This window comes from Lepisma saccharinum, chromosome 19 (genome assembly GCF_977018435.1).
Source record: "Lepisma saccharinum chromosome 19, izLepSacc3.1, whole genome shotgun sequence".
Taxonomy (NCBI): domain Eukaryota; kingdom Metazoa; phylum Arthropoda; class Insecta; order Zygentoma; family Lepismatidae; genus Lepisma; species Lepisma saccharinum.
This window is the reverse complement of record NC_139247.1, coordinates 11,416,607-11,488,695: the sequence shown is the minus strand read 5'-3', so window position 1 is coordinate 11,488,695 and position 72,089 is coordinate 11,416,607. Positions and strand designations below refer to the sequence as shown.

Below are 72,089 nucleotides of genomic sequence, written 5' to 3'. Positions count from 1 at the left end.
TTCTAACTTACAATACAAACTCATAACATAAAATAACACAAGAAAAACTTATAATTTATATAATACATCAATGTTAATTAGCGATAGTAAGCTAAAGTTAAGGTTGGCAACAATTAAAAATGCCAACGTCGAAGTTTTTACATCGCCAAGAACACGAAGCGTGGTTCCCCCACTCCTAACAAACAGCCAATAGGAATACGATATTTTATTGAAAACGAGGGAGAAATACTTTGCTATAATATTACAATATTAAACTATATAGAAATAACTAAACTGATTTTATCAAATAAATCATATTTGTCCTTGTACATAAAAAAATGATTAAATAAAGATTTAGTTTATAACGAAGACAAATTACTTCAATCTTGTACATTGTTGAACAAAAATCGATATTAAGAAGAAATGTATTTAACTTGTGCTTCAAAAACAATGAAAACGTTGCATATATTATTTGGGATAATCATTAGCCTATAAATTCTGAATAAATGTTGCAAAAATACGCGAATAATATTATAAAATATAAAAAAGACGTAATATATACATGAATTATAAAAACAATTAATTATAAATAATTTAATCCAAGTTCTTAACTTGAAAATATACGAATAAGATAAATGCCAATATACAACTGAAATCTGCCTAACATGGCGGACGTTAGAAAGCATTGTTTCTTCAATGTATAGCACGGTAATAGACTGCGACAGCCTCTTATTTGCCAGGAAATATCAACACGAGAACAGGGATAGGAATTCTTCTCATTTTAGATTTTCTCAAACTAATTTCAAGTATGTGGTGAAAATGCCTTCTATTTAGTATGAAAATCGTGGTTTTTAGTTTGAATGTTTTTTCCTAGAGACGATATGAGGCATTGCGGATACGAAGGGCGAACTCAACAAACGTACATTGTGAGGGAAATGGGTTTCAAGTTGTCAGGCACAGTTCTAGCTCCACAAAAACTTGGTAACAGTAGATCGGAATGTTTCATACGTGATTTTAAAAGTTTTTTTATGGAGTTCGCACTGTGTCTGACAACTTGAAACGCATTTCCCTCACAATGAACTTTTTTGAGTTCGCCCTTCGTATCCGCAACGCCTCATATTTTAAATTACTTTGAAGCATTTTGGACCATTTTTATTTCTATAAGCAACTGCATTAATTATACATATGATAGAATGATCTTAAACATGAAACTCATTGTTTCTTCCAATGATTAACTGTTTTCTTTGCCTTTCATTACGCATGGTCACTCAGCCGCTATCTTTGTTGTGAGCCTAGATTAAGTGTGATTGGAGTGTATCCTCTATGGTTTCTTCATACGGCATGGCTGTGGGCTACATGTTTGACATCTTAACACAACTTCTTTCAAACATCACTCATGAAATGTATTTCACCTATCGTCCTACGGGAATCAGAGGAACGTAACTACAATAATGCTGTTTTCAGTTTTGTTAGAAAAAATCCTCTGAAGAGTATTTGGAGTAAATCGACATTTTTCCACTTCTAATTCTTATCTGTAAGTCGGAGTCACGTTTAAGAGTCATATTCCTAAGAATACATTATTTCCTCTCCTATAAATTTGATAAATTGGAGTTAAGTCCCTCTGGTTCTCACACACGCTATCGGCTCCTATTTTCCAAAATTTGGCACGTTAGGTATTACGCCAGATGTGTCATTTGGGTGTGATACATTTTTATTATGTGCCTGTGGAGATTCGAACAGTATTCTCGGCTTGCGAGCCAGGTTATATCGGCGTCAGCGTCCAACGTTTGGAGCGCATACATTGCTCTATAAGTAGAATGCTCTCTACCTTATGATGGGAGCAATGTATGCGCTCGAAACATTGGACGCTAACGCCGATTTAAGCTGGCTCGCAAACCGAGAACACTTTGCCAGGAAAGCTACACTTTTTTACCCATGAGGATTATTATCCGTGGCCTGCAAGCAAGGTTCTTGTATGTGTGACTTTTCTGTTTCTCAGACTACGTGTGACTACCTACAAATTATGTGAAACAATAACAAACAACTTCCCGACCGATTTCCAAGGCTCGTTTCACCCTAGCTACAAACTACCACTTCGATCACTGCATGCACGAATGAGTAGTTGTATTCGCGTGTCTTCCCTTTAATGCAAAACCACAATTTGCTCCACAGCATGCTAAGATTTTCGAAAGCGATACTTGTGTGTTAATTGAAATTTTGCCCTGTTCATTCATGTATACAGTATTTACTACTTCCAAATTTGTGTGCCTGTCTTGAGTTTGCATTCTCGTGGCTGCTGCCATATTGCGTAGATGAACGAAAAACACACTCAATATACCAAAATTGCTTGTATGTAGACATCAGACGATAAGAGATGAAACAATTGCAGCCTACAATTTCCCTCAATCAACTACAATTGCCATCTGAGTATGAGAAACCACTTGCATTCTAGCCGGGTTCGATTCCTGGTGGAGGCATAGTGGTTCATTTCCCACTTTAAACTGTAGGTCCACTCCCAATTAGCCTATCTGTGCATACAAGTGAACATAAAACAAGACAAACTTTCATTCTAACCTCAGTCACTTGTGGGAGCTGCTTAGAAGTAGTAGTGTTGCTGGCATGGTGGACTTCGGTTCTTACTTTTGCTTTTAACAGATAGATACATTTTGAATAATAGTGAAATCAAAGTAATCGATTATTTTACCGAATGACAAAGTTATAATGGAATTGTGTTATCTCCATTACAGAACAACTACCTAATCTCATTCAATTCCAGTGTTCTATCTGGTAGATAGATATATCAACCTTTGCAATGATGTAAATTTTCGGTGCAATGGCGACAAAGGTCCAATAACTATAATGTCAAACTTTAAAGGTTTCCTGACAAAATGAAAAATGGACAGATCATTTACATTCTCAATGGACATGTTGAAAAAAAGACTAATATTCATTTTTTCTAATTTCTTTTTTTAGCGTAGGTAAAAGGAAGTCACTTGAAAAAAGTGGGAATATAATCAAAATGTGCATCAGCTATTCATTGATTTCAAAAAAGCATATGATTCGGTAAAAAAGAGATAAATTATATAATATATTAGTAGAGTTTGGAATACCTAAGAAGCTTGTTAATATGATAAAAGTATGCACCAGTGAAACAGAAAGTAAAATTCGTGTGGGTATTAATGTGTCTGACAAATTTACAATTCATGATGGGTTAAAACAAGGAGATGCATTATATCCATTGCTCTTTAATTTTGCCTTAGAATATGCTGTTAGGAAGGTAAAAGAAACTAAAGAAGGACTAAAATTAAATGGTGTGACTCAGTTGTTAGCATATGCAGATGATGTAGACTTATTAGGGGATGATATAAATACAATTAAGAATGATGCTAAAATATTTTTCAAAACTGCTGAAGACATAGGTTTGGAAGTTAACAAAGAGAAAACTAAATATATGCTTACAGGCCGAAACCAAGGGTTAGGTAATAATCAAAATCTAATTATTGATAACAACTCGTTTGAACCAGTTTCCAAATTCAAATACTTAGGAGTAATATTAACAAATGAAAATTATATTAAAGAGGAAATAAAAAGTAGGCTTAATTCAGGAAATGCATGTTACTTCTATCTTCATAAACTTTTGTCTTCTAGTTTAATAACTAAGAAACTAAAAGTTAAAATATAAAAAACAGTAATTTTGTATGTAGTACTCGTATTATATGGGTGTGAACCTTGGTCCCTTACATTGAAAGAGGAACATGAATTGAGAGTATTTGAAAATAAGGTTCTTAGGAAAATATTTGGACCTAAAAGGGATGAGGAGACAGGTGAGTGGAGAAGGTTACATAATTTAGAACTACATAATTTGTATTCATGTCCAGATGTTATTAGACTAATTAAATCAAGAAGACTTAGGTGGGCAGGCCATATGGCACGAATGGGAGAGGAAAGAGGAGTTTATAGGATTCTTGTTGGGAAACCTGATGGTAAGAGACCTATAGGAAGGCCAAGACCAAGATGGAGGGACAACGTTTAGATGGACCTAAAGGAAATCGGTAGGGATGGAAAAGAGTAGATCTTGCTCAAGATAGGGACAGATAGAAGGCCTGTGTTGCTGCAGCCATGAACCTTCGGGTTTAAGAAAGCTAGAGAGTTAGTTAGTTAGTTAGTTTAAAAGGAAGTAGCTAAAAATGAGAAAATAAAAATAAATTACGTGGCAGAGTGGTTAGCACAGCGCGCTACGACGCCAGGGGTCCCGGTTTCGAATCCCGACCTGCGCATGAGTGTTCTCTGTGAGTGTCCCTTCATCAATTTCAGCATTCGTCGCTCATGCTCATCTTCGCTTTCTGAACCGCCAGGTGTACAGCACGTGGCGTAGCGTTTCGCGTCCGAATTCCAGGAACAGGCAACTTACGGTTACCTGACCAAGTAGCGTTTCGTCCGAGGGCTACCATCCTAATAGTGTTTAATGAAGCAAACTCTTGCTAACACTCTTAAATGCTCCATCCAAGAAAATATTTTTTGTTGTTTTAATATTTCTTTCCCTCTGGAAATTGCAAATCTCACCTTCATAGTTGTCAGATAGTAAGAAAGTGTTGCCATCTGCCATGACTAAAATTTCTAGATCCAAGTTCATTTGCTCTCGACGATTTGTTTTGATTTGTTGTTTTAAGTCCACTTTATGCACATTAAGGCTAATCGGGATTGGACCTACAGTTTAAAGTAGGATCCGAACCACTTGTGCCTCCACCGGGTATCGAACCATGGACCTCTCTCTCGACAATTTGTCTGAGTCTGCACTCCCTGTGCTGCACTCCGCTGTCTATGCAATGTAGTTTTAAAAGTTGTAAACCGAGGTATACTAGTCACCAATTCCATCGCTGCCAGTGGTTAGTCAAGGTGTGACTCATCATCAGCCAGGCTCGGACGAAACGCAACTCATTAAACCGTCACAGACGAACTGTAGCATTTTTCTAGAAATTTCGCTTTCGGACGAAACGCTACTGAACCGTACAGCAGTCCCAATGCCTGCTCCAAGTTGCACAGCTGCTTTCGGAGCCCTTGGTTTGGATAGGGGGTGGGGATGAGGAAATGGTCTTGATTTTTTATACTGAAGCTCGTTCATTTCGTTCTCCTATTTCTCTTGGTTGAATTTTCTGAGATACGAATCTACCTCATTTTGCTTTTCATTACGTTTTATTGCGTCACCCACGGTACGCTTACATGTACTTAACATTTTCAATTTCCCTGTACCCTTTGGTTAGGTACGGTAAAAATAAATAGCTGCCGTTCGTCAAATGTTGTATTTTTGTTTTTGTTACCCATTTTTCTCTTACTTCAGTCAGGGAGCAATGCAGCTACTGGTAACAAATGTAGTCAGGAAGTAGCATCAATTGTTCCTTCCCCGCACTGTAGTTGACCAGTAAAAAAAAACTATGTAAAGCCTCGTTTCTATTACCACAAATTTGCCGCGCAACATGACGCGCAGCATGCGACGCTGCATGTGCCAAGCATTTGTTGAAATGGAAACTGTCTGCAACATGCCGCGGCGCAAGTGCCGGGGACAAAATTGCCCCAAACGATTAAGACGCACAACATGCGCCGCGGACAATGGAAACAGCCTGCAGCAAGTTCCTGGGGCATGCGCACTAGAGTAGAAACAGACGACGCGACTACCATCTGTGGTCCAACAAGATTTAATAACAATGCAAAATCACTTACAGTCATTCTTACAAAGTTTTCGTATCCACTTTGAAGACGTAAGTCTCTCATCAACGAGTTATATGCTCGTTCCGAATTTCTTTTCGCTAGAAAACTTCTAATCCACCATCTAGGTGGTTTTCGCTTCTTTTTTTTTTTTTTTACAAGTTCATGGTACGCGCCTGCCATAACCACAAAACCCGCCATAGTTGTATTGTTCATCTTTACACAAGTTAAATCACTACCAAATTATTACAATACAAGAGAAGAAACACTGACTACTCTAAAGCACAATGGAACAACGCTACACTCAAGTCCTGCACTCCGGTGTTGTTGCGGGCGTATTTTGCAGAAGTAGTTTTGAATTGGAAACAGTGCACTAAATGACGCGCAACATGCGCCGGCACATGTTGCGCGTCATGGGTCTGGAACTTGTCAGAATGGAAACGTAGCTTAACAGAAACAGAAGGCTTTCACGATTTGTCTGAATATTAAAGTGATCTCTTTTTTCACACCCAAACATAAATAACTATTTTCAGATTTGAAAACGTAACAGGGGTGTAAGGGGTGACCTTCCACGTATTACACCCAATCCTCCACTTCATTCCACGTAGTACACCCTGGACTGCTCTTTGCAGACTAACGAGACTCTGGCGACTGGCCCTATGGCCAGTATAATTCTGTGTGTTCTCCTGCTTTCTGTCATATGTGCTGAGTGCCTCTTTACAGCCTCAGCTTTTAACCTAAGTCAGAATATTTTAATATTTCATTTATGCGACATTACAGTTATGTTATTTGTTATGGTAAGGGGCTGCACCCCGTATAACGTGGCGGGTGCAAAATAGCCTAAGTGCTGACGCACCCAAAATTTAAAAAAAAGTTACATATAACTTTAAGAAATGCGTATAAATATTTCACCATCGTTTATATTTATGTACATGTTGTTAATTTTCAAATATTGTGAAGAAATGCAGCAAAATGCTACGTATTTGATTACTAATGTGAGCCACTGTATATGTTATGTTTTTATTTCATGAACGATGTATGGTCAAACATTACTTTGCAGAGCTCCGTGGGGAAGTGGTTAGCACAGTGCAATACGACGCCACAGGTCCCGAGTTCGGATCCCAGCCTGTGCATTATTTTCTTTGTGATGTCCTTTCATCAATTTTGTCATTTCATCACCCATCCTCGTCTTCGCGATTAGCCAAAAGTGGCATAAAACCAAAGTTAAATATAACAAATCAAAATCAAACATTACTTGGCATGACAAGAATGGATAGGTTATTTTGAAGCTGCTGTTATTAAAAGCAAATTGTATGTAGCTTTCCTAGACAGAAGTTTCACACACAGAAACTGATTGATTGGATAACGGCTGCGGATTCCTACTCGAGCAGAAAATATATATATTTCCATTTATTACTTACAACAATAGCAGACTGATTTCCTGCTAAATCAAAGAAAACTTGCATTCACAGTTACAAATTGACGTGTTGAATGAACTTAACTACAGATTTCTCTCACTCCAATTCTGATTAATCGAACAACACACCACAACGTGGGTCATTATATATTTCCAACTTACTCTCGAGTTCCTCAACTAAAAATAAATTGACTGCGAGACAAAAACTCCTCTCCGATAACACATTATATGCAGAGTATACGTAAGTTGAAATTCCATCATAATAATAATTTGAATTCTTCAAGTAGTAGCTACAAATATAATTTTTCATACATATTTTCTTAGCAAAATATGAAGTTCCTCACTTCACAAGGATAACATATACACAGTATTTCACACAAGAGTTTTTAGTTCGAGCTAGTCGTAGGCCTAATATGAATATAAACGTCACTTCATTACTTAGTTAAAAAAAAAGTGCCAGGCAATCAGAATTCGATGGTATGCCTGAAATTATTTGTAGTATCTCATGCATCAAGAGGGCTTTTTAAGTAAAATGAAGGATACATACTACATGCTTTGGTCAATTCAGAGTAGTAGAAACGTAATTATACTGTATGTTGCAACTGAAACCGTAGCCTCGAAGGCCGAAGTCGTTTAGTGATCCACTCATACACTCGGTACCAAACATTTCAAGTTCGAGTAGACATCTGGGCATGGCTGTTTTTTTTGTAAGCATCCCTTCATAGATTTAATATGATCACCATTCATCTTCATCGTCGCGATTATCTACAAGTGGCAGAAAAGCGATATAAAACATGAATAATACAAAAGTATAACAAACAAAAGAGGATAAAAGGATGAACTGAGTTTGAGTTAATTATAGGAAGTTTTATAAAATTACTGTTTCTTGAATAATCTTGTCCTTTGTTCCGATTGTATTTCTCAGTCACGCGTTGCTCAATATCCATGTCGACTGCCGTTCTTGCGTTCTTGAAAATTACTTTCTTGTCTGTCTATGACCTTCTTTCAAACGTGGTAGGTAGGCGGGCATTCTGTCTGTTTCTACACCAAAAAGTTTAATGCACCTCCTGTCCAAGAAGACAAGAATTACTGAAAGTAATTTTCAAAATTGTAAGCGGATGAGGGCCCTTGTAAATGATAAAATATGATGTCCTTTTATTCGCTTAGTTTTGAGAATCACTTTCCATACAATTCTTGACTTCTTGAGAGTCCAATGGCCCTGTCTAGCTACAGACCAGTTGCACAAACGCGGTTTCGTTTGTTTCGTACAACAATTCCATCTAACATTTCGTTTCTACGTATTTTCTACTTGCCAAAAGTGCCTTTCATATCGCCCCAAGGCGTTGTCTACTCGGATGCTTCGTGATCGAAGGTCACATGTACAAAGTTTCAGGATTCAGATTTTCCGATTTTGCGTGGTGCTGCTGCTATCAGTTCGGTTCGCCTTCTCAAGGTCGCGCAACAAGCAATTATTTTTCGTCTTCCGATAGGGGAAAGCTTGCCTCTCGCTTAGGTGGACGAACGCGTGGTACGGATGATTTTTTGGCTCGACCATGGTTGGTCCTTTATGTTTCGTCCTTCAGCAACTTAATCTAAGCACGAATCATTCTCATCGCCAAACAACTGTATTTTTAAAAAAAAATAAAAAATGATGTAACACATGTAAACAGAGAGAGAGAGAGAGAGAGAGAGAGAGAGAGAGAGAGAGAGAGAGAGATAAACGTTTTCCCTCAACAAACGAATGTTTTGCTATCGTATAAAGTGAACGTACATGTTAAAGTTCATTTTGCATAAATAATCAAATTAGAACAAATTCACATAAAGCGATTAAGTATGCAGAAAATAAATATATTTGTGATAAATACATAGTTAATCAGTAAATTCCAATAACCAGAACTTTTGTCACGCCGAATATTGTTTACGGATGTTTTCAAACGTTTTGTTTTACAATTTAATTTTTTCACTGACATCCAAAACGAAAATACGTATTATAACTTAGTGACTTTCAAGGGGTCAAAGTACTGTAATGTTAGTATGCTGCCGATCATAATTATGAGGCTTCTTCGAAAACGCCTTCGATAACGGTATTTGCTATTCGTAACGGACATGTGTATCACTTTTTCGAAACAGACTTTTGTGGAGGAAAAGAACTGTAACGTTACAAAAGTAACGAGCACAATTATACGAGAGACCTATGTTATTCTCTCCGGAACACGGCATCGGACACGGTATTGCACATCGGTACGTCTGTATGATACCAGCTATAAATAACGTTGTTGCTTTGAAAAAAGGAGTGTAACGTTTTTACAGTCGTGACCTCAATTAAGTTACTGGTTAATTGTAACGTTACTATCACTTTCTACATACACAAAAGTTACTAGTCAATACGTGACGAACCTCTTTCTTACCCTGTAACGTTACTGGTTGCCGGCAATAGATGTAACGTTAAAGTGTCACGTGAAGACCTACTCCTTTAGAGATCAGTTATGGTTCGGTACCGTTATGCACACCTGTAACGTAATGTTCATATACCTGAGGTAACGTTTCTGCTCACGAAAAAAGTTATTCTGTTTCTGGTTGTAACGTAACGGAAACCATAATTGAAAATACCGTTCCATTTCGTTACGTTACGACTCCCTGGTTTCAACACACACACGCACACACACACACAATGACCCTTTCATTTTCCTTCCGTCTGTATTTTCGTTGCCACTGTGTTGACAACTAAGTTGTTGTGTCTTGAGAAAACCATGGGTGTTAAATTTGTCTCAATATACACAATGACCTTTCATTGTCGTGGGCGTTTTCCAACATTGCGAGTCTGAGTCAATTTGAGTTCTACAGATGGGGGACAAAATAATACGAACACCTGTGGAAAAGTATGTCACATTTCACACATTTCGGCAATATAGCAGCACTACCTGGCACTGAAGTCTGCCACCTAGTGGCCGTGAAGGGGAAGGTATTAGTCTGTCAACAGCAGTCATTGGTGGTGCATTCGTCTATTGTACGCTCTCAAGAGACACTGCAATGTCAGACCTGACAGAGTTCCAAAGAGACATGATTGTTGGAGCACGTTCAGCTGGAGGCACGGTGACGGAAACCGCAAACCTTGTGGGGTGTGCAAAGAGCACAGTATCAGCCGTTATGACAGCATACACAACACAAAGTAAGATGGCGTCTTCAAAGCACAACAGTGGATGAAAAACAAAGCTTGCTGCTCAGGATAGGAGGGTGTTGAAGCGCATAGTGGCCCGAAAGCACAAGCAATCGTTATCCGAGATAACATCTGAAATGAACAGGCATCTCCAGGACCCCAGTTCAACCAAATCTATCAAAAGGAAACTCCATGCTGCAAACATTCCTGGCAGAGTGGCAATTTGTAAGCCATTGGTGATATCACGTAATGCTGTCAAGCGACGCCAATGGTGCAGAGCTCACAGAAGTTGGTCCCCACATCAGTGGCAACAAGTCATCTGGTCTGATGAATTAACATTCACGTTATTTCACACCACCGGGCGTGTTTATGTGTGGAGAACGCCCCGAGATGAGTTTCATCCTGACTGCATCTTGCAGACTGTAAGCATGGAGGTGGGTCCATTATGGTATGGGATGCGATAGTGTGGGACCACTTGTTTTTCTGCATGGGACGATCAACGCCAATCACTATCGGGGCATTCTGGGGGATCATCTCCAGCCTTTTGTCCAGACTTTATTTCCTGGGGAGCGGCTGCTTTTTCAAGACGACAATGCTCCTATCCACACTGCTGGGTCTGTCCAAACACGGTTCGAAGAACATGACGATTAAGTAGGATATCTTGAATGGCCCCCACAGTCTCCTGATTTGAACATTATAGAACATTTGTGGGGATATTTGGAGTCCAAACTGCATGCTCAAAGTCTGCCTCCAGCCATACTTTTGGAATTGGAGACTGCTCTGGAGGAAGAATGGTGCATGACCTCTATGCATCCATCCCACATCGCATACAAAGTGTACTTCAGTCACAGGGTGGTCCAACCCCATATTAATAAAGATTTTCTCTAATTTCACAGGTGTTCATATTATTTTGTCCTCCATCTGTAATTATGCTGCATTTATACGTATGGTATTAGAATCTTGTGTAGAAATATTCACTACATTATTTCACTGTACTCATATATACTGTGTATGCATTGTAAAAAAAAATAATTGAATATTGAACACAACAAATTCTCTCTTTCCCTTCCGCTAGCATTTACTTTGACAACAGCGCAGTAGCACTGGCTGCGTGTTGACTGAACTCATGTTCCTTCTAAAAGCGTACATCGCATAGCTCGTGACGTCATGGCGAGCGAAGACCTGAGATTTCCGTTCGCCACCTACCGTCGTCCGCGCGAACTATTAGGAGCTCGAGCGAAATGCTCTCGCCGCAACACTACGCTAAAGAGTGTTATGTATGCATCGGGGTGTACTGCACTCATAGAAATCGCCGAGAGTCACGCCGAAAACAACCGTCAAACGTTGTAAGAATGGTAGGTCTTTATTCAATAGTAGACAACGATTGATGAAGTTGAGAGATTAAAACGTCTCGTTTCTTCCCGAGGGTCAAAACTTGCAATTAACAGCCACAGCTGGAGGGTTCTCCATTAGAATCGCATTTCCTGCCAAGTACGTGCCCGGAAACTCTCACCTCCAAGCGACCAGGGAGCATTTGATTAAAGAGAAGACCTCCCCCTCCCCCTCCAACCCTTTCGCTAATTATGTAGGATTTAATGAAGACTCTCCCCTCCTTGACTCTTTCCCCGTCGTTCCACCTGCCTCTATGATATCTGGCAGGCTCATTCTTGTCTTAATAAAACCCAGCAGAAACGGATTAAGTCCTCTTCTGACAGCAGAGGGTGAAGACGGAAGTAACATACCTCCTGAAGGCGTCCTCAGGGTTGCAGTGTTGTCACATGAAGAGAAATTTCCCTTTTTAAGCCAAAAGAGAAAAGGGAAATTTCGAATAAATATAGAAAATATCAGGAAATGTTTCGCCAATCGGTTCAATATTAGTACAAACTTCATTAAGGTACCCTTTATTTTTCCCATTCCATAAGAGCCTATACTCTGTCCCAGACATATGTGGAGCAACGGCGCACATAACGGCAGATTAGATCGATACGGTTTATTTCACTTCGATTTTCCGTCACATTTCTCTAATCCCGTAGACGAGGATGAGTGATGACATGATGAAATTGATAAATGGACACTCACAAAGATCAGGCAATGCCCAGGGCAAGATTCAAACCCGCGACCCCTGGCGTCGTAGACATAACGTTAGAGAAAGGGGAGAAAGCGAGTGGGGGCAAGCAGTACAACCTGCTGGAACCTATAGAGCGACCCCAAGAAAAAAAACCTTGGACGAAAAGTTCCCGCGCAGCTTTCCCTTCTTCCGTTCAGCTCGGGCAAAGAAGCAGGGTCCACTCTCCCCCTCCCCTCCCCGCGGGAGTACGGTGCACGGGAGTGGCGGGTCTGTGCATGTTGTTTTGCTTGTGGTTCCACTATAGTAGCTGTCCTTCCTTGCCACCCTGGCGTTCATTGGTCTAGGCCCCTCGAGTCATTACGTGCGCAGATGACCCGTTTTAGTTCCCTGCCTCCAAAGATTCACGGGATAGAGTATATTATATGCACCGACGCCAAATTCTGTAGAACTTTGAGGCTTGAGCCCGTCCAATAATTTGCCTATCTTCGCAATTAAGAAATTAAAATGTATCATTAACAAGTAAAGAATTCTCACAACTTTATTATATAGTGTGTTATGAAAATATATGAGAATAATTTGTTACATAATGATAGTTGTTCACATCAAACATTGTTTACATCATTTGTGGTCACTTCGTTATTGAGGAAGTAAGGTTGGATAAGGGCATATATATCACCAAGGTGTGGATCGATATGCACCAAAATTCCTCAAAATACAGGCAAAACTCATCGAAATATATAAAATATACACTAACAGTGAGGAATATCTACAAATTTTTCACCGTTTTCCCGCAGCGATAAGGCTAGCATTTAGCATGTGTATGAGTTTTTTAAGATTTTAATGTATGAGAACATGAGCGTACTTAACAAATAACTATTGCTTTTTGTTGATCATATTAATTTTGTTTATTTTACTGACACTTTTTGGCTAATTGTGCAAATGGGATGATATGATGAAATTGAATAATGGACACTCAAAAGCGACAATGCCCAGGCCGGGATTCGAACCCGTGACACCTGTGGTCGTAGAGCGTTGTTCTAACCGCTCCACCACGGAGTCCGGCAACAACAGCGCAGCGACAACAACTACTTCTACCACTACTACTACTAATGATAATAATAATGACAATATTTGGTCTCTTCAGATGAAGGGAAAAATTGAGCGAAAGAGTGAAATTTTGTATTTTGAAAAGAAAATTGTTCCCTCTGATTGTAGCAACACTGTTTCAGACAAGGAAAGAAATCCCTGAGAGCCTATTAGCTGCCGGAAAAAGAGGAATAAAGCAATGACATGATTAAGGAAGTGGCTGCGTGGATGCTCAGACAGTTTTCCTGAATATTTAATGGAGAAGTTGTTGCTAAGTTATTAAACGAGCGTGGCTGTGAAACTGTTGGAGGTGTCCCACCGACTACTTACTAACACTCAGTTACTCATGAAACGTCTTACTGCTTAAAGCAGGGTTGTTGAAGGTCCAGTAACCCATAAATTCTAATGGTTTTATTGGATTCCGCTGCAGGACCGGAAGCTTTTTACTCGCACAATTGAAATTCGGTCCAAGTTGCGTATTGTTTCATTGGAAAAATGTTCCTGGAACGAATTGAAATTAATCCTGAAAAAAAGGTTCCTGTATCGAATTGAAATACTTTACAAATAAAAAGGTTCTTTACGGTCCAGAACCCATTTACGCCTGCTGATTTTCTCTCCTGGACCGGAATTGAAATTATTTAAAATTCATGGAACTTTAACAACCCTGACTTCAATGCATTTACATGATTTCACCACAATAAACTTGGCGCTTCCTTTGAGATCGTTGACTGTAGCACCCTATAACCCCTTCCACCCCATTCGTCTCCTAAGTTAGAAAAAAGTGTTGCAAATTCACAGGATTGGTATCCATACGTAGGCAACATTTTACTAATTGTACTTAAAACTCGCCTCTTCCGTTATAGACCGTCCCCAAAATAGTTCCCCTTCCCTAGGAAAGTTAGGACTAGTGTTGTCCAGACGATATATCGCGATATTGAAAATATATCGTCCAGGTGATATCAACAAGAAGATATATCGTCATGATATTTTGGCTATATACGTAGTACAGTACATCGTGTAGGCGATATATCGTCACGATATTTAGCAATATGTAACGTGGAGAAAATATATCGCCGATATCACGATACGAAAAATATATCGTATCATATCTTCTGTGACAATATTTTGTTGACGATTTATCGCTATATCAAATATCCGATATCGTCCATCCTTAGTTATGATGTAAATCTTTATAAACTTTACTAACAAGTAAGTATGAAAACTATTGTTTGGCAAGTGCTTAGTAATGCGGAACGTAGTTGATGGGGGGATAACTAATCACATTTAATTTAATAAAATACTATGATATTGAGTATGGGACAATGGAATCCCAATCTCACAAACTTAGAAATTTATGGAATTATCCATTTTTCTCTGGGAAAATATTGGTTTGCCGAGTAAGGTTTAGAAAGTCATAGTAAATATCCTGATTCTAAGCACTTATTAAATAATAACAAACACGCAAGTAACTAAATATTTTTGTTCATTTTCATGTCTTATGAATGCAATTATTCGAAATAATTGTTTCTTCATTGAAATGCTGGCAAATATGATATTTCATTGAACAAATTCTGACCATGTTAAATTCGAACTTTTGAGTATGAAGTATGTGTGTGTGTGGGGTGTGTGTGTGTGTGTGTGTGTGTGTGTGTGTACGTGTACCAGAAGTGATAGCACAAACTGAAACGTCGAAAAGTACACGATAGTAGAAGGAAAAGAGACTCAGTAAACAGAGGGTTGCAAACGAACCGTTTCAGTTTGAACTATCACTCATAGTACACCCTGTATATACACGTTGGCGCGCGCGCGCGCGCACACACACACACACCCCATATACAGGGTGCTTCAGAAAGGACTTTACAATTTTGAAAGTATACAGAAATTTGTTCAGATAACTTACAGAGTATGTTGAGGTGCCATTGGAAAGCAAAACACATCACGTTTGTTATACAACAATCATGTTGGGTCGATGTGGCCACGATTTGTAATCAGGCATACATCTCACCTGAAGTCGATTTCATTCCAAACCCGATTTTTAATAATACCCACCAAGAAAAATCTAGCGGGGTCAAATCTGGGTAGCGAGGTGGCCATGTAAATGGACCTGCACGACCAATTCACCGACCTGGGAATCGGGTATCAAGAAAATCTAGGACTTCTACGTGGTAGTGGTGGTGCTCCATCTTGCTGATAGTGAAGGCGTCCATCTTGGTCATCCTTGTTTAACTGAGGAATTAGAAAATGTTGTAACATATACAGATACACGATACCATTTATGGTTGCCTCCTGGAAGAAGAATGGGTCAAAACACGCAGCGAGCACGTTCCGCACCAGTAAAAGTAGCCATTTTTAAGTACAATGCTGGCAGCGCTACTGGTGGGTTAGTTCGGTACTAATGGACTACGTGAGTCCAAACGTGATGTGTTTTGCTTTCAGTAGCACCTCAACCGACTTTGTAAGTTATCTGAAAACATTTCTGTAAGTTTCCACCGGTCTAGAAATAGCTTCCGCCTCCTCTGGAGGTAAAGTAGGATAATGAAGATATTCCAAATTTAAGAAGGCTACTAACATTTCTCCGTAAAGGAAAAATTCAGTTCATTTGTTATCGTTGCATTGCAATTAGTTCCAAGAACTAATTCTTAAGCAATTTTCAGCTTTACACTTTGTTTCTTTACAAGCGAAAATGAAAAATGTCTGAGCTTGAAAGCCCTAGTATAGTACTCACGCTACTTTAGTCCATTCCACGGGATGACATGTCATTACTGAATTCGCTTCAAACAAACTACTATTCACCCAATCAAATAAACTGTACGTAAAATTGTTATTTTCATAAAAAAATGATAAAAACAACAAAAAATTATGTTTTCTATTATTAGCCAGTTGTGCTTCAGTTTAAACATTTATTATCATTTTGGTTCATTTCTCAAAAAATACTTCAATATAACATTGTAGTTTTAAGCTTTATGAACAATGGAAAAGACTATTGCGTGCAATTTGCTGTTGTGTTCGTTGACAGAACTCATGACAAAATTACAGAATGCCGTCCTATTCTGTTGTAATTATCTATGGCTATTAAAAAAATTTCCTATCCTTGTGAGTTTAAACTGTAAAAAGTCTCCTTTTTTCGCAACTAAAATAGTTTAAGTAGTTTATTATTAGGGTAAATGCCAAAAATGTTACAACCAGTAATCGATTGCTGGTCAATGGTCGGAGACACGCAATTAATAATTTTAACAAGTCTCAAAATCAGTCGTCAAAATTATTTGTAACTCCTCGTTAACTTTCATCATATCATTGAAACTAACCCGTAGTAATTTCTTCTCATAATGAGGCGTATTTTAGCTCTAGTACGGATACTTGCATACACAAGTAGACTTAATATGGGAAATTTGCAGCAATGGGTGAAGTTTAAACATCGAAAGATGTCCAGGCTAAGTGGGAAAGTGTTGAAACAATTTTAAAGACCATGTAAAACAGTTTCCATTAAGTTCTTGGCCTCGTTTTTAATGGCCATTAAGTGGTTTAGGCCACCTAAATGCAATACAAACACTCAACACAAGATCTCAGGTGCTTGTCTAAACATAATCAGCGTTTCATGGCGTCTCTTCTGAGCTGTTAAATATTTCACGTGCCCTGGGACTATTAAATACCTTCCGAGATTGGAAGATTTACAAAGAGAAAGACGAAACGTGTAAAAAGAAAGATGGGGCTGTGGTTACGATAACAGGTGCACAATCTCAGCAAAGTATTACGTTTCAAAAAGTATGCACAAAGACGGAATGGTTTACGAGTCCATAAATGAGCATAAGAGGGATCCTATATCCACCAATCTCGTTTCGTTCTTTCACGTTTAGGCTTGGATGAAGGTCGCCAATGATTAAAGCGCCTTGTACACGATCAAATTAATCACTGAAAGCTTTGCACCCAAAAGGAAGTAATAATTCTTCTGCATACATTTTTACAATAATAATTCAATGGGCAGTAAATTCAGTAACAGGGATATAGAAGAAAGTAGCAGAATATTAAGATAGCATGAATGAATGTGACAGGTACCCCTCTACCAGAGTTACTTTATGTAAAAACAATTATGAGGATTCACCTATAGGAACGCCTAATTATTAAGTTTATGTATTCAGGACGCTCCTCTATTACGGCGCATTCCCAATCTCAACGTTATGAGGATCAATATTAAAATCATGGAAAATATATATTTTGGCAAAACTAATTATACTACTAATATTAAAGAAAATTATCAGTTTAGAGGATTAAGAAAATTCAAAGAATAATCCTGTTTATTGTTTATAAATTATGAATATCCAGAAAGACTAAAAGCTAAATGTATTCCCTAGTTAACTCAAACAGCTGAAAGTCGCATAGCAACGAAATAAACAGTCTTCCGCTATAAAAGCGAGAAAAATCGAATAGATATTCGGAGTCATATGTGGTTTTCACTCGTATGTACTTCGCCCAAAGTCCCGCCAATAGGGTTTTCATCCGTTAGTAGACGACTTAGCTGAATGAGAATCACCTCGGAAACCTGGATTGGGGATGAGGTTTTCACCTAAACCCAACCAGGACCTTTCGACTGATAATCACCAGCAGAGTCTGTATTAAGGCGACCTGTGGTTTTCACTCGGGTACGTTTTTGTCACCGCTAATAAGCATTTGATCTTTCCACAGGCAACAGCAACTTCAAGATAACCTACGCAAAAAGCTACAGCTTGAAATAGCAGTATTATATAAAGCTTGTGATATCTAAACAGAGATTGGTGATCGAGAATACAGAAACAGCATCGAATAAAATTAATCAATAGATAGAAACAAGCCGTTCAAGGACTAAGAAGGGAAGATTCCTACCTGTATCGCTGGCAACGGAGCAGGTGTAACCTTTGTCTTAAGAACGGTGTCCGATCAAAGAAGGTATATGATACCTGTGGAGTCCAAAGGAGCCAGACGCGTGGGTACGTGACAAATGTATTTTTTTTAATTAATATATTTTTATTATTATTTCTATGTAGGAACTTTAAAACATTTGAGAGATTGAATTGGAGATTGAATTTCAACAAAATATGTGCATTTTGTTAATACCAGGATAATTCTAGGCGTCAGAGCCTCGTTATTCTGCAAATCCGCAGTTTCCAGGTTGTACTACATTGTACATGAACGAGTAATGCTTTCTATATAAGTCTTCAAATGGACTGATAACTTGTGTTATTTGGTGTATAAGAGAAATTTGTTTCCGTAAATATTTTTCTTTGCCACACTACTATGCAATTGACTCGTGCGAGGGAAGATATGCATTGCATTATTTGAGGTCTTTTAAAAACTAGGCCAAATTTCTGATGATGTAGTCGTATCAATGACACCTTATAATCCACGGGTGCCAGGTTTGGTACCGGTGGAGGCACATAGTGGCTCAGATCCCACTTTAAACTGTAGACCCAGTCCCGATTAGTGGACTTCAAACAAAAACTCAAGTCAAATTTATATAAACTCCGTACAAGTTGATCATAGTACATTAATATTTTCACCAGTTATTAAAATACTACTGTTGTTCATCTTTTACAAAAATTTCATTATTAAATTTTAAAAAAACAAATGTAATTCTTGGTAGAGGTACACGTAAGTGGTTTGTTTGTTTGAGTTGGTGTTTTATGTCCACTTTATGCACAGTAAAGCTAATCGGGACTGGACTTATAGTGGGTTCCGAACCACTATGTACCTCCACCGGGTATCAAACCTGAACTTAAGTGGTTTGTTTCCTACTTTAAACACCATATGTAGATATGACACAGAGCCAAATTCCTCCCAAAATACATTTTCCTTTTGTCCTGGCACATATTCAGAAAATATTTATCAATATTAATAAAATGTAAAACACAATACCACAAAAATGAAGGAAATTTCAAATTGCATCCTCAGTTTCATGAACAGCATTCCAATATTTTTGCAACACATTACAATACATGTGTTAATATTAGCTTATGGTAATGTTGAATTAACATTATAAAACAAATATATTTGTAATCAAAGGGTCCCGGGTTCGATACCCGGTGGAGTCACATAGTGGTTCGTATCCCACTTTAAGCCATAGTTCCAGTCCCGATTAGCCTTACTGTGCATAAAGTGGACTTAAAACATAAGATCAATCAATCAATCAATAAAACATATATATATATAAAACTAAAACACTAAATTAATTTACCAGGGTGACTGTATTAAGAGAGACATGCACACCAAATATATATATATATATATATATATATATATATATATATATATATATATATTGCTATATTTGTAGTTAATTCTATATACATTATAAGATAATTTCCATATTCAAAATTCAGTAAACTAGTCAATGCATTCTAGCACATAAAAATAGTGAGCTTTGGCTACGTGTTCTTTCACTTAAAAATGCATTACTGTTTACACTATCACCTGTTGTTTGACTTTCCGTAATAACGACTCCATGAGCTGTTTGTATTTCTCCCGTTACTGCCAATTGGTTCGCCAACCTCTGGTTTGAAGTACACATGTTTATGGAAATTTTTCTTTGTCTGTAATTAGATAGATTTCATTAACAATATGCATGTCTAGTATATGATTCATATCAATACAAGGTTTTCTGTTTGAATCTAATTTGATGATAATGTGTATACATAGGCATGTGTGCGTTAGGGGGGGAGGGTGTGTGCATAATATCTCTTTAATATGTAAAACAGAAGTACTTTTTAGGTAAAATATTTTTCCCATATATTTAAAATACAACAAATATACAGGAAAATATGTTACTTAGAAGGTGCTTACATGTTACATGTTTTTGTCATTATTATGTGACCTGTTTTACTTTTCATTTGGTAGTTACAACAAATATATTTTAGGATTGTCATCCCTTTGTCGTCAAAATCACTTTTAACACTCAAAGCAGAAAAATTAGAATACTGTAATTAGGCATTTTCATGTTGTGTTTGATTTTGATTGATTGATTTGTTGTTTTAAGTCCACTTTATGCACAGTAAGGCTAATCGGGACTGGACCTACAGTTTAAAGTGGGATCCGAACCACTTGTACCTCCACCGGGTATCGAACCCGGGACCCCTTGATTACAAGGCGATGACGCTACCACTGCGCCATCGGGGAGGCCATGTTGTGTTTGAAATAAATACATTTAGATAGATATCACAGTTGAGCAGGGAAGCAACCAGTAGGAACTATTGAAGCTATTATCACTAGAAGGACCGACGGGTCATTTTGATTGACCCAATATATTTTTTTTGCTTCTTTCCTACGGTTTTAATTATGGAAAGATGTTTGTAATATTTCGTGACTCATCATATTTAGTCAAGTGTCTGCAAATAAATTTTTAAATATGTACGATATGCCACCTTCGCGATATTTATACTTTTCCCTTAAAGGACCGCCGGGTCAATTTGACCCAAGTAATTACATCAGTGCATTCAGCAGCGTTATTATTGTTGCTTTTACGTTATACGTCATGTGTTTTATTACTTGTTAGTAAGATGGTTACTTTGGTAATAGGAGGTGACGTTTATTTTTCAATAATGAACAAGGCAACTATGCAACACAAGAAAAACAATGTAGACACGATCAATAATTATTATAAAGATTGTCGGCGTGTACGACACAAAGATGTACCGTCATTTCCTTTCTTTTGAAGCGACTCTGTAACGAAAAACTGTTCTGCCAGTAAATTTCACGACGTCGCTATCTTTTTTACAGTGATAGCTCACGTTAGTAATTTTATTTCATCACATGTGTGTGCGTATTGTCGTGTTCAGAGCAATTTCTGAACTCTGAATGTTTCATCATGAACAAAGAAAACTTGAAGACTGTTGAGGATGCACTACAATACTACTATTCTCTCCCTAGTAAAGAATCTGGTGGTGTTAATAGTAACGATGAAAATGTTTCAGAAGGTGAAGGTGAGGACTACATACCACCTGAAAGGAGGAGTGAGGAAAGCAACATTGGATCAAGTGCAGATGAAGAAAATGAATCTGAATCAGATAATCCTGTATAAGATCACGACAGGAAGGAGGATCAGTCATAGAAGTTTCATCTTTGAGCTGGCCCTGGAATTTCGAACTTCATACATGGAAACGAGAAACAGTTCTCCATCAAATTCAAAACAAGTCTGTATGCTGACTGAGGACAGAAACCTAAGAATCATGGAAAACCGAGTGAGGTGTGAAGTTGGAAACTGATCGGGAACAAAACTCGTCATGTGTGCATGGGATGCCAAAAATGTGTGTGTAGAAAGTGCAAAGGTATGACAAAAATCTGGTGCTCAAAGTGTGTTGAGGATCACTCATCATAAGTGATTGCATGTACATTGTACAAACTTATTTTGTTTTTGTGATAAGGTTCTGTAAATCCAGATATAAGTTTGTTTTCTCACAAACGAACAAATTTATGTACAATATGTAATACTGTAGTAATGTACAGTAACATATCTAGATTGCAAATATTTACTCACTTTTTGATTTTGTCAGAAGCAGTAAAAATGTATAACAGATATAACATTTGTAATAAATATGAAAAAAATATAATAATGAAAGTGACAAATAAATATTAATACATACATAATTATGTGGCAAATAAATAAATAATAAATTCATAAAAATAAAGAATAATAAATTACTCGGATATTTCAGTTCAGTGTGATGTAAGTAAGTGAGTAGCAATTAATTCCCTTTAAAATATTCGTATGGGTCAAAATGACCCGTCGGTCCTTATAGTTAGGGATGTTACGCCGGTCCTTCTAGTGTTAACTGGTGAATATGCTCCATACTTCAAGCACACACTCTTGTGATTAGCCCGTAAATACGGCTTCAGTTTGACAAATAGGACTAAACAATAATGTATTAGTTATCTGGTTCATTGATGCATAATGTACAATTTCCAGATATGTTGTAACAATAGCAAAACGATCTAACGTGTATAGCTCTACCAAAAATGAACATGTTATTTCTCTTCAATGGTTCATTAGACAATCTTTTTAATGTACATGAATGAGAGAGTTAAGCATGCACAGTTATAGAAAAACTTTCTGGCACATTCTGAATATGCATCCTAACTCAGAAGTAAGTAAAGTCTGAACCTCACTTTCTTTCAGTATTGTCACTGTCCCTTTCAAAAAGACGCAAATATGAAATGTAATAAAATATACCATTCTTGCATGTTTCGTATGATGAAAAAATAAACGTAAGGATCATTGCAGGAAAGTGGGGAATTAAATAGCATGAAATGCATAAGAAATGAAGGTACTGAAAATGACAACATTTAACATAAACCAAATGGAAGTAAGCCACTGTCATTCCTTCAATTGTGACACGCCTCAATATTGCTGGGGAAAGGCTATTAGAATGTATTTAGTGCATATTAAGTACATCCAGCCCGGCCCCCGTGGCGAAGGAGTCTCGGGTTCGAATCCCGGCCTGGGCATGGATGTTTGTGAAAGTCCATCCATCAAGTTCGTCATGTCATCACTCATCCATCCCTATCTTCGCAGCCAAAATTGGCACAAAAGCGAAGTATTTTAAATTAATTCAATCAATCAATTAAGTACATCCGTTTACAATCTTCTTAAGCAATGAATCCTATTCTTATTTCGTGGTGTCATATCGTACAAACACAACAATCAGTGACGGTGATTGTGTCCTAACACTAGGGATCAAGAACAGTTTACTTTTGCTTGGTAGATAAGGTTTAGCATAGTGCGGGAAAAAAAGTGACAAAAAGGGGGCAATTTCCCTCTACACCCCCCTAATCACTGCCACTGAAAATAACCTTATGACAATGTACTTTCAATACATAATTTATCATTAAAGCATGTTATGTTATTATTTTATTTTTTAATGCGGGAAACAGAAAATACAATTTGTTTTCTAACTTGCACATTTGAATTCATCAAACATCATTCATCCAGGAACGTCATGCATGAACCATAACTGATGAAAATGATATTCCATGAGAAATGCAATGTACTTACTTGGTTCTACATCTCGGAATGCATCATGCACAAACTTATTTCTTGCACTCCACATACTCTGTATTCTTTGAAAGTTTTGTAAATAACATCTTGTTGCCATATATTTTTCCAGCTGTAAGAGAAAATAAAATATATAAGAAATTATTTTAGAAACGTGTAATTATACATAATGCAACAAGGTTTACATATTTTCCATTTTTTTGTCATTCAAAAAATATATTTTCCATGGTGCAAGAGTCATTGTCAGCTAAGGAAAAAGCTTGCCATCATAAACAAAAGATACTTAAAGGAATATCCATTTACTGGATCACTGTTAGTTTATGTTGAATTGAGAGCATATAAGAATAGCCATGTATAAAATGAGAAGAGGTCAATTATATGATAGTTCCTTCAACTATTGGAGGAAAATCTTACCTGCTTGTAAATATTTTCATTAATGTAACATGTTCAATTTCTTCATTTTTACTCAATTTTTTTCATTATTTCTGATTGTAAGTTTCATTCTTTGCTTGGAACTATAAAGTGTGGGACAATGCAAATACAAAAATTACTGTTATTGTAGAAGATAGTCATTGAACTAAATTTCCGCCAATTGAACCTTACTACCTAATCTAACTGGTGCTAGAAATGAAACAAGTTTGATTTATAATATCCCCGTCTAGTTCGCTGAACTTTTTGACTCTCTTTGCACTTTGAACTTGGGTTCTACACCAAAGAGTGAAAAATGGTAAGATGCAACATGAATCTGAAGGAAATAAGGGAACTGTAGGGTTGTGCCAAAGCTGAATCGAATTCTATTCATGTATATAAGTACATATTGATGAACGTCTCTGTGGATAACTGTATTTCCATCACTATAATGCATTTGTTTATGTTAGGTGTAGGTTTCATTGATCTTGGCATTATAATTATGCTCCTATGTGATTATGTTGTAACAATGCCTACGTTTTAAGTGTATAGCTTTCATCGTCTAAATATTTACAAGTATGGTATGTTTCATCGTGTAAGTATTTACAAACTCTCCATGCTCTGTTAAAGTTTATAATGTTTCCAATGTGTATAGAAAAATTCGAAAGCAACGATTAGGAGTGCGGTTACTCGCACAACATACTTTTCAAGACATCATTACTCACACATTCAAATTTTCTGCATCTTTAACACGGACACATTGTGTTTTTGAACTTCAAAATTATTTCAATGGTGATTTCAAGTATTCCCGATGCCTTCCTTATCCTGTGAAACTTGTAAATATCATTACATTACACAATCTGCATCAATACCCGTTCACATATATTAATCAAAATATGATATGATCCCATATGTCATTCTACTTACATGAAACAATACTAACACCGAACTAATCTCTTTGACAACTTTTTTCCAAATAAACAAAATCGTTTTTACACTGTAAATACACAGATCCTAAATAAGAGCGAGCACAATTCATAACTAACTAACCTTTCAAGATTTTCCTTTAAAAAGAAAAGCTCTGGATTCCTCTTCTTTGAATTACTGAAATAGAACAGTAAAGCATATTTTAGTTATACTTTTATTTCAAGAAATTCTTCAAGGTTTTCAATTCAAGTTCGTCGATTTATCATTCGTATGTGACGTCCATGATGGAACGATGTTTCGTGACGTAATGGTAAATAAATAGCGACTACCAAATTAGATTTTTCGTACATATGTTTAAGAAGCGAAAGGCGAGGAATAAAATAGAAAATCACGTCCAATCCATCATTATTGATTAATAGAGACTTATACTAAATTTTTAATGAGAAATTTAGGATTTAGCATCAAAGGTTACGCGGACTGGTATAGCTCGACCACAAGGAAAAAAACCTTCGCTGAAAAGCGTTCGCTCATCTTCCCTGCCGTTATCGGTGCTCGGGGCAGTGTTGCCAGGTCAGACTTGAAAAAACCTGAGATTGTTCCTTGGGAAACCAGAAGATCTGCTACAAAATCCGATGATCTAATAGTAGCGCATGAACGACGTTCTCGGGGGCGGGGGGCGGCATAGGCGTGCGAACTGGGGGGCAAGGGGACGTCCGCAGATTTTTTTCCAGTGAGGGGGCAACAATGTATTTTTATCAGGCGGGTAAACGAGGCATATTACCCCGTAATAATGTTGCCCTCTCAGAAAACACCACTTGAGTTCGAAATTATTACGTTCCTACATTCCTATTACAATAATGGATGTAAATTACTGTGACTGAAATCTGTAACGCTATTCCTCGCTCGCAAAGTAATATGAGTCAGATTGTGTGCAATTCGTTATTCATTTGTTTCCTTTTTGGAGAAGTAATTCGTCACTAGGTCATGTGACTATGGAAAGGGAAGGCTCTCGCGTGGCGTGCGGAGCTCTCTCGCTCTTACTCTGGCAGCGGTTGGGTTCACATATTGCAGTTCTACCTTGCACTGGTGGAATCGGTCTGTGGAAGTCATCATCTGTGTACTGGTAGTATAATTATAATATATTTAGTTTAATCTAAGATTCATATTACTTAATTTAGTTAATAAGTTTCATTTGTGCACTATTTAGTTATGCTATGTTTAATGCTACCATTACGCAGATGGTCCTTTCAGAGTTGACCGATATCCACTAATCATGTTCATTTGTATCCAATTAGATTTGGAACGTCCCTATTCAAAATTGCTGATTAATAATATATTTTCCACGTAAGAATAATACAGAACATTAAACCAGCCTTAATACGTAATGGGAAACACAATCTGATTCCGGTACATTTGTTTGGCCTATATGATGTTTGGTTATATTTGTAAATTGAATGATTAATGTCAATCAGATACGTTATGCTAAATTTGTTACTGGAAAATTTCTATTGTTAAAGTTACTACTGTTGTATACGACAAATTTCTAGTAGTTGTTTCCTCAATAAATTGTTAAATATACTATTTACTTTTCGAACTTCCACAAAGGCCTCAGCTTCTGCTAAATATTTTAATAAGTAAAGGTAGTCAAATTGTCAGCCCGTAGTATACATAATTGTAGAGGACTGACTAGTGGTATAGTCCAAATCTAAATTATATGAGAAATTACTTGGGTGGTGACAAATCAACTCACACGTCTGGAATAATAGCCTACTTTTATGTCAATATTCATTTTCCAGAAGAGGAAAAGGGGTGACGACCATCCTTGCACTTCCTTCTGGACGTCCATGCCGCTATGCAATTTTGTAGAAAATTAAGTATTTAAGTATAGAATAGTATATTAAGGATAGAAAATTAAGTATTTTCAAGCCGATGAAAGTTCCAAGCAACTAAAGGGGGAGGGGTGCATTATTTCCTTTGTAATTGAACTATGCCGCTTAGTTCTCTAGCAAATTGCTTGTTATTAACACTCACATGCCTTATTCGTCAGTTATGCTGCCTCTACGCTGCCGCATTTAATATATATATATAGACACACATACATACATGTATAAAATAATTTGCCCACGCTACGAAGTCAGTGTTTCTACCTCGTAAGGCAATGACGTTTCACTGTGTTTGTGTCACTTCATCCATTTCATCAGTTTTTGATTCATCCATATTGTCGTACTTACCCGTAGAGGCACAAAAGCGACGTAAAATAACTAAAATAGAAATAGATTTTCGGGTGGGATAAAATACAACCATCAAAAAATTGTTATGTCGAAATAGTAATAAAATAATAATAATGTCCTAGCACAATTGAGTATGGTTTGGCATAATTTCACAGTTCAAACAGCACTTTTCATGGCTGAGTGAAGTTCCACTCTACCTCTCCCCTCCATGTTCAAGTAAGATGAGCAGGAAACGTGTCTTTGAGCAGGCCGTTGGAGGTTCCATAGCAATAGTTTGTTAAGGAATTCTCCCGAGAAATCAATAGGTCTGGCAACGCTGACGTGAGCCGCGCTGAAGGCTCCTTTCCCCTGTCCTTTCCCCCACCCGCCAGCGCGATGAGGTTCTGCGCAGGTTCCTTTCCTTCTGGTTCCACTATAGCGCCTTCGTTCATGCACAGACAAATGAATTCTCAAATTTACCTTGTTCGGCTTTTTGCAGCCGGTGCAAGGGGCCTGGCTCAGCTCATACCAGAATTCTGCAAATCCAAGGTCAGTCGACCGCTAGTTTTCCCCGCTCTTGAAGGAGCTTCTTCTTTTTCAGCCTCCATGTTTACAACCGCAGCAGGGTTTATGTGATGTAATCAAGATGAAACTTCTCAGAGTGTCTGTTATTTGCAGCACTGTAAAGCATGCAGCGCTCTTCCTTTTAAGAGGAAGAACATATTGAAGAGCATCGCAACACAACTTACATAGAATTTATAAATGTAATGGTGCATATAAAAAAATATAAGTAAGGAAAAGAATGAATTTACCCACGGTTAGTTCTGCGAAAAACTGGAAAAATTGCACCTCTTGATCCATTCTACGTATTTACTTCATAGTACTTATTCTTATTCTTTTTTTAATCATGCGCTTCAAATCAGACATAACTTTTTTTTTTCTAGCACAGCTTACCTTCACACTAGGGATGGCCAAAAATATCAGAATTCAGGAAAATTTAAAATCTCGATTCGGATATATAGGGGAGATTTGCCGATATTAGACCAGTTGGTACTATTTTGCTTCTGCATCAAAAACAAGACACAAAAAAGAACGAAATTGTAGGTATGAGAAGCACAAACTATTAGCTTTCACTACATACGGGCTGCTTCAAAATGATGTGAACGATTTCAACTTCTTATATTTTTTTTATTTCTCGTCCAAATTGCTTCAATTTTACATGTAATTCCTAAAACTGTCCAAGTGTTTTTGATAAAATTTTGAACACAGTATCTCACAAATGTTCGATGTGAGCCCCTTTGTTACCCTGCATACATCAATTCGGTAATCCAATTCCTCCCAGACCTGTTTCAACATGTCTGCATCAACAGTTTGCACTGCAGCAGTAATGCGCTCTTTCAGTTCATTGACATCTGATTGTAGAGGAGGTTTGTACACGATGTCTTTTAGATGTCCCCACAGGAAAAAATCACAGGGGGTTAAATTCGGGGCTCTTGGTGGCCAACGTAGTAACTGTTGATCATTTTGAGTAGATCGCCCAATCCAGCGGTCTGGCAGTCTGTTATTAAGGTAATTTGTAGTAAGCATGTGTAGGAATGTTTGTCCAGTCACAGTTTCTTCGTGAAAGAAGTACGGACCGTACACTTTGGTAGATGAAATGGCGCAAAACACATTAGTCTTCGGTGAATCACGCACAACTTCAACGATTTGACGAGGATTCTCAGTCCCCGAGATGCGAACATTTTGCTTGTTCACTCTTCCTGTCACATGGAACGTAGCCTCATCACTGAAACAAAGTTTGTCAATAAAATAATCATCACCACTGCATAACTCGAGAAATGACTCATAAATTTTTTTGCGGAACGTGCGATCATTAGGTGTTAAATGTTGTAACAACTGCACTCGATAGGGATACATCTTTAAACGCCTACTCACTACGCGCCAAACAGTTGCTCGAGGCATTGTTAGCTCTTGACCCACTTTCCTTGTAGACTTTTGGGGGCTGCGTTGAAAACTATCTCGAACTCTCTCGATATCTGCCTCAGACGTGTAGGGTCTACCGGACGATTTTCCTTTGCAAATGCATCCCGTTGTCTTGAATTTATCATACCACTTACGTTTGGAGTTATTGAATAGTGGTTCTTTACGAAATTTCGTACGATACTCATGCTGAACACTAACAACAGACCGACAAACGTGAAATTGTAGGACGCAAAAAGCTTTCTCTGCACCACAGGCATCCATCTTGGAACTTATCACCCTGCCACCTAGTGGAGAAATTTGGAACTACTACGACCATTGCAAACAAAACTCGAGGTTATGGTTGAAAGTATTTACATAGAAGTTTAATTGTTGATAAAGTGTTATCGCTCCTGGAACGGTTTCTTATCGTTCAAATAATTTTAAAGCACGCTGATGTATTTCAACAAAAAATGCAGGAACCAATATAATAGGGTACATAAACGAAAGTAGTGGCATCGGTCCATTATAGGCAACTGTTTTTTAAACTTGAACCACAGGTTTCTTAGGTTGGACCGCTCACAAAAGACATGTAAGTATGTATGTCTACGGTATCCAGACACATGCAGCACTCGCTGCACACACCATTGTGGTATTTACTCCACGTTTGTAATAGCACCTACCTGTGATTTCCCTTTCTTTGCTACAATTTTTTGTGGATGTTTCTGGACCTTGGTAAAACCTGACTCCTCCACCTTGAATATTCGGTCCGCTGTAAAACCAAACAAACCATACCTTCTACTACACTCGTTCAAGCCATACTCCCCATTATTGTATACTGCTATAGCCATTCGCAATTCCATCTCTGTCCACAGCCCATACTTTCCCCTGTCCAATTTGGGAAACACATGGTTGTCCAACTTAGGCAATTATACCCCGTTAATAAAAATATGACGGTACACGAACATACGCAACTAAACCATAGTTTTATCACATGTAGTTAGTGGTTATTGAATGACACTTTTATAATACAATGTATACTACAGGACATTTGATTACTTATCCCTAGTCTACACAAGAGGTTAAGATCCGAAGCACAATAATTGCAACACGAACAATGGAAACACATTAACAGCACTCCTACTTCGTCGGACTTCCCTAGTTGACTGACCATTCAGTCATTTGTATATGGCACTGACGCCACCAGTTGTGCCAACTCACCTGTTTCAAATACTCGTCTATAGGCAAAAACAAAGGCAGTCCAACTTAAGCAACGGTCCAATTTCGGCAACTGTCCCCTACTACCCGCATATCGGAGGCAATCCGAATTTCGGATAGAGAGGTTTATCGATTTTTCCATTTTTCAAGTAGAATGTATTAACAAAGTTTTCTCTTCGTCATATTACGATTTTATACGCCGTAGAACGAAAATCGGATTTGGCCACTCCTACTTTACACGTCATGTACAAAAAGTGTTATCATCATTACCAAAGTAGAAATGGCGCTTTCTTCAGTCTCTTATTTCGTATAATTCCTAGTGATTCTGAAATTAAATCACGTTCGTAATATTATAGTAAAAAATGTTAGCAATCTGAAATTTTGTATTTTCGATAGGTTTTGCTCTCCCACTTTTTCGGATCTTCTGATCGGATGAAAATGTATCGTAAACAAACTCAGAATTTTCTTGAGACACGCGCTTACAGCACATCGAGATATCACTCAGATACTAGAATATGAATCGCATAACATAACTAATTGCCTTGGCGTTTACCGTGGAGAAAAACAAAACCTTCATCCCCCCGGTTGAAAGATTGACCCTGGCACTTAGCACGCCTTGCGATAACTACGTAAAAATGTCACGCTTCGCCACTGACAATAACGTGAAACCGATGGTATGTGGTTCTCCGGCGATAGGCGGAAAGCAGCCTTGTGTCTGTTTTCCAACTGAGTTAAAGAGTCCCTCAGAGATGGTACAGACGTTAAAGGCCTTGTGAGACTTTCCACCAAAACCTACCTGCACTACAAAGAAATCAGATACAGAAATACCAGTCATTTTTCACGATTGATTGACTGTGTTATTTTACTTCACCCTTCGCTGATCGCAAAGATGAATAAGATAGATGATATGATGATAGTGATGATGGGACAGTAACTAAGAATATCCGCGCCAGATCGGGATTCAAACCCGGGAACCCGCCCGTCGTAGTACGTGTGCTCCTCCACGATGATCGTGGAGTCTGTGTTTAAGGAAGAAAATGATTTTGGACAGAGTCAGACTGAGGACTAGGCCGAGGATCATATTTCCCTTCATTTGATCCGTGTATTTCCTTCGCGTCTTCTATTTTCGATTCAAGTGATTTTCTTGAATGGGTATACGAACGGTGAATTGAATGTTATTTTGAGTGAATTTTACCGAAGTTGGTTGTTAAGTCCACTTCATGCATGACCCTATCACTACGTCATCATAGAGGCTCTAATCTTTCTGGTCTTGCAAATGACGTGGTTTGGACAAAAATATGAGTGTGGCGTAGCCCAGAATTAGCTCTGGAAAATATTGATTGTGGCGTCTCAAGATTTTATTGCTACGTATGTATATCGTAAAATGTTATTTGAAAAGGTGGAGTTTCATAAAACAGCTACGCGTCGTCCTATTAAACCAATTAAAGCTAGAATCACAATATTGTGCTATCTACCCCCTGTATGAGTTTTACAAAGATTTCATCAACTGTTTTTTTGTTACCTTGAAAAAATTCTGTTACAATAAATAATACGCCAAGAGATGAGTTTCCCTTATTAATCTACCATTCCATACCGGCTGACGTTTGTCCGTGGTGTCTTCAGTCATCCAGGTAAATGATATTACAGAGTACAGGTTTTCTAAGTGTACCTCTCTTTTAATAATTTCTGTAGTCGTTCTTGTAACCCAAAGGCACAAATCAGCTACATTGCAATTAATAGTTCCATCCATGTAATATGTCGGCACACACACACACACACACACAAACGTGCCAAAAATGCTGATGCTACTTTAATAATGTGATTTAAGGTGTGCCGGTCATTAGGCCACAGCACCTGATCTTTGTGATACGCTGCCAGTTAAGCCTCCAAGCAGTGTAATTTTCGGTTGAGGAATTTTCTCTTAGTCATTCTCCTCTCCACAAGACTATGGATTTGGTTTAGCCTAGAGATTACGCAAGTTCCTTTACCAAGTACAAGGTCATAAAACCAATAGACGAGTTTTATTTTTTGTTGTAAGCCCACTTTATACACATATAGCCTAATAGGGACTGGACTTACAGTTTACGTTTTTATCAGAACCACTATGTGTCTCCACCGGTTATCGAACCCGGGACCCCTTAATTACGAGGTGACCATGTTACAGCTACGCGATCGGGAAGGCTAAACAACCAGAAGGTAGAGGTGTCCCAAAATAATGTCTCATAATTCAAAAATTATTCTGATTCTCGTAAGACACCACTCGTCCATTTGGAAACTGAATTTTGTACGGAACGTTTGCCAAATGGAGGGTCAGGGTGAAAAACCAGATAAGTCAATTTTCGTCACATTCTAGAAAATGAACAAAACGTTCCTGAACATGTAAATGAAAAGGTACCAAAACCATACATGTATGAAGCGAAAGAAAGCAGGTTGTAAAGTCTAGTACAGCATCTACGTGGCGGAAAATGAGACCACTACTTTGTTTAAGACAAGAAATATACTCATCTGTTTATGTTCATTCTTATTCTTACTTATTATGGTTATTATTATCTTACATGCCCCTTCAAATATGTTTGAAGTCAGTTCTCACGCTGGTCACTGCTTGAAGTGGAAGGAACCTCATCCTTCATAAACCTTTCGATTTTTATTTTCCTTTCCTCGACCATACCATGGGCGTGGATGTTTTTGAGTGTCCATTCATCAGTTTCATCATATCATCACTCATCCCCATCTTCGCAAATTAGCCAAAAGTGGCACAAAAAACGAAGTGAAATAAAGCAAATCAATCACTTCAATAAATCACAAAGGCTAGTGGTCTCTTGAAAATGTACACGTTGATTCATTGATTGTTTGATTTAATTAAAAATGTGTCGGTGCATCACAGCTTGGACTATTTGCACCTGTCACACTATACGACGCCCTGCCTCTTACAATAATAAAAATCAATACATGTCCCCAGGGACGAAAATCTCCTTATGTAGTTAAGGACTGAGGATGCAAGACTGCAGTTACCGGTGAGTAGTATGTACGTGGAATCGGGTTTAACAGTTGAGTGTCTTCACAAAGGGTCATATTTACACTCCAATTTCACGTTTAAAATTGTCTTCCCTTCTTGGCTTCAGATTTACAAGAAGTAAGAGCTCCTTTTTCATGTTACTTCCTTTCTCCGAAAATAATCTGAAATTTTCTTTGTGTGAACCGGCATCAAATATAGTACCATGGAATGAAAAGTTACCTACACTGTTCATGACGGGAGCAGCTAGACATCCTCCAACCACCCGTGAGATGAGAGGGGAAATGTTGGGTCCATATTTATATTAAGGGCGTGATGAAGGGTTCCCGCAAGTTTCTCCCCTCAGCGGCGGATCGGAGCACTGTTGCCAACTTAGCTCTTTCTGATTCAGATCTGGCTCTTTCGCGCACTCAATTGGCTGCGAACTAGGACGCTCCTCGCCCCACTATGATACCATCACTGGTTCCCAGCTGCTCTTTTATTGCCCCGTGGCTGACGTGAAAATGACATGACATTATTATCCGGGAATCCTTTATTTTCGATTTCATATAACCATCGGAGGATTATTGAGATGGGTTATAAATATTATCATTAGTTTAATACACTTACGAAGAAACGAAACTATTGATAATACTATTATCTAGATAACAGTGAAAGCAAACCACAAGAATTTTCAACTGAATTCATTGCAAGTAAATCTAAACGTATTTATCTTTTAAAAAATGTCACATCATAGGTGTTTTTCAAAAAGATAGAAAAAATATAAAAAAGCTGACCAAGCGTCGAGTAATGGATTCCCGGTGGTAGGTCGTAGCATTATAATTAGGGGGTACCGAGTTCGATACACGGTATGGAACACATAGTGGTTCGCACTGTGATCAAGTGGACTTGAAATCGAACTCCATCAGAAGTAACAAATTCACACAACAACCATGTCATCGCTAAGAAATCGTAAGGAAAATTGAAAATGTTTACTAGCTTTCCTACAGATATTAGTGTTTGCAGTCCAACTAGGAAAAAACATGAACGAAGCCTTGAGTTAACAAAATTGCACCAATTCCAAACTTCGAATGGAGATATCGTATATAAGGGAGCCAGGGTTGAATTCCACTCAGCACACGCGATTTAACAAAGGTTTCTATAAGAAATCCAATCGTCAAAGAAACCCCACTAATTCATGTCACCGACACGCCACTCGCGCTGCGGAGTGGAAGTCCTCCAGAACTTGTTATTGGCCGCTGGAGAGGAGGATGTTGTGCTCTCTCGCGGTCTTCCTCTCGCAATGACCTGGTTGCCATGGAAACCACGGATTGTTTGCTTCGGACTCCAGACGTATAATTTAGCGACTCTCTTACCACATATCTAGTCTCTGCTTTTCTGTCTACACTATTTGGGATTTTTCTCCTATTGTCAATGTTAGTTGTTGCAATTTGCAATGTTAAGTTGAATACAGTAGTATACTGAAAGACCATTTTATACTGAAACTATAGCAACAAGAAAACAACCACAAAACAAGACAATACAAGATGGCAGATAAAAAAATTGTTTCACGTATATTCTTAACGATTGTCGGAAACTGGATTCTGACAAGAAAATATAAATATTAGAAGGCAGGTTAGTACATAAGCGCGATGCCTGTTGGAAAGTGACCGCTATTGAAGAGAGAGCTTTGTAGCGGGAATGTGAACTAGCTTTACGTTGCGTTTTGGCCATAGTAAAGAGACCGCTGTAGAAGAGAGAGCCTTATAGCAGGAATATGAAAAAACTTTACTTTGTGAGTTGACCGTGTGGATACTCGTACATTTGTATTTGTTGACTAGGAATTTGGTTTTAATTTTGCCGTTGACGATTTTATGCAAAAATTGTAAAGGATATGAAAACTTTGCTAATCAATGATTGGTTTTGGATTTCAGGAAACCTGCAGAGAAGACCAAGGAGACGGACGCATTGCTCTTTTACTAGTATACAGTATATTGAAGAGGGCTACCGAGCGGTTTGGCTTTTTCGTTGATGATAACAGCAAGATCTTTTTGGGAGGACACCTTTTGGGTGGGACTGTTTTCGAGAGTATAAGGAGGAAGCACTTTGTTCCTTTTTAGAGAAATGGTGAGGCAGGAGCATGTCTGAAGATCCAATTCAAGTTTCCACTGACGACAGCACACAAGTAAGCTGTTTGTAGGATTAATGAATCGCTTTTAGATGAAATTTCTTTGAAGAGTTTACAGTGAGAAGTGTATTTTTGGCCAGAGACGAAAAGTCTGTCGGGGAAGGAACAGATGTGGGCCTACGACGCTCCCCTGGGAGACACCAGACGGGACAGGTAGAAAGCTGGAATAGGAATCAGAAAGGATAACTTTCTGCTCTCGTGCATGCTGATAGTCTTTTGGCAAAAATAGAAGTTTACCATGTACGTTAAATTTGTTCAGAGTTGTAGTTATTACACGAAGTGTTGACCGTAGGAGAAAGGTGACTGTAAATATATGTCGAATGATCTTCAGAGTTTTGGCGCACATGTGCTAAGAAATTCTGAGAAATGGCATTTTTGATTGATTGCATTAGTTTCTTTTGCATTGCTTTTCTACAATTTTTTGCTAATCGCGAGGATGAAGATAAGTGATGATATGATTAAATAGATGAGGGAACACTAACAAAGATCTCCCATGTCTATATAGAGATTTGAACCCCGAAGCATTAGCGCGTTGTGATGACCACACCACTCCGGAGGTCGATATACTGAGCTATGCATTAAGCGTGATATTTATGTGCGTTTGTGTGTGTGTATATATATATATATATATATATATATATATATATATATATATATATATATATATATATATATATATATACAGGGTGACTGGTAATTAGATGTATTCCCTGAAAGGGGTTAAAGTAGAGAAAATTTGCAATAAATTTGACCATATGATACCCCGTCCGAAAATTAGTAGTTTTAGAGATAATCGAATTTCAATTGTTTTTTTAAAAAATTACAATTTTCCACATAAAAAGATGAATTGAGAAAAAAATGCTCATTGTATGGAACTTATTTCAGCGTTTTCTGATAGTTAATAAATAAGTGGTTCGTTGAAAAAAAAAGTTTTTCCCAAATAACAATCATATGTAAGTAACGGGTGGGTCTAAACTTACAAGTGATGATAAAATGCACTCTTAGTTTACTTGGCAACGTATTAATAACAAAAATGGTATGACATGAAGCGTACAAATTACATAAATTACTTCCTTGTGTCATCTGCTATCCAACAAGGTACAAATGTTACTAACATTCACATTTGTATACAAGAAATAATACTTCATTCGTCTTCATGTGAATGGAATCAATGAACAATACAATTAAAGAACATTACACGTCTTGCTCAAAGTGAGCACCTCCGTTACGAATGCAGGCACGCAGGTTTTTTAGGACATTTGTTCTCTTAACTTGTGATGTGATGGTGTCTGAAGATACCTTCCACGTATCAACATGAAAGAAAACTAGCATCTCTGGGTATGACGCCATATTGTCTATCTTACCATAGGGCTGGAACAACGGATATAGCAACAAATTCGCATATGATACAAGTCCTTTAATTCAATTGGTATTATATAATAATTAAATACGTTTGCACAATGAAGAAATACAAAAAAGGCCCATATCCGATAGGCTAGCTGAAATGTTCTCTCGCTGCCGCGAGCCGACATGCACCATTCCGCAGCGTTCAAATATCACGCTCCCAGAATTCCGAGTTCTTGCAAGAAGCTCCCAGCGGGAGTAAAATAAAAACAAATGAGGAGCGGAAAGCAATACTATTTACAATTTTCAACATTCTCCCCCCCGTTGGAATGCACAGCATCCAAACTAAATCATGAAAGTTCAATTGATCTTCCCATCTGGAAGAGGTACAATCTTACTGAGAGCCCTTCGGTACACTCCATCCTTGGTGCGAACCACGGCTACACGAACTAAATTGTCTTTCCCTGGAAACACTTCTTCTATAATGCCCATTTTCCAAGATAATGGGGGTAGGTTGTCTTCTTTCAGAAGCACAAGTAGTCCTGGTTGCAGGTTGGGCTGCGTGGTTGTCCACTTCTGACGCTGTTGCATACCATGAAGATAATCTCGGGACCAGTTTCTCCAAATCCTTTGTTGAAACTGTTGAACTCGTTGCCACCTGGAAAGTCTATTTTCCTTGAGATCACTTAAGTCTGGTTGAGGAAAGGAAGTTAGTGGACTACCAATAAGAAAGTGGCCTGGAGTGAGGTAATTAAATTCTTCATGAGAGTCAGGTAAGGATGTAAGAGGTCGAGAGTTTAAGCAAGCTTCGATTTGGCACAAAAGAGTTGACAGCTCTTCGTACGTCAGTACAGCATTCTTGGCGACTCTACGAAGATGGTACTTCATGGATTTTATGGCGCTTTCCCAGACACCACCGAATGTTGGGCTACGTGGAGGTGAATTTTTCCACTGAAAGTTTTCTTGTGCTGCATACCTTTGAATGTCTTCACTGAATCCTTGCGATTGAAATAGCAATTGAAGTTTCTGAAGTTCGTTCTTCGCTCCTTGAAATGTTGTGGCATTATCGCTGATAATGGTGGAACACTTGCCTCGCCTTGCTGTAAAGCGTCGCAATGCCGCTATGAAAGCTTCAGAAGTAAGGTCTGTTACTAGCTCAAGATGTATTGCTCTCGTGGCTAGGCACGTAAAAAGAGCTATGTAGCATTTCTTTGTGATTTTACTCCTGATTGACCCTACTTTGATGACGTATGGTCCGGCATAGTCTATGCCTACATGATTAAATGCCTTGCTAGGTGTAACTCTGATGGATGGGAGCTGTCCCATTAGCTGTTGTGCTGCGGATGCCTTCAAACGATAACAAGTTAAACACTGATGAATGATTTGCTTAATAACTTGTCGTATTCTAGGAATCCAGTACCTTTCTCGAATGGATGAGATTAACAATTGAGGTGCTGCGTGCATCAATCGTTCATGCTCTGATGCAATTAGTAGACGGGCGAAGTGACTTTTTGGATGCAAAATGATTTGATGCTTGCTGCTGAATTCCAAGTTGCTATTTTCTAGCATACCTCCAACACGAAGAATTCCCTGATTATCCAGAAAGGGGTGTAAGTCTTTAAGGATACTTTTGTTGGATACTTGCCCTTTGGCAGTGAGATCATTTATCTCTCGATGAAAGAACGAAATTTGTGTCATAACGACACACGTTTGAGTAGCGTCTTCAATGTCAATTGAAGTAAGTGGATCGGATTGTTTGTTACTTGCATTTTTACAATTGCGAATGAATCTTTTACAGAGCGCTACAATCCTTAACAATTTGAAAAATGTAGAAAAGTAGTTTATTATTGCCTCTGATTGCAGATGAGACACCAGTGTAGTTACAGGAAGCTTTCGTTGTTCAGGAACATCTTTGTTCTTAAGACTTGTGTCAGATGATGATGATGGCCAGCACGTTTCATCTTCTTGCAACCAAGCTGGACCATGAAACCATAGCGAATGATGATGAATATCTTGAGGTTTAACTCCACGGGAGATTAAATCCGCTGGATTATCCTTGGACGAAACATGTCTCCATTGATAAGTTTGAGTAAATTCTTGAATTTGCGCTACTCTGTTGGATACAAAAGGCTTCCATCTGCTTGCTGGCGATCTAAGCCATGCCAGAACTATTTGTGAATCTGTCCACAAATAAACATTGTCAATGTTAAGTCTCAAAATTGGGAGAGTTTTGTTGAGTAATTTGGCCAATAAGACTGAAGCGCACAGTTCCAATCTAGGAAGAGTGGTTTTCTTGATCGGGGCGACCCGTGATTTTGAGCACAGTAAGTGAACTTCGGTGTAACCTTCTTCGTTTGCTGAACGAACATACAAGCAACTGCCATAATTTTTCTCCGATGCATCGGAAAAGCCATGGATTTGTATATTCTTGACACAGCCAGGTGTTAGGATGAAACGTGGTATTTGCATTTCACTGATGACTGGTAGCTGAGAATGAAGATGAACCCATTCAACTTGCAGGCTATCTGGAAGTGGATCATCCCAGTTTATGTTGTGAAGCCACAACTGTTGTAAAAAATACTTATACATTACAGTTACTGGTGAAAGTAGTCCAATTGGATCAAAAATCTGGGCAATAACACTCGCTACTTGACGTTTGGTTGGTTTGTGTGACATCATGTTGACAGACTTGGCTCCAATGTTAATCATGAAAGTGTCTGCCGAGGGATTCCATGAAATTCCTAGAGTTTTAACACCTTCGGTATGAAAATGAATTAGATTTTGAGTCTCTCTCAGTGATTCTGGAATAGCATTAAGTACTTCAGTGCTGTTGGAGCACCACTTTCGTAAGATGAATCCTCCTCTTTTCAGAAGTTCTGATAGATCTTGATAAAGTTGTAACGCACCTTGCACGCTACTGCTTCCTCCAACGTAATCATCAACATAGAAATCACGCTGCAACACTTGACATGCGTGTGGGAAGTTAACTGCTTCATCTTCGGCTAACTGCTTCAGACATCTGGTTGCTAAAAAGGCACTTGATGTAAGCCCATACGAGACCGTATTCAATTGAAATACTGTTATGAGTTCCTGAGGAGAGTTTCTCCACAGAATGCATTGCAGTGGCCTGTCATCTGGATGTATGTGTATCATTCTATACATCTTTGTTACATCAGAAACCAATGCCACCTTGTGAGTTCGAAATCTTAGAACAATGGAAAACAAATCTTCCTGTATGGTAGGTCCAACCATTTGTATGCTATTTATTGATTCACCGCTTGTTGATGGCGAACTCCCATCAAAAACAACACGTATTTTCGTTGTACTGGAATCCTTGAAAACACAATGATGCGGAATGAAAAATTTTGTGCAGTCATTTGTTTGTACATCATTTAAATTCCCTATGGGTTCCATGTGTCCCAACTGGTAATATTCTTGCATAAATTCTGTATAATCAGCCTTTAATTGTGGTTGACGTTGAAGCCTCGTTTCTAATTGGTGAAATCGAGTTAATGCAGAGTGCGAGGAGTCACCTAACACTGAACGATCCTTACGTAATGGTAGCCTGACCGTATAACGGCCACTTTCATCTCGTGTCACATTTCGCTGAAAATGTTGCTCGCAAGCAATTTCTTCTGGTGATTGCAGTTTCGTGCGGATCTCCTCTATGATCCAGAACTGTTGGAGCTGCGAGCTGAGAGAATCTTCCTTTCTCGTGAAAAATGACCTAGTAATACTGTTGCTAGAAGATGTTGCTGGAATCTTCCCTGCAATAATCCATCCAAACTCTGTGTCTTGAAGAATGGGGAAATTTCCTGGTTTTGTTCTCTTTTCAGGCTTCATAACGGTAAAGAAAACCTCTGCACCAAGCAGAATCTGTATTTTGCCCGGCGAACAAAAGTTTGGGTCTGCTAAACGAATATCTGTTGGAATGTTCCATTCAGATGCATCAAACTTTTCTGAAGGCATTAGTCCTGTGATGGTTGGCAACACTGAGCACGAAATACTTGTCGTAAAATTGCTATTATTAGATCTCAGACGGATCTCTACTGAATGACTCGATTCAGCAGACGAATTGTTGATTCCCTGAATGGGAACTCGATGCTTTACCTTTCGAAGACGATTACTTTGAACAACGTCTTCAACAATGAAATTATTCTGACTCGCCGCGTCCAAGAGAGCACGACAATTGACCCAATTGCCCGCTATATCTTGTACTTGAACAATCGCCGTAGCAAGTAACACATGTGACGCGCTTTTCTGCTTAATTGAACAATAAGAAACCTGAGGTGCTTGATCTGAATGCTGTGAAGAATCGCTTGTATTGTTTACCATCGATGTGTTCACGTGACCCCCAGATGACATTTCTCGTTGCCGGTTTACATTGGATGTACCTTGATCTACATGAAGTAAAGTACTATGCTTCTGTTTACATCGCTTGCACACTCCATATTTACACTGCGCCGAAACGTGGTTGTTGCTGCTAAGACAGTTAAAGCATACGCGATTCTCACGTAAAAATTTATACTTTTGTGAAATAGAAGCTTTCTTAAAGGCTTCACACGAAAATAAGCGATGTTTGTTTGCTTTACAAAACATGCACAATGAAGAATCTGTTGTAACATATGACTTCGAAGATTGTTGACATTTAGCACTGTACTGTTTGTGCATATTTGTAGATGATTTTGTTGCTACCTTGTTACCTTCACTCGTAACTGGATTAATCTTTTCAAGAGCCTGGCATCTGTGCTCTAGAAAACTAAAGAGCTGATCTAATGTGCTAAATTCAGTATCATTACTTTCTAGTTCAAATGCTCTTCTCGTTGCAGGATCGAGATTTGAAACAAAATGCTGAACTAAAATTATATCAGTTAACGACGTGTCTTCAGCTATCATTTTGAGCGCTGAAATAGAGCTAACTGCAGTGTTTGTAAATGAACGAAGTTCCTGACAATTCTCCTTTACAACTGGATTGATATGTAAAATATCATTTACATGTGACACCGCTATCAACCTTTTATTGTCGTATCGCTCATTGAGTTGCTCCCAAGCAATAGCGTAATTTGCTTCTGTCATTGGCAAATTTTGAATTAGATGTAAGGCCTCGCCTTTCAACGATACGCGCAAATACTGAAACTTCTGAACATTTGAAATATCTACATTGTTGTGTATCAGCGATACGAACGTGTCCTTGAAAGACACCCACTGCGTGTAATTACCGCTAAAATGTGGTAATGCAATTGCCGGAAGTTTCACCTGCGTACTTCCTCGTGATACAGATTGTTTAGTTTCAGGGGAAACTGGCTTTGTGACATGTTTGTCAATCAAAGTTTGCATTCTTGTTTTCAAATCAAAGTACATACGTTCAATTTCTTCTCTTGCCGCGTCACGTTCACCTTCGACTGATTGTAGTTCAATGCTGTCTTGAACTTCTTCTAATTTTAGCCAAACCTCGTTTAAATGCTCCAAGCGAGTCTTGATTGTTAGAATGTTGCTTGATGCTTCATCGTAAGTATCAACATACGAAGCTATACGTTTGAGTTTGCGCTTGCATGCATTTCTCTCTTTGATAAGACGTTGAATGTCGGCCATGGTTGCAAGGTAAGGAAAATACAAGGAAGGAAATGTAAAATGAACCAGACTTACTCACCGATTGGCTTCTTTGATGCTCGCGTAGAAAGCCAATCCCTCCTCCCACGACGGTGGTGAAGAAACAGAGAATCCATCATCCTACGACGAAACAAGAGTTCCTGAAAAAGCTGATTTCACCGTACCGTGAAATCGCAACCGAGTTCAAGGTCACTGCAAAATTCGTTGTAACGATGTTCGTTACGAAAGCGCGGAAAACATGTATCTGTGCAAACCAAAAACACTGTTCGTTCTGTAACACTGTCACAATTAGCACTGTCACAACTGATGATCACTGAACTGCACGAAACAAACTGTCACTATATCCGGAATGCGGAGGACCATAAATGTCTGAAGATACCTTCCACGTATCAACATGAAAGAAAACTAGCATCTCAGGGTATGACGCCATATTGTCTATCTTACCATAGGGCTGGAACAACGGATATAGTAACAAATTCGCATATGATACAAGTCCTTTAATTCACTTGGTATTATATAATAATTAAATACGTTTGCACAATGAAGAAATACGAAAAAGGCCCATATCCGATAGGCTAGCTGAAATGTTCTCTCGCTGCCGCGAGCCGACATGCACCATTCCGATGCGTACGAATATCACGCTCCCAGAATTCCGAGTTCTTGCAAGAAGCTCCCAGCGGGAGTAAAATAAAAACAAATGAGGAGCGGAAAGCAATACTATTTACAATTTTCAACATTCTCCCCCCCGTTGGAATGCACAGCATCCAAACTAAATCATGAAAGTTCAATTGATCTTCCCATCTGGAAGAGGTACAATCTTACTGAGAGCCCTTCGGTACACTCCATCCTTGGTGCGAACCACGGCTACACGAACTAAATTGTCTTTCCCTGGAAACACTTCTTCTATAATGCCCATTTTCCAAGATAATGGGGGTAGGTTGTCTTCTTTCAGAAGCACAAGTAGTCCTGGTTGCAGGTTGGGCTGCGTGGTTGTCCACTTCTGACGCTGTTGCATACCATGAAGATAATCTCGGGACCAGTTTCTCCAAATCCTTTGTTGAAACTGTTGAACTCGTTGCCACCTGGAAAGTCTATTTTCCTTGAGATCACTTAAGTCTGGTTGAGGAAAGGAAGTTAGTGGACTACCAATAAGAAAGTGGCCTGGAGTGAGGTAATTAAATTCTTCATGAGAGTCAGGTAAGGATGTAAGAGGTCGAGAGTTTAAGCAAGCTTCGATTTGGCACAAAAGAGTTGACAGCTCTTCGTACGTCAGTACAGCATTCTTGGCGACTCTACGAAGATGGTACTTCATGGATTTTATGGCGCTTTCCCAGACACCACCGAATGTTGGGCTACGTGGAGGTGAATTTTTCCACTGAAAGTTTTCTTGTGCTGCATACCTTTGAATGTCTTCACTGAATCCTTGCGATTGAAATAGCAATTGAAGTTTCTGAAGTTCGTTCTTCGCTCCTTGAAATGTTGTGGCATTATCGCTGATAATGGTGGAACACTTGCCTCGCCTTGCTGTAAAGCGTCGCAATGCCGCTATGAAAGCTTCAGAAGTAAGGTCTGTTACTAGCTCAAGATGTATTGCTCTCGTGGCTAGGCACGTAAAAAGAGCTATGTAGCATTTCTTTGTGATTTTACTCCTGATTGACCCTACTTTGATGACGTATGGTCCGGCATAGTCTATGCCTACATGATTAAATGCCTTGCTAGGTGTAACTCTGATGGATGGGAGCTGTCCCATTAGCTGTTGTGCTGCGGATGCCTTCAAACGATAACAAGTTAAACACTGATGAATGATTTGCTTAATAACTTGTCGTATTCTAGGAATCCAGTACCTTTCTCGAATGGATGAGATTAACAATTGAGGTGCTGCGTGCATCAATCGTTCATGCTCTGATGCAATTAGTAGACGGGCGAAGTGACTTTTTGGATGCAAAATGATTTGATGCTTGCTGCTGAATTCCAAGTTGCTATTTTCTAGCATACCTCCAACACGAAGAATTCCCTGATTATCCAGAAAGGGGTGTAAGTCTTTAAGGATACTTTTGTTGGATACTTGCCCTTTGGCAGTGAGATCATTTATCTCTCGATGAAAGAACGAAATTTGTGTCATAACGACACACGTTTGAGTAGCGTCTTCAATGTCAATTGAAGTAAGTGGATCGGATTGTTTGTTACTTGCATTTTTACAATTGCGAATGAATCTTTTACAGAGCGCTACAATCCTTAACAATTTGAAAAATGTAGAAAAGTAGTTTATTATTGCCTCTGATTGCAGATGAGACACCAGTGTAGTTACAGGAAGCTTTCGTTGTTCAGGAACATCTTTGTTCTTAAGACTTGTGTCAGATGATGATGATGGCCAGCACGTTTCATCTTCTTGCAACCAAGCTGGACCATGAAACCATAGCGAATGATGATGAATATCTTGAGGTTTAACTCCACGGGAGATTAAATCCGCTGGATTATCCTTGGACGAAACATGTCTCCATTGATAAGTTTGAGTAAATTCTTGAATTTGCGCTACTCTGTTGGATACAAAAGGCTTCCATCTGCTTGCTGGCGATCTAAGCCATGCCAGAACTATTTGTGAATCTGTCCACAAATAAACATTGTCAATGTTAAGTCTCAAAATTGGGAGAGTTTTGTTGAGTAATTTGGCCAATAAGACTGAAGCGCACAGTTCCAATCTAGGAAGAGTGGTTTTCTTGATCGGGGCGACCCGTGATTTTGAGCACAGTAAGTGAACTTCGGTGTAACCTTCTTCGTTTGCTGAACGAACATACAAGCAACTGCCATAATTTTTCTCCGATGCATCGGAAAAGCCATGGATTTGTATATTCTTGACACAGCCAGGTGTTAGGATGAAACGTGGTATTTGCATTTCACTGATGACTGGTAGCTGAGAATGAAGATGAACCCATTCAACTTGCAGGCTATCTGGAAGTGGATCATCCCAGTTTATGTTGTGAAGCCACAACTGTTGTAAAAAATACTTATACATTACAGTTACTGGTGAAAGTAGTCCAATTGGATCAAAAATCTGGGCAATAACACTCGCTACTTGACGTTTGGTTGGTTTGTGTGACATCATGTTGACAGACTTGGCTCCAATGTTAATCATGAAAGTGTCTGCCGAGGGATTCCATGAAATTCCTAGAGTTTTAACACCTTCGGTATGAAAATGAATTAGATTTTGAGTCTCTCTCAGTGATTCTGGAATAGCATTAAGTACTTCAGTGCTGTTGGAGCACCACTTTCGTAAGATGAATCCTCCTCTTTTCAGAAGTTCTGATAGATCTTGATAAAGTTGTAACGCACCTTGCACGCTACTGCTTCCTCCAACGTAATCATCAACATAGAAATCACGCTGCAACACTTGACATGCGTGTGGGAAGTTAACTGCTTCATCTTCGGCTAACTGCTTCAGACATCTGGTTGCTAAAAAGGCACTTGATGTAAGCCCATACGAGACCGTATTCAATTGAAATACTGTTATGAGTTCCTGAGGAGAGTTTCTCCACAGAATGCATTGCAGTGGCCTGTCATCTGGATGTATGTGTATCATTCTATACATCTTTGTTACATCAGAAACCAATGCCACCTTGTGAGTTCGAAATCTTAGAACAATGGAAAACAAATCTTCCTGTATGGTAGGTCCAACCATTTGTATGCTATTTATTGATTCACCGCTTGTTGATGGCGAACTCCCATCAAAAACAACACGTATTTTCGTTGTACTGGAATCCTTGAAAACACAATGATGCGGAATGAAAAATTTTGTGCAGTCATTTGTTTGTACATCATTTAAATTCCCTATGGGTTCCATGTGTCCCAACTGGTAATATTCTTGCATAAATTCTGTATAATCAGCCTTTAATTGTGGTTGACGTTGAAGCCTCGTTTCTAATTGGTGAAATCGAGTTAATGCAGAGTGCGAGGAGTCACCTAACACTGAACGATCCTTACGTAATGGTAGCCTGACCGTATAACGGCCACTTTCATCTCGTGTCACATTTCGCTGAAAATGTTGCTCGCAAGCAATTTCTTCTGGTGATTGCAGTTTCGTGCGGATCTCCTCTATGATCCAGAACTGTTGGAGCTGCGAGCTGAGAGAATCTTCCTTTCTCGTGAAAAATGACCTAGTAATACTGTTGCTAGAAGATGTTGCTGGAATCTTCCCTGCAATAATCCATCCAAACTCTGTGTCTTGAAGAATGGGGAAATTTCCTGGTTTTGTTCTCTTTTCAGGCTTCATAACGGTAAAGAAAACCTCTGCACCAAGCAGAATCTGTATTTTGCCCGGCGAACAAAAGTTTGGGTCTGCTAAACGAATATCTGTTGGAATGTTCCATTCAGATGCATCAAACTTTTCTGAAGGCATTAGTCCTGTGATGGTTGGCAACACTGAGCACGAAATACTTGTCGTAAAATTGCTATTATTAGATCTCAGACGGATCTCTACTGAATGACTCGATTCAGCAGACGAATTGTTGATTCCCTGAATGGGAACTCGATGCTTTACCTTTCGAAGACGATTACTTTGAACAACGTCTTCAACAATGAAATTATTCTGACTCGCCGCGTCCAAGAGAGCACGACAATTGACCCAATTGCCCGCTATATCTTGTACTTGAACAATCGCCGTAGCAAGTAACACATGTGACGCGCTTTTCTGCTTAATTGAACAATAAGAAACCTGAGGTGCTTGATCTGAATGCTGTGAAGAATCGCTTGTATTGTTTACCATCGATGTGTTCACGTGACCCCCAGATGACATTTCTCGTTGCCGGTTTACATTGGATGTACCTTGATCTACATGAAGTAAAGTACTATGCTTCTGTTTACATCGCTTGCACACTCCATATTTACACTGCGCCGAAACGTGGTTGTTGCTGCTAAGACAGTTAAAGCATACGCGATTCTCACGTAAAAATTTATACTTTTGTGAAATAGAAGCTTTCTTAAAGGCTTCACACGAAAATAAGCGATGTTTGTTTGCTTTACAAAACATGCACAATGAAGAATCTGTTGTAACATATGACTTCGAAGATTGTTGACATTTAGCACTGTACTGTTTGTGCATATTTGTAGATGATTTTGTTGCTACCTTGTTACCTTCACTCGTAACTGGATTAATCTTTTCAAGAGCCTGGCATCTGTGCTCTAGAAAACTAAAGAGCTGATCTAATGTGCTAAATTCAGTATCATTACTTTCTAGTTCAAATGCTCTTCTCGTTGCAGGATCGAGATTTGAAACAAAATGCTGAACTAAAATTATATCAGTTAACGACGTGTCTTCAGCTATCATTTTGAGCGCTGAAATAGAGCTAACTGCAGTGTTTGTAAATGAACGAAGTTCCTGACAATTCTCCTTTACAACTGGATTGATATGTAAAATATCATTTACATGTGACACCGCTATCAACCTTTTATTGTCGTATCGCTCATTGAGTTGCTCCCAAGCAATAGCGTAATTTGCTTCTGTCATTGGCAAATTTTGAATTAGATGTAAGGCCTCGCCTTTCAACGATACGCGCAAATACTGAAACTTCTGAACATTTGAAATATCTACATTGTTGTGTATCAGCGATACGAACGTGTCCTTGAAAGACACCCACTGCGTGTAATTACCGCTAAAATGTGGTAATGCAATTGCCGGAAGTTTCACCTGCGTACTTCCTCGTGATACAGATTGTTTAGTTTCAGGGGAAACTGGCTTTGTGACATGTTTGTCAATCAAAGTTTGCATTCTTGTTTTCAAATCAAAGTACATACGTTCAATTTCTTCTCTTGCCGCGTCACGTTCACCTTCGACTGATTGTAGTTCAATGCTGTCTTGAACTTCTTCTAATTTTAGCCAAACCTCGTTTAAATGCTCCAAGCGAGTCTTGATTGTTAGAATGTTGCTTGATGCTTCATCGTAAGTATCAACATACGAAGCTATACGTTTGAGTTTGCGCTTGCATGCATTTCTCTCTTTGATAAGACGTTGAATGTCGGCCATGGTTGCAAGGTAAGGAAAATACAAGGAAGGAAATGTAAAATGAACCAGACTTACTCACCGATTGGCTTCTTTGATGCTCGCGTAGAAAGCCAATCCCTCCTCCCACGACGGTGGTGAAGAAACAGAGAATCCATCATCCTACGACGAAACAAGAGTTCCTGAAAAAGCTGATTTCACCGTACCGTGAAATCGCAACCGAGTTCAAGGTCACTGCAAAATTCGTTGTAACGATGTTCGTTACGAAAGCGCGGAAAACATGTATCTGTGCAAACCAAAAACACTGTTCGTTCTGTAACACTGTCACAATTAGCACTGTCACAACTGATGATCACTGAACTGCACGAAACAAACTGTCACTATATCCGGAATGCGGAGGACCATAAATGTCTGAAGATACCTTCCACGTATCAACATGAAAGAAAACTAGCATCTCAGGGTATGACGCCATATTGTCTATCTTACCATAGGGCTGGAACAACGGATATAGTAACAAATTCGCATATGATACAAGTCCTTTAATTCACTTGGTATTATATAATAATTAAATACGTTTGCACAATGAAGAAATACGAAAAAGGCCCATATCCGATAGGCTAGCTGAAATGTTCTCTCGCTGCCGCGAGCCGACATGCACCATTCCGATGCGTACGAATATCACGCTCCCAGAATTCCGAGTTCTTGCAAGAAGCTCCCAGCGGGAGTAAAATAAAAACAAATGAGGAGCGGAAAGCAATACTATTTACAATTTTCAACATTCTCCCCCCCGTTGGAATGCACAGCATCCAAACTAAATCATGAAAGTTCAATTGATCTTCCCATCTGGAAGAGGTACAATCTTACTGAGAGCCCTTCGGTACACTCCATCCTTGGTGCGAACCACGGCTACACGAACTAAATTGTCTTTCCCTGGAAACACTTCTTCTATAATGCCCATTTTCCAAGATAATGGGGGTAGGTTGTCTTCTTTCAGAAGCACAAGTAGTCCTGGTTGCAGGTTGGGCTGCGTGGTTGTCCACTTCTGACGCTGTTGCATACCATGAAGATAATCTCGGGACCAGTTTCTCCAAATCCTTTGTTGAAACTGTTGAACTCGTTGCCACCTGGAAAGTCTATTTTCCTTGAGATCACTTAAGTCTGGTTGAGGAAAGGAAGTTAGTGGACTACCAATAAGAAAGTGGCCTGGAGTGAGGTAATTAAATTCTTCATGAGAGTCAGGTAAGGATGTAAGAGGTCGAGAGTTTAAGCAAGCTTCGATTTGGCACAAAAGAGTTGACAGCTCTTCGTACGTCAGTACAGCATTCTTGGCGACTCTACGAAGATGGTACTTCATGGATTTTATGGCGCTTTCCCAGACACCACCGAATGTTGGGCTACGTGGAGGTGAATTTTTCCACTGAAAGTTTTCTTGTGCTGCATACCTTTGAATGTCTTCACTGAATCCTTGCGATTGAAATAGCAATTGAAGTTTCTGAAGTTCGTTCTTCGCTCCTTGAAATGTTGTGGCATTATCGCTGATAATGGTGGAACACTTGCCTCGCCTTGCTGTAAAGCGTCGCAATGCCGCTATGAAAGCTTCAGAAGTAAGGTCTGTTACTAGCTCAAGATGTATTGCTCTCGTGGCTAGGCACGTAAAAAGAGCTATGTAGCATTTCTTTGTGATTTTACTCCTGATTGACCCTACTTTGATGACGTATGGTCCGGCATAGTCTATGCCTACATGATTAAATGCCTTGCTAGGTGTAACTCTGATGGATGGGAGCTGTCCCATTAGCTGTTGTGCTGCGGATGCCTTCAAACGATAACAAGTTAAACACTGATGAATGATTTGCTTAATAACTTGTCGTATTCTAGGAATCCAGTACCTTTCTCGAATGGATGAGATTAACAATTGAGGTGCTGCGTGCATCAATCGTTCATGCTCTGATGCAATTAGTAGACGGGCGAAGTGACTTTTTGGATGCAAAATGATTTGATGCTTGCTGCTGAATTCCAAGTTGCTATTTTCTAGCATACCTCCAACACGAAGAATTCCCTGATTATCCAGAAAGGGGTGTAAGTCTTTAAGGATACTTTTGTTGGATACTTGCCCTTTGGCAGTGAGATCATTTATCTCTCGATGAAAGAACGAAATTTGTGTCATAACGACACACGTTTGAGTAGCGTCTTCAATGTCAATTGAAGTAAGTGGATCGGATTGTTTGTTACTTGCATTTTTACAATTGCGAATGAATCTTTTACAGAGCGCTACAATCCTTAACAATTTGAAAAATGTAGAAAAGTAGTTTATTATTGCCTCTGATTGCAGATGAGACACCAGTGTAGTTACAGGAAGCTTTCGTTGTTCAGGAACATCTTTGTTCTTAAGACTTGTGTCAGATGATGATGATGGCCAGCACGTTTCATCTTCTTGCAACCAAGCTGGACCATGAAACCATAGCGAATGATGATGAATATCTTGAGGTTTAACTCCACGGGAGATTAAATCCGCTGGATTATCCTTGGACGAAACATGTCTCCATTGATAAGTTTGAGTAAATTCTTGAATTTGCGCTACTCTGTTGGATACAAAAGGCTTCCATCTGCTTGCTGGCGATCTAAGCCATGCCAGAACTATTTGTGAATCTGTCCACAAATAAACATTGTCAATGTTAAGTCTCAAAATTGGGAGAGTTTTGTTGAGTAATTTGGCCAATAAGACTGAAGCGCACAGTTCCAATCTAGGAAGAGTGGTTTTCTTGATCGGGGCGACCCGTGATTTTGAGCACAGTAAGTGAACTTCGGTGTAACCTTCTTCGTTTGCTGAACGAACATACAAGCAACTGCCATAATTTTTCTCCGATGCATCGGAAAAGCCATGGATTTGTATATTCTTGACACAGCCAGGTGTTAGGATGAAACGTGGTATTTGCATTTCACTGATGACTGGTAGCTGAGAATGAAGATGAACCCATTCAACTTGCAGGCTATCTGGAAGTGGATCATCCCAGTTTATGTTGTGAAGCCACAACTGTTGTAAAAAATACTTATACATTACAGTTACTGGTGAAAGTAGTCCAATTGGATCAAAAATCTGGGCAATAACACTCGCTACTTGACGTTTGGTTGGTTTGTGTGACATCATGTTGACAGACTTGGCTCCAATGTTAATCATGAAAGTGTCTGCCGAGGGATTCCATGAAATTCCTAGAGTTTTAACACCTTCGGTATGAAAATGAATTAGATTTTGAGTCTCTCTCAGTGATTCTGGAATAGCATTAAGTACTTCAGTGCTGTTGGAGCACCACTTTCGTAAGATGAATCCTCCTCTTTTCAGAAGTTCTGATAGATCTTGATAAAGTTGTAACGCACCTTGCACGCTACTGCTTCCTCCAACGTAATCATCAACATAGAAATCACGCTGCAACACTTGACATGCGTGTGGGAAGTTAACTGCTTCATCTTCGGCTAACTGCTTCAGACATCTGGTTGCTAAAAAGGCACTTGATGTAAGCCCATACGAGACCGTATTCAATTGAAATACTGTTATGAGTTCCTGAGGAGAGTTTCTCCACAGAATGCATTGCAGTGGCCTGTCATCTGGATGTATGTGTATCATTCTATACATCTTTGTTACATCAGAAACCAATGCCACCTTGTGAGTTCGAAATCTTAGAACAATGGAAAACAAATCTTCCTGTATGGTAGGTCCAACCATTTGTATGCTATTTATTGATTCACCGCTTGTTGATGGCGAACTCCCATCAAAAACAACACGTATTTTCGTTGTACTGGAATCCTTGAAAACACAATGATGCGGAATGAAAAATTTTGTGCAGTCATTTGTTTGTACATCATTTAAATTCCCTATGGGTTCCATGTGTCCCAACTGGTAATATTCTTGCATAAATTCTGTATAATCAGCCTTTAATTGTGGTTGACGTTGAAGCCTCGTTTCTAATTGGTGAAATCGAGTTAATGCAGAGTGCGAGGAGTCACCTAACACTGAACGATCCTTACGTAATGGTAGCCTGACCGTATAACGGCCACTTTCATCTCGTGTCACATTTCGCTGAAAATGTTGCTCGCAAGCAATTTCTTCTGGTGATTGCAGTTTCGTGCGGATCTCCTCTATGATCCAGAACTGTTGGAGCTGCGAGCTGAGAGAATCTTCCTTTCTCGTGAAAAATGACCTAGTAATACTGTTGCTAGAAGATGTTGCTGGAATCTTCCCTGCAATAATCCATCCAAACTCTGTGTCTTGAAGAATGGGGAAATTTCCTGGTTTTGTTCTCTTTTCAGGCTTCATAACGGTAAAGAAAACCTCTGCACCAAGCAGAATCTGTATTTTGCCCGGCGAACAAAAGTTTGGGTCTGCTAAACGAATATCTGTTGGAATGTTCCATTCAGATGCATCAAACTTTTCTGAAGGCATTAGTCCTGTGATGGTTGGCAACACTGAGCACGAAATACTTGTCGTAAAATTGCTATTATTAGATCTCAGACGGATCTCTACTGAATGACTCGATTCAGCAGACGAATTGTTGATTCCCTGAATGGGAACTCGATGCTTTACCTTTCGAAGACGATTACTTTGAACAACGTCTTCAACAATGAAATTATTCTGACTCGCCGCGTCCAAGAGAGCACGACAATTGACCCAATTGCCCGCTATATCTTGTACTTGAACAATCGCCGTAGCAAGTAACACATGTGACGCGCTTTTCTGCTTAATTGAACAATAAGAAACCTGAGGTGCTTGATCTGAATGCTGTGAAGAATCGCTTGTATTGTTTACCATCGATGTGTTCACGTGACCCCCAGATGACATTTCTCGTTGCCGGTTTACATTGGATGTACCTTGATCTACATGAAGTAAAGTACTATGCTTCTGTTTACATCGCTTGCACACTCCATATTTACACTGCGCCGAAACGTGGTTGTTGCTGCTAAGACAGTTAAAGCATACGCGATTCTCACGTAAAAATTTATACTTTTGTGAAATAGAAGCTTTCTTAAAGGCTTCACACGAAAATAAGCGATGTTTGTTTGCTTTACAAAACATGCACAATGAAGAATCTGTTGTAACATATGACTTCGAAGATTGTTGACATTTAGCACTGTACTGTTTGTGCATATTTGTAGATGATTTTGTTGCTACCTTGTTACCTTCACTCGTAACTGGATTAATCTTTTCAAGAGCCTGGCATCTGTGCTCTAGAAAACTAAAGAGCTGATCTAATGTGCTAAATTCAGTATCATTACTTTCTAGTTCAAATGCTCTTCTCGTTGCAGGATCGAGATTTGAAACAAAATGCTGAACTAAAATTATATCAGTTAACGACGTGTCTTCAGCTATCATTTTGAGCGCTGAAATAGAGCTAACTGCAGTGTTTGTAAATGAACGAAGTTCCTGACAATTCTCCTTTACAACTGGATTGATATGTAAAATATCATTTACATGTGACACCGCTATCAACCTTTTATTGTCGTATCGCTCATTGAGTTGCTCCCAAGCAATAGCGTAATTTGCTTCTGTCATTGGCAAATTTTGAATTAGATGTAAGGCCTCGCCTTTCAACGATACGCGCAAATACTGAAACTTCTGAACATTTGAAATATCTACATTGTTGTGTATCAGCGATACGAACGTGTCCTTGAAAGACACCCACTGCGTGTAATTACCGCTAAAATGTGGTAATGCAATTGCCGGAAGTTTCACCTGCGTACTTCCTCGTGATACAGATTGTTTAGTTTCAGGGGAAACTGGCTTTGTGACATGTTTGTCAATCAAAGTTTGCATTCTTGTTTTCAAATCAAAGTACATACGTTCAATTTCTTCTCTTGCCGCGTCACGTTCACCTTCGACTGATTGTAGTTCAATGCTGTCTTGAACTTCTTCTAATTTTAGCCAAACCTCGTTTAAATGCTCCAAGCGAGTCTTGATTGTTAGAATGTTGCTTGATGCTTCATCGTAAGTATCAACATACGAAGCTATACGTTTGAGTTTGCGCTTGCATGCATTTCTCTCTTTGATAAGACGTTGAATGTCGGCCATGGTTGCAAGGTAAGGAAAATACAAGGAAGGAAATGTAAAATGAACCAGACTTACTCACCGATTGGCTTCTTTGATGCTCGCGTAGAAAGTCAATCCCTCCTCCCACGACGGTGGTGAAGAAACAGAGAATGCATCATCCTACGACGAAACAAGAGTTCCTGAAAAAGCTGATTTCACCGTACCGTGAAATCGCAACCGAGTTCAAGGTCACTGCAAAATTCGTTGTAACGATGTTCGTTACGAAAGCGCGGAAAACATGTATCTGTGCAAACCAAAAACACTGTTCGTTCTGTAACACTGTCACAATTAGCACTGTCACAACTGATGATCACTGAACTGCACGAAACAAACTGTCACTATATCCGGAATGCGGAGGACCATAAATGTCTGAAGATACCTTCCACGTATCAACATGAAAGAAAACTAGCATCTCTGGGTATGACGCCATATTGTCTATCTTACCATAGGGCTGGAACAACGGATATAGCAACAAATTCGCATATGATACAAGTCCTTTAATTCAATTGGTATTATATAATAATTAAATACGTTTGCACAATGAAGAAATACAAAAAAGGCCCATATCCGATAGGCTAGCTGAAATGTTCTCTCGCTGCCGCGAGCCGACATGCACCATTCCGCAGCGTTCAAATATCACGCTCCCAGAATTCCGAGTTCTTGCAAGAAGCTCCCAGCGGGAGTAAAATAAAAACAAATGAGGAGCGGAAAGCAATACTATTTACAATTTTCAACAGATGGTGTCCTTGATGTTTTGACCAGCTGTTAAGATCCTCTCCCTGAGCTCTTATTGCGAGTTTACTGGTACCTTGTAAACTAAGTTTTTCATGTGGCTCCAAATGTAGAAGTCGCAAGGCATCAAATCGGGGGATCGAGCCGGCCAGGAAATCGGGCCGCCTCGGCCAATCCATTTCTCTGGGTAATTTTGATCCATCCACTGTCGCACGCCCAGGCAGAAGTATGGATTTGCGTCATCAACAATCATTTGATCGAGCCATTTTTCCTGCCCCAAATCTTACAATGGCATCACTTATGAACATGTTTTGAGGAAAGGGATGGCAATGTTGTTGGAGGATGTGCCTCTAGCTACAAGACGTGACATGATTTACCAGAATGATGGCTGCTCAGCTCGATCCCCCGATCGATTTGACGTTTTGCGACTTTTACATTTGGAGCCACATGAAAGACTTAGTTTACAAGGTACCGGTAAACTCGCAATAAGAGCTGAGGGAGAGGATCTTAACAGCTGGTCAACACATCAAGGACACCATCACATCACGAGTTAAGAGACCAAATGTCCGTAAAAACCTGCGTGCCTGCATTCGTAACGAGGTGCCCACTTTGAGCAAGACGTGTAATGTTCTTTAATTGTATTGTTTGTTCATTGATTCCATTCACATGAAGATGAATGAAGTATTATTTCTTGTACACAAATGTGAATGTTAGCATCATTTGTACCTTGTTGGATAGCAGATGACACAAGGAAGTAATTTAAGTAATTTGTACTCTTCGTTGATTTGATTTGATTTGATTTAGTTTATTTTACTTCGCGTTTTGTGCCTCTTGGCTAATTTGCGAAGATGGGGATGAGTGATGAAATGATGAAATTGATGAATGGACATTCACAAACAACCAAGCCCGACCGGGATTCGAACCCGGGACCCTTGGCGTGTACTCTTCGTGTCATACCATTTTTGTTATTAATACGTTGCCAAGTAAACTAAGAGTGCATTTTTTTATTATCACTTGTAACCCACCCGTTACTTACATGTGATTGTTATTTGGGGAAAACTTTTTTTTTTTCAACGAACCACTTATTTGTTAGCTATCAGAAAATGCTGAAATAAGTTCCATACAATGAGCAGTTTTTTCTCTATTCATCTTTTTATGTGGAAAATTGTCATTTTTTAAAAAAAACAATAGAAATTCGATTATCTCGAAAACTACTAATTTTCGGACGGGGTATCATATGGTCAAATTTATTGCAAATTGTCTCTACTTTAACCCCTTTCAGGGAATACATCTAATTACCAGTCACCCTGTATATATGGGAGATGAACAGATTAACGGAAACAAGTCGTATGAAGAAGTTACTACTAACTTTTTCATCGACCTCCGTGACAGAAAGGATAGCAAAAAGAGCGTCATGATACCAGTGGTCCCAGGTTCGAATCTTGGGCTGAGCATGTTTGAGGGTGCCCCTTCATCAACTTCATCATATCATCACTCATCCTCATTTTGGCGATTAGCCAAAGGTGGGAGAAAAGTGGTTGAAGTAAAATACACCAAATCAATCAGCACTCACACACACATCATAAGTAAAGGTGAAGCTACCCGTTGCACAGTGCAACATGTGTTTAAGGGGGATCTCGGCTATTTGCGGAGGTTATGTGATAAGCAACATGCTCCTGCCGCCTCTCCTCAGGTACTTGTTATTTGAATTATATAATCTCAGGGTGAGTCACAAAATGAAGAAGGCCCTCTTGTAAGCACCTAACCCCATACAGGGGAAAAAGCAGATGAATCAACGATCTACGACAACGATATCTGAAAAGTACAATGAAGACAAAAAACAAGTTTTCACATATAATGAGTTGCTTGTCGTGGATGTTGAAGGTTGTAACCATGCAAAACTATGTGACTGATAAAAGCTTCATTACATGAACTATGACGAGTCAAAACTCCCTTAACAACCTTTACAAAATGTAAAGGAGTTATCCTGGTCATGAAAGAAATATGTTAGACACAGGGAGATCCCTAGCTATGTGTGTCAAGCGCAAGTCCGGCACATTGGTGACCCCCATATTGAATTCAACGCAAAAATTTCAAAGTGAAGGGTGTGAAGTGATATATCAAATCAGGCTAAAACTTCACGAGATATGAAATGGTGAAGGTTTTTCTAACTTATTTTTAGGCAGTAAAACGTTATACGCATATCTTTCACTTACGATATATGCACATCATAGTGTTGTCAATATTCCTGTGAGCACAATCGTTGACGTCTCTCACACTCACATAGAAAATTTGGCAATGTAGCAGGTACAACATCATCGCAAGCAGCAACTATGCCTTCTCTCAGATGGTCAATATCAGGGACTTTTAGTGCATGCACCGTTCTCTTCAAATGTTTCTGAATGTAAAAGTCCTCCTAAGATGTTAGATCTGGGGAATGTGCAGGCCTTTTAATACATCCCCGTCTGCCCATCAATCTACCTAAAAATTTACCATGAAGAAATTGCCAAAATGTTCACATAGTGTGGTCACACACTGTCCTTTTTCAAAACTTTGGAAAAAGTGCCATGTCCCGTAAGCAAAATGAAAAACCTGTTTACTTAACACATCCAAGAAGCCCTCACCATTTAAGGTTCCGTTGTTGAATATGGACCAACCATTCCCGTTCTCCATACACTATAGTACATCATTAGCTTACCAGCAACAACCATTCGGCTGGGATCTGTCTACTGTAGATTATCAAATCACAGGTATTGCATATAAATTTTATTAACTTTACCGTGAACATAAAAATTAGCCTCGTCACTGAAGAATTTTTCATTCCAAAGGAAGTGTCACGTAATTGTTTGAGATACTTTTCCCAATATTCTCTCCACTAATCAAGTATTTGGTGAATGTCGCTGATTAAAATCATATGCAATGGTGCGTATACTTCTTTCTCTCCCAAGATGTCAGCGTGATCTCGACGAGTTCCTAACACGTTGGGAGCATTCTTAAAACTTTGTTCTTAACACCTCGAAAAGGAGAAAATGGTTACAAGCGTGCAGTAATAACTTTTTGCTGGTTAAAGATACTTTGGATAAACCTTCGCTGCTTCATTTCTCGTGAAGTTCTAGCCTGATTTGATATATCACATCACACCCATTCCTTTGAAATTTTTGCGTTGAATTCAATATGGCGGTCAAAAATGTGCTGGACCTGCGCTTGACACACGCAGCTAGGGATCTCCCTGTGCCTAACCTATTTCTTTCATGACCAGGATAACTCATTTTCATTTTGTAGGGTGTGTTAAAGGACTTTTGACTCGCCATAGTTCATGTAATGAGGCTTTTATCAGTCACATAGTTACACATATTATTTTGTATCTTCTGATCCCATTGCAGTCGCAGAATGATTTTTTGATATGTTTTATAGTATGGAATGAGGGACCAAATATATTTTTTTCACGATTTTTGGTGATGATATGTTTTGAGATATTCAAGGTCAAAGGTCAAGGTCACGTGACAAAATTATATTTTTATTGAAAGGTGTGCTTGTTATATATCACTGGAAAGCTTGTTTAATTCCCTGTACAATAAGCTTTATTTGAGCTTCCTAGGCGAAATAGGGGCGGAGTTACAGCACATTTAGTATAGCTAAGCGGGCTCAAAAAGGGCAATTTCTGCTAATTTTGACCTTGAATAATTTAACAATTACAAGACGCACGAAACTAAAAATTTTCATAGTTACTAAGTTCCATGCATTGTTTCAACTCCCCAAATTTCATGAAAATCGGAGATTGGCAGGTTAGAAATTGCACATATCTGTGTTGATTTGGCATGGAATGACTCCAAGGCGTCCTCTTATCTCTCTTCGTAATCGTCGTACTCGCTCCTCGATTGACTGACTTAGAACTGACCACTGACCTCTCTCCTTCCAGACATTTATTCCAATCGAATTTTCTCAGTAATGCCGACTCAGTTATCTGTAGACTCTTCCTTGATTGCTATCGTTTACACCTGTTTGCAGCGTTGGCGATCAAGGAAGCTCGGCAATGTCTGACAAGACATTCCTTAGATGGCTAAATGTCTGGGATTTTAGAGTTCGTTGTATGTTACATTTAAAAGATTCTACAGATCGTTACGATGCCCCTCTCCGGAAAAGAATTCCTTTGAATTCGTCTTTGTATGTGATCCAATCTTATAGGGGTATCGTTTATTACAAAAACATAAAATCCCACAGATCGTTACGCATTATTGAACAACGAAACATTACTTTTTCTTCAGTCTATCTAATTAGGATCAAACGTTTAATAGAAAATAACTGCTAAGATATAGGCCAGTAACTAAGAGTCTGTGAATCCGATACTTGAGGGGAAGCACAGGGGAGAAGGGCGTAAACTTTTCAGATTTTGTACTTGTAGTAGTGGTCTAACAACTGACCAAAATCCATCTTTTACGGAATTATTCCCAACATTCGTATTTTTTTCCCCTTCATTTTTTTGGCTTAACACAGAAGTTTTCACGACACGCCCACATCTCGTCCCCACGAACGCGGTTAAAAATGTGAAAACAGTAAGGTATAATAATAATTAGCAATAACAGCACACAATGAAGCCAATTATCAAGAGGAATATCATCTGTCCTTGAACAGTAAGTATATATATATATATATATATCCTCTAGCCCGACACAAATGAAAAGTCTCATCATAGGGACGCTGCAGCTCAGTTCATTGCTGATGCAGGACAAATTTCAATTTCATTTTTCTACCTTATATCAAAAAACACCTCGATAAAACTTTCTCAGTATGAAGAGGAAGGATGGTGGTTAAAAATATCCAAAAATGAGAAAAATTGATTGGTGGGTGTTTTGAGCTGTTCAAACTTGAAATTTGAACATTTCAACAGAGCGTTCAAATTTTTCTAAGTTTCAACATTTGATCATCTCATAATATGCAACCGTCTGAAGGAGCTCAAGAACGCTTTCGTGTCTTAGTTCGTTCCCGAGTTATACTTAATTGAAAAGAGCATGTTGCTCAAAAATGACATTTTGAACAACCCTCATATAATTCGTAATAATCATGTCAGCAAAATCCTTTCACAGGTATCGTGCTTCAGTTTACCAAATATCATCAAAATCGGTGACGATGAGGGTCAACTTCTATCTGATTTGACATGGAATGACCACAAACATTCACACACAAACACCCTATACTTTCTTTTAACCTAATTTTTCTGTTGTGATTTGTTGCTGAAACAATTTGCCTTTAAATTCAACTTTCTGATGCAATAAATTATTGCTTTTAACAATCAAAAAGAACTTGCCACGATGGCAGTTTTAATTTTGCGAAATACATCAGCAGAATGCTCTGAATTCATAATGCATTCAGATATTCCAATGGAGGACAGGGTTCTTGGAAATGTGTGGAACAATCATTCTGTCAGACTGAAGGCCGAGAATTCATTAAGCGAATGCGTAGGCACTTATTCCAAGAAAGGAAAAAATCCTGGAAGGCTCGAATCGAAGATCCGATTCCCTGGAATCATTTTCGTAAATTAAATTTCCGTAAACAGACCCGAGTCTGTGGAACTACTTAAAGCTAATAATAGATCAGAGCAGACTCTATGCGTCTGGCACCATTCGTTTACAAAGAATGTATTATTATTTTTGTGGTCATGAGGATTTAAAAGTTAGCCAAGGACTCCCCGCGATGGCGTAGTGGTAACATCGTCGCCTTGTAATCAAGAGATACCGTATTCGATATTGGAGGCGCATAGTGATTCTGATCCCAATTTAAACTGTAGGTCTAGTCTCAATTGGCCTACCTGTACATAAAGGTGGACTTATTAACAAAAGCTCACAGACTCAAAAATTCAAATAAACTTAGCCCATTGCGACAATCGTGTCCTGCACAAAAAATGTGAGAAAGTAAGAAAGTAATTGATGCATTAGTGATTTGGTACTCCTGATATTGACAATCACCAAATAGCACACATAATTAATGATTAACAAAGAATTAGGCAATTTGGCTTCAGTCGAAGATTAACTTATAATTGACGTTTCCAAGTAGCCATTTTCGCAACAAATGTCTTGGTATTGTTGAGAGTTCTTTGTAAATTTACCTACACGTTGTATGATAAATTAGCTACAGGGATCACCTATCGCTTTTCACTTCATTAAATTTGTATTTGAATGATTAAATTGCGTTTAATACTTGATTGTTCCCAAGTGAACTGAGATTAAGTCAGACGTTATGCTCAAGACGTTTATTGCCTATTACAACTTGAAATTCATAATTCAGTCTGCACCTCTGAAAAGAATCGATTTTATACAAAATTTAAAATTTGATAGTGGTACGTCTACTGGTTCATCAAGGTACACGATGCAAAGCATAATCAGAATGAATGATGAAATGCATGATTCTGAAAATGTTACATAACTCAAAATTATGTTGCTTTAGAGTATTCCAACTATCTACTAGGTAAGTGGAATTTCGTCTATGGTGGTTCGTATAAAATCAGTAGACAGAACGGCGACGGTGCCAGATGGCATTGGTATTGTGTTTAAGTGCAGACGAAATAGTAGTGATTGTGGTAAAAATCTTTCGAGTACAACTAAATACGACAAGAGAATTACCTTTAGACATATAATGTTGAAACAGTAGCCTAAAACGTAATCTAATAAATTAAATCGTATAATTAATATTCATGTTTATGTCTTGTTAACGTTTGGAGGAAACGGGTTCGGGACACTTGCACGGAGTGACAGTTTCACGATTCCTGCCCCTGATCAATCGACCTTGGCTGAATCACTGTTTGGGTTGTGACACTTGCACAGAAAGTAAGACGGCGCGAAGAAGGGATTCTCTTAGCCCTCTCGATTCTCCCACAAGCTATCATCACTATTTTCTTTCGAAATTTTATTTGTTTTGAGAGACTTCTTGCTGACAAATTCCGTTTCCAGGGAACACCGCGTGGAGGTACTCTCTCTTCGTCCCCCATATTTGTTTTTCATTCTTTTTAAAGCTCGTCATTTTTTGTGTTTGTTCATTATGTTTCTAGTTAAAATTGAAACCATCGTCTTTCTTTTTCAGTTCATTTTTGTTCAAATAGAAACAGTCCATTTGTTTGTACATTATTTACAAATTTACATTTTCCAGGCGATTACTCCAATTTCTGAATATAAGCAATTGCTTTAAGAATTTTTTTCATATTTCCGCTCTCTTCAAGTTTCCTCAAGGTACTAATTGCAGATTTCTTTCTTCTTTTGCCGTCCTGATTGAGAGTTATCCTATCGTAAGTGTGGCCATGGTATTCAGCGTCTTCTCTGAGTGTGTTAACTAACGTGTAGACATTCGGATGAGTCCTTGAAAACAAATTGTTCAGCCTCCTGCTCCAACCTTCCGAGACGTTGTTGGTTCGGTGGTGTCTACCAGAGCAATTCCACATATGCTTTGGAATAGTTCTGTTTTCAAGCCACTGGTCGACGAAATAATCGTAGAAACTTCGTAGCTTTCAATTTTCAGGTGTGTCTTCTTGGATGCATAACCAACCATTGTCAATCATATGAAGTGGTGCATGGGCTAGCGCAGCACACATTCGAACGTGAAGGCGAAGTTCTGTGTTTTCCTTGTATGCAGTCACTAGGTCCAGTTCCTGAACCTTGTTGGTGTAGTCAACAATATATTGATATCCATTAAAAATTAACAATGGCTTACCTTTGCTGGTTTCCGTCACCTCCATGAAATTTGCAGCGAAATCAACTTACGAGGAAATATACGAATGTGAAGACTTCTCAACTCATTTACAGACAGATAGCAACTAACTGGTGAGTAAGTTGTATCACTACCCCGAACCTGCATACAAGGTCTTCATAGTGCAAGCGAAAATCGCCTCGACGGAATCTCTGATAAGAATGTAAACCAATCATGCGTGGAGGAGGGGAAGACGCCTCGCAAGGTTTCTGGCGAGGAACGAGTTTATTTTGCACTTCCGTGCAAGCGTTATCCTCGCAAACTAAACGGTCATGGACATTGACCTCTCCTTGCAACAGTCACTAAACTCACCTCCCTGCAAATGTAACTACGGGCAAGTGTCACAACCGGAGAAAACAACCGGGCTATACTCATTCGTTAAATGAAAAATAATAATTTGTAAGTATTGATCTTTTAAAATTTGTTGTTAGAAACGATTGTGATAACTCTCAACTATGTACTGACCCAAAGCGATTGCTGTAGATAAATTGTATACCTGGTACAAAAGAATCATTGTTTAATTAACATCATGAGCCTTTTAACTGACAAAGTAATTTGTTGATGTACGGTGTATAAAAAAATGTTTTCTTTCCTGTTTGCAATAATTCAAAATGTGCTGGAAAATCAGAAAATTTTAAATTCAACTTTCACAATTTAAAACTGTAAATCTTTTGATTATGTGATCAATTTGGAATATAGAACTATAATATGAACTCTTGTAATTTTGGAAAAGTACACAGCCAAATCCTTTTGCACAAGCATCCGATTGTAAACAAAATTCCTTTGAATAGTCAGGCTGCGACAGGGCAGGTGCACTAATCAGTTTCTGTTTCATCAACTCAAAAGCCTCATCTTCTAACTGGGTCCACTGAAATTTCTTATCTTTCGACAGAAGCTGACAGAGGGGCTCGACCTTCACAGCGAAATTGTTAATATATTTCCTTCACCAACCAGCAAATCCTAAAAATTTTCGAACATCCTTTCGACATCTAGGTCTAGGAAACTTTAAAATAGCATCATTCTTTTTCGGATCTACTCGGATAGAATCCCCTGAGATAATGTGACCTTAATATAAAATCTCGGATTTGACCAGATAACATTTGTTTTAGTTTTACAGTCATTCCGACTTCCTTCAATTTAGACAAAACATAATTAACATGCTGAAAATGCATCTGCAGATTACTGTCGTAAACTAACAAATCATCTATGTACTGAGTTAAGAAAAAATCAGTTTCAGGTCCAAATATGGAGTGCATCGCTGACACAAACAAATACTTTGCACCTTTGAACTTCTGGAGAGTTTCATCTATTGGTTCGACTGAACTCCTTGGAACAATAATCAGCTTGTTGAGCGATCTAAAATCGACACACGGTCTTACTGTACCGTCTGGCTTATCTACCACAATAAGAGGATTTAAATAGCGCGTGTTACATGGAACAATGACACCCCAATCTATTCATTTTTGTAGTTCAGTTTCCAATTTTTCTCTTTTTGCTACAGGTATTGGATATGGTCCCTGGCTCACTGGAACATTACTCATTAATTCCATTTCAAATTCTAAGTCTTTGGCTGTGCCAGGCCTTTCAGAAAACACCTTCTTATGACCTATGAAAATTTCATACAGTTTGGCTTTTTGATCCATGCTCAGCAACAGACTAGACTTAATCTTCTTTTTTTTATATATCTTCGGGAGGACTGGTCCACTTGTCATAGCTAGCTTCAAATTTCCGGATGGTCATCTGCTTATCTACGGAATTATCCTCTTCTAGCTCCGTTTCAATCGACTCTCCATCCACCTTTAAATATAATTTTCTATGTTTAAGACTGATCTCTGCTTCATACTTTTGCAGGAACGAGTAACCCAAAAGCAAATAGGAAGGCAAAACCTTAACAATGAAGATTTCCATTGGAATGGCGCTCTCAGCAATTTCCAGCACAATACTACGTTTGCCAACAACTCTAGTGCGACTTTTCCCAGCAAAGTCAATAAGTCTAACTTCAGATACAGATTGCAACATAGCCCCGGGAAAATTTTGCTTTATTTTTGCTCAAACATTTAAACTCATCACTGAGGCCTCCGCTGCAGTGTCGACTACACAGGTTATGTCTACATTTGCCACACGTGCCTTAATTTCAGGGTCTCTCACTGAATTTTTACACTGAACGGCTTGCCTTAATTTACATCTAAATTCCTTTTCCTCGTGATTTATTACAAGTATGAGTTTCTTATCTTCATCTCCAGAATGGGAAAAGCATTTTGCTGCCCCCAGGTTTGCCCGAGACTGCCTAACATAAGGGGACGTTTCTATGCTAGGGGAGGGGTAAAATCCCACACCTGGTCATGATTAGATCCGGTATCCCAACAGAAGTTCCTTGTTACTGCCACACTACGCTGTTGTTCATCGCTGGGATATGGTTCAACAACGTCTGTCTGCACGCCACTGCTCGTCATTTGAGTCCCGGGAACATTATTGCTATCTCTCGGTGGAGATAAACGTTGTTGACTTGGCGAAGAAAACCCGCTGTTAGAATATGGTCTATCGTAAGGATTACCTCTGGAAGCTGAATATTTTCGTCGTGATCTAAACTGACGCTGTTGACGGTAATTATTTCCATTTCTTGGGTATGTACTCTCAGCTGGGTTACTCCTATTTTGTTGCTGAACTAAGCGAATTCTAGACGTTCTTTGAACATCTCTGCTATTTTGTTCAGCTCCAATATCTCGTCTCCATGTAGACCGCCAAGCATCTTGTTCCTCCGCTTGCTCATATCTCTTGACAAAATTAGCTAAGAGATCCACGGTGTTCGGAGCATGAGCCAAGCACAATTGCTTTACTTTCGAAGGCAAATGTCCGATGATTAGATTAACTACTTCCTGCTCGGTGTAATGCTTACTCAGATTCCTATAGGCATAGTACACGGACCAAACATATTCTTCCACATTGTTATCATTCTGTTTATTGTACCGCCTATTCCTCACAGACGCCAATTCTCTCTCTTTCGCTTCTGTTGAAGCAAAACGCTTCTTGAACTCTCTGCAGAAATCATAATATGTGCGGAAATCGTTCTTATGCGAATAAAACCAGTGATAGGCCTTTCCAGTTAACAAACGTGGAATGATTTCAAGCCTATAATCTTGAGGAATCTGTAGAATTTCAAGGTTTGTATTCAATTCCTTTAAATATATTTCAGTTGAAGTAGCGATAATATTGCCGTCGAACTTTCTCATAGAATTGATGTCTGCCATTCTAGGAGTTTACCCCAGTGTGTAACATGCGTGAAGCAGGCTCTCTTCTGTTTCTTCTGCTGCGAGCAATTGATTCACTCTCTGAGGAGCTGGATTCGTTCATCTTCTTGTACCTCTTTTTCCTTGAGGTTTTTCCTTGTAGGTTTGAAGATTCATCTGAACAGATGGGATAAAATGTCGATCTTCCAGAACCTTCATCAACACGGTGGATTTTACGATGATCAGAGTTCGTCTGGATATGTAACATATTCAGCTGATCAGAAATATGAACAATTTCACTACAGATATGACCAACATCTGAGGATAATTTGTCGTGTTTAGTTTCAACTGTTTTCCTCCTTTCTTCGTCAGCTTTTCGATATCCCTCGGTTTCATTTATATTCTCAGCAAGTTTCTCTGCCACTTTCTGATTAATGGTATCATCTAACTTGTCTGTGATAACAGTTACCTCGTGATTCACATTTTCAAACATTTCCTTTCTGAAACTGCTCTGTTCTTCAGCGATTTCCTTACGAAAGTTACCCTGAGATTGTTCAACCTCTTCTCTCAACAGGGCAATTTCTTTTTGCACATTTGATTCCACTTGTAGAGAGTTTGCTTCATATGTCTGACGAAAGTTAACGATCTCTATTTGAATGCTTTCTTTTATCTTCTGTTGATTTTCTTCCATTTTTACAGTCAAATTGTCCAGTCTCTGTCCCATCTCCAAAGCAGCTTCTGTGAGTTTCGAATAACCCTGTGAAAACTTCTCTTCTAAGCGCCTTTCTGATTCCACCAGATTTCTACCACTTTCCTCTAACTTTAAGTTCAAACTGCGTTCCAACATGGCTACATTCTCCTGAAACTTAGCTTCCAGATTGCTGGAACTTTCTCTAATGTTTTCCTGAATTTTAGATTCCAGAGCACTGGAGTTTTCTTGCATTTTTGTTTCCATAGCCCTTGTACTTTCCTCCAACATAATCCGTATTGAAGAACGCAGGTCTGCTGTAACTGGAACTGACTGCACTGGAGATTCATTTTCCTCAACCGACGATTTACTTGCACTTATCAACATCATCTTATCCATATTCTTCTAGTACAGAATTTCCATCACAATCACAAATCAATTACTCTTCACGAACACACAAAAATGAACACCACTAAGGAAACAACAGATTTCGGGCCCCACGTTGGGCGCCAAAATCTTGACACGTTCTTTAGTCAAAAGAACATGATTTAAGTAAAAGGACAAATAATTAGTTCACATGAAAGACTCGAAAGCATACACTTGATGCCTCTCAGGGTATGGGGTAATATATCTCTTCGTTGTTCAAACCAAATAAAAATCACAGTTAAGTTTGCACTAAGAAAAATTAAGTCTATTTTACTTCTTTGCAAACTAAATACTTATATTTTTAACATATAACCCATGTCACTCAAACAAATTAAACTTCTTACAATTCAACTCGATCACTCTATTTAAAAAAAAACCTAGCCCGAACCTCCAAGTCAAGACAAAAGACACTCGTAATTGCCATGGTAACAACCATTACAAGATAAGTATATGCAGGTTAGTCGCTATCCTAACAGTATCAGTGATAGGTAAATTACAGAAATAAATATTAAAGAAAAATAAACATTTGCACAAGAGAAAAGATAATTTATAACAATAAATATTTGTGCAATGGGAAAGGACGTGTCAACTTTCACAATATCAAACTGTAAATGTTTTGATTATGTGATCAATTTGGAATATAGAACAATAATATGAACTCTTGTAATTTAGCGTATTATGTTGAACAACGTTTGAGAATTTTTGTGTTAAAAGGTTTTGGATTGAACTACCAAAACGCTCATTGCCCACATTACATACATACGTCAAAACCTTCGGGAGAGAACTCCGTGAGGAGATGTAACCAGGCAACATTACTACACCCTACACAGGCGCAGACCATAGACAGAATTACTACAATGAATATGTTACTGAGCTAAAATGATTAGATGTATGTGTTCGGATAGGTATAAATATTTTATGCTCAAGTCTGACTTCATGCATTGCATATCCAAACCGTGTTAGATTCATAATACTATAATTCCCTTTAAAGAAATGGAGCCTTGTGTTCAGCCCTTAGATTCCTATACAAATGTTTGCAAGTTCATTACGCTACCTGGTAGTTAACAAATTATGTAAATACTTTTTATCTATTCCCTACGTAGCTAAGGAAATATGCATGTAAAGCAATGAACATTTCAAATGAGGGAAGTACATGGAAGATTGCTTAAATATTCATTGTATATGTTTTATGGAGGTGTCTCAGAGAAGGCGAGAGAAATGCTGAGAGTGGAATCAATCCTAAAAATTTTAGCTTTAGATGACGTGGCACTAAATTCAATAGTGGAAAATAAATAAGATTTGAAAGAATATGCTAATTAATTGATGACTGGTTTTCTATTTCAATAAACGGTAACAGTTTCACACATCAGAGACACATTTCAATTTTACACAAGAAACTACTTACGGAAATGAGTTTCTCCAAGGTTTACAACGTTCGTCGAGGTATTTTCTTTCATCGTGGAATATATTTAACCGGGAAATCATGTATTTTTCAAGAGAAATATCTCAGCGACGCACAATTGCCATTGCTTTCATTTGCTTGCCCTACAACAACCGGATGCTGGGTACGTTTGATGACGTAAGCCCCTGTCAGTGTTTCAAACCCCTTTTTTACTATGCTTGCCTAACGTAACCAAACCTAACCTAAACTTATCAAAAATTGTTCGTGGTGCTATCCGTGAATGGTTCATGGGGCTAACCGTGAATGGTTCGTGGGGCTATCGGCCAGCTATCGTACATAATGGTTCGTGGCGCTATCCGTGAATGGTTCGTGGGGCTATCCATGAATGGTTTGTGGTGCTATCCGTGTATGGATTGGGGGATATCCGTCAGCTACCCGGGGTATCCGTACAATTTGCACAAGTGACGAACAAGATAGTAGGTCCTTTTCGTTGAAAGATGTTGGGAACACTGCATGCCCACTACGGTAGTCAAGATTTGCCCGCCATAATCTGTGTTATGGAAGCGAAAAAAGGAGTCAAAGAAGTTACTCTCTATGTGAAAAATTGTGTTTTTGTTCCTGTAAAAAGCATAATGGCACCTTGAACTATGTTCCGCAATACACAATTGGTAAGTACGAACCATCCGAAACATAAAATATCCGATTTTAATGTGTCTCCAATATATGAAACTGGTACCCAATAAACCTGTATGCAAGACCAAGGAGCCGCATTGCTTCTTTAGTAGTATCTGTAAAGTTTAGTCTTTCGTCGACAACAATATCAAGCAACTTTTTTTGTGGAAATATTTTCAAATGGAAAATAATTAACTTTGTCCTTTTCTTTTTTTAGGGAAACGGTGAAGAAGGCAGGATCATTTCTTGGGATTCATTTCGAGACTTCAGTGATGAAACCATGCAAGTATATATCGATCTGTGGAACTTCTTGCAGGATTAAGGAATCGTGTTGTCGTGAGATTTCTTTGAAGAGTTTAGAGTCATCTGCAAAGAGAAGTACATCTGCAGGAAGAGAAGACAGTCTCTCAAGGAGATCATCCATGTAAGGAAGGAACAAAAGTGGGCCGTGAGATAAAGCAAGAAAGCACTAAGATTTATTCCAAAGGATAATACGCTTCTTCCGTGCACGCAGATAGTCCTCTAGAAAATTTACTAATGCTTTTCCACCGTATTTCATTGATTCCTCTGGTATTTGATCATCTACCTCGCCGTTGCTTAGACTTACTTCATGATAAATAAAAGTCATTAAATACAATACCGAACGATGATAGCGCCTGTTTAATTGTGTAAAACCAACACATAATATATCACAATAAAAACGTATTCAAGTATACTTTTACTTCATGTTCATACATCCATATAACAAAGCCGTGTAGTTATGGTAACCCACACGTATTAAAAACTTGGTTTCCTTTTCTTCATAATTTGCATCTATCATCTTTTTCCAGGACTAAAAAGAAAACAAGAAAAATAAAAATTTGAACACACCACAGACATATTTAATTACATAGATATCTATCGGAAAGTTTCCGACGCACCCATAGAATGTGCACAATTTTCCAAGTACCGTGCAAGAAAAATAAAAATTTGAACACACCACAGACATATTTATCTGAACTTCGCAGAGATAAATAGCACATATTCTGAGGAGGACCACTGCCGGTGAAAAAGCAGGTCTCACAAATTGAGTGGATTTTACCCAGACTAAATCATCTCCTTTATACTCTTCTTCTGATCGCCTCTTCGGCTTCCGAGCCTTCAGAAATGGAGCTTGATCCCTTCCTATAATGTCTTCGAAACTATCCTCTATTGTCCACTAAGTTCTAGGGGTAAAAGCTAATACAGAAACTGAAGCATGAGTTCTTTCTTCACCTAATCTTGAATTACACAACAGCAGCAACAGTACCGATATTTGTATATCAAGTTGCAAGGCCGTTAAGTGAGGATGTTTCTGAAGTATCTTGTAAAGATGATCCTTGACCGTTCTGACGTACCTCTCTGCCAACCCTTTAATTGGACTGTGGTATGGGTGACTAGTCAAATGTATTCCGTGCTGTTGACAGAAAGTCTCGAACTTAAAACTATTAAATGCAGGTCCATTGTCAGACGTCAATGTTTCAGGTAAGCCAATTACCAAACAAGATTGTAGTATCCATCTGTAGTTTCAGAAAAATCTAGAGAATGCACGGGCCAAGCAAAGACTGAAAGCGTCAAAAATAATTAAGAATTTACGACCAGCTAAGAAGAAATTATCCACGTGGAGTCTTCCTCCTACAGATGATGCATTTTTCCATTTATCGGAACCTTAGGTTTGAAAGCCTGGCAGATATCACATTTCTTCATGAAAATAAATAAATCTTTGAACATTTTTGGCCACCAAAACTGTGAGGTGAGCATCTCTTTCATTGCATTTACTCCAGGATGATGTTTGTGAAATAGCTGTAATATAGTATTTCTAAGAGAACACGTAATTAACGGTTTGCCCATCCACATAACACAATTGGATTCGTAGGAAAGAAACTGTCTTTCTTTTCACGAAAAGGGTGACTAAACGTCCTGTGTCAGTACTAATGTTTAGCGTTGAGGCCATAAATACTGAATAAATGTAATTACTTGGTTGAGTAGTGGCTCTTTACTAGTGTGTCTTGCTATTTCCTCTAATGAGATTTGTCCTCTTCTCTCGTCTACTAGGCAACATTACACAGCATCAATATCAATCGAAGAGTCTCCTGATAATGGTAGTCTACTTATGAGGATATGATGTTGTACTTGAATGCTGACAACAATAAAGACCAACGAACAAGTCTATTGGACGTATGTTTTGACACAGCTTTGTCTGGAGAAAATTTGTATTTTATTCCAGAGGCATCAGCACGCGCATGCACAATACGAGATTCTGGCGGTTACGAGGCGAATCGAACACCCTCTATTTTGTTGAAGCGTTTACAGAGGAGCAATCGGAACATGTTTCAATGCAATACGTTCAAATTAATGTTTGTCAAACTTTTGACCTAGTACAAATTTATAAAACTTTTTGATACCAAATACCACACTCATTGCGTCATGTTCAACTTGAGCATATTTCTTCTCCGTTTTATTAAAGATAGAAAATGCACATACAACAGTATGAAGTTTACCATTAATTCAAATGCATAGATGAGCATACTAAAGCTTCTATGTTCTTAGGAGATGGACTGATTCCTTTATCACTTATTAAATATCCCAAATATTCAACATGTTGAGAAATAAAGGTATATTTCTCCAAATTAGCTTTCACATTATGTGCTTGTAATGTAGAGAGCACTAAACAAGTTATTTCGTAACATTCATTCTTCGTTCTTTCACCAATTATAAAATCATCGAAATAAAAAGCAACTCCTGGTGTTTCTCTAAGAATCTTTGCCAATGCGATTTGGAAAATATCTCCACTTATAGAGATTCCAAAGCATAACATTTTGATTCTAAATAAACCAATAC

The 72,089-nt window shown here is 38.7% G+C and overlaps 3 protein-coding genes across 3 annotated transcripts; all 3 read right to left on the bottom strand.

Annotated features, from left to right (window-relative positions):
* Positions 1 to 37,031: 37,031 nt before the first annotated feature.
* LOC146002934 (uncharacterized) lies at positions 37,032 to 37,559 on the bottom strand. Its single transcript, XM_083141092.1, has one exon. The coding sequence runs from the start codon at positions 37,557 to 37,559 to the stop codon at positions 37,032 to 37,034; it is 528 nt and encodes a 175-aa protein (XP_082997218.1).
* A 5,506-nt stretch (positions 37,560 to 43,065) lies between these two features.
* LOC146002933 (uncharacterized) lies at positions 43,066 to 43,593 on the bottom strand. Its single transcript, XM_083141091.1, has one exon. The coding sequence runs from the start codon at positions 43,591 to 43,593 to the stop codon at positions 43,066 to 43,068; it is 528 nt and encodes a 175-aa protein (XP_082997217.1).
* A 5,506-nt stretch (positions 43,594 to 49,099) lies between these two features.
* On the bottom strand, positions 49,100 to 49,627 carry LOC146002932 (uncharacterized). Its single transcript, XM_083141090.1, has one exon. It carries the CDS (start codon positions 49,625 to 49,627, stop codon positions 49,100 to 49,102), a length of 528 nt encoding a protein of 175 aa, XP_082997216.1.
* Positions 49,628 to 72,089: the final 22,462 nt, after the last annotated feature.

Excerpts from the sequence above, each read along its gene's own strand:
- LOC146002934 (XM_083141092.1), bottom strand. The coding sequence starts at position 37,559 with ATGAAGTACCATCTTCGTAGAGTCGCCAAGAATGCTGTACTGACGTAC.
- LOC146002933 (XM_083141091.1), bottom strand. The coding sequence starts at position 43,593 with ATGAAGTACCATCTTCGTAGAGTCGCCAAGAATGCTGTACTGACGTAC.
- LOC146002932 (XM_083141090.1), bottom strand. The coding sequence starts at position 49,627 with ATGAAGTACCATCTTCGTAGAGTCGCCAAGAATGCTGTACTGACGTAC.